The sequence below is a fragment of the Cornus florida genome, unplaced genomic scaffold (assembly GCF_030987335.1).
Source record: "Cornus florida cultivar Cherokee Brave unplaced genomic scaffold, ASM3098733v1 CherokeeBrave_3.0.0_Hap2_Chr09, whole genome shotgun sequence".
NCBI classification, from domain to species: Eukaryota; Viridiplantae; Streptophyta; class Magnoliopsida; order Cornales; family Cornaceae; genus Cornus; species Cornus florida.
In genome coordinates this window covers 44335204-44407292 of record NW_026775579.1, presented here as the reverse complement: position 1 = coordinate 44407292, position 72089 = coordinate 44335204, and the positions used below count along the sequence as shown (strand labels likewise).

Sequence of the window (72089 nt, the reverse complement as noted above, 5' to 3'; positions counted from 1 at the left end):
AAATACAACCAAAAATCATCTACCTAAGTCAATAGTAATGCCTATACATCAAAATAAAACAGAAAATAGCCCTAGATAGCTAATCTGTATGGGATGGTGGAAGGTTGGCAGAAGTAGAAGCAGTAGACGAAGTGCGACGAAGAAGCTCGTCAAGAATTCTCTGCTGCTCAGTCAGCATATCTCGCAGCTCTGTCTGCCCAGCCCGCAACTGTGCCACCTCAGCACATAACTCAAGAATCTCGGCCTAAAAAAAACTCTCAGACTGTGCTACAGGGGCCGGCTCTCTCCTCTGTGCCTGGCCATCGGAAGCATCAATGTCCTCATTCTCATCCTCCTCCTCAGCATCATCTAAGAGGGTCTCTATCATCGACAGCCGCTGCCTCTGCATGGTCGGCTGGAATATCTACTCCAACTGTGAAACCAACATCACCAATCTCTACTACATTGCGGCGCTCCTTAGGCATATGAGACCATACTTTGTTCCATTCCTTTATGCCGAACAGAGGTGACTCTTCACTAGTCTCCTCTCTCTTCTCAATCACAAAACCTTGTAACTCTAATAGCCTTGTAATCATATATGAAAAATGAAGCTTATGGGTTGGAATACTCTGATTAGGTCCAATCTCAGACCAAAACTCAAGCAATTGGCAAAATATCATTCTTGGGAACGAATACCAATAATTAAACTGAATAGCATAGAGTGCCTGAAGAAAGTCAGTATTCTGAATAATCTTATGTCCAAGTGGATGGACATTGGCAGAGAGAATAGAGTCCACAATCCATAGCCTTTTAGAAAGCTTCAATTTGGTAGTGCCACTACGTTTTCCATTGGCTACCTACCGTTACATAATTCCTTAATTAACTTTTCTACAATCGGTTCCCTAGGAAAAGGTTTATAATTAAGGCAATTACGCTTCTCATCCACTACCCGAGGAATCTTATGATAACACTCTAAAGGTACAGCAATCGCACTAGGATTAACAATTAACTCATGTCGAACCACAACATCTTTAACCTAAGCTTTCTAAGAAAAAGTTTCAGTTGTGTATCAAACAACCAAACTTTTTGCCTTGGCTCAAAAGTCTTACGTAATATGTGCCTGTTAAGGAATGCCTTAGTCTTTGATTTATAGATTTTAGCACTCTCGTAAGCATCATTACGCAATTCTTCGAGTTCAAAAAGTTGAAGCTTTCTATTAGAGCTGGCAGAGTTCAAATCGAAGTTGAGCTTTTTTATGGCCCAAAAAGCTCGATGCTCTAACTCTACAAGAAGATGACAACCTTTACCATCAACGATAAGGTAAGGTGACATGGCAATCGGTGTCTTATAAGCTGTTCGGTAAGCCCACAAAATATCGTTTAGTCTCGAAGACCAATCTTTAAGATCTGGCTTAACCGTTTTCTCAAGAATGTTTTTAATTTCATGATTGTATATTTCAACTTGGCCACTTGTTTGGGGATGATAGGGAGTAGCAAGTTTATGAGTAATGGAGTACTTTAACAACAAAGTACGGAAATACTTGTTACAGAAATGAACACCTCAATCACTAATAATAGCTCGTGGCATACCAAACCGACTAAAAATGTTCGTACGAATGAACTTAACCACGACATCGTGATTGGCGGTTTGAGCAGCCACTGCCTCAACCCATTTAGACGCATAATCAACAGCTACAAGAATGTACTCATAACCATGCGAAGTAATAAAAGGACCCATGAAATCAATACCCCAGACATCAAAGACCTCAATGATTAAGATCAAAGTCAAGGGCATCATATTCCTTCTGGAAATTGATCCTATCTTTTGACATCAAAGACACGACCTACAAAACACATAGGCATCCCTAAAGAGTGAAGGCCAAAAGAAACTGTACTGAAGAATTTTAGCTGCAGTTTTCTTTGCACTGAAATGACCTCCACAAGCAAGAGTGTGACAGTCAGAATGCTATAAAATTCACTCTCAGGAACACATCTACGAATGATCTGATCAGCACAATATTTGAAGAGTTGGGGATCTTCCCAGAAGTACATCCTAATTTGGGAGAAAAAACGATCTTTTTCCTGCTTTGGCTAATGTAAAGGAATTTTGCCAATTGCGAGATAATTCATAATGTCGGCAAACCAAGGCAAATTCTATTGAGAAACCCCAAACAGTTGCTCATCCGAAAAGGAATCACAAACTGGAAGTGAAGTTGAGGTGTCCTCAATCAGAATTCTAGAAAGATGGTTAGCTACCACATTCTCTAACCCTTTCTTATCCCGGATTTCATAATCAAACTCTTGGAGTAAGAGGATCCATCAAATCAAACGGGGTTTGTTTTGCATTTTAGACAGAAGATGTCTCAAAGCAGAATGATCATAATAGACCACTACCTAGGATCCTAACAGATATGATCTAAATTTATCCAAAGCAAAGATAACTGCAAGCAACTCTTTTTCAGTAGTGGTATAATTCAATTGTGCATATGAAAGAATTTTGCTTGCATAGTAGATAACATGAGAAAGTTTATTTACTCGTTGTCCTAGGACAACACCTATAACATAGTTAGATACGTCACACATGATCTCGAATGGAAGAGGATTCATGATAGGAGCAAAAGAAAGAAGAGAGCGATGCTTATGGAAAGCTTCAAGGCACGATTCATCAAAGACAAAATGAGTGCCCTTTGCAAGTAGATTACACAAAGATGAGAAATTTTGCTGAAATCTTTGATGAACCATCGATAGAACCCGGCATGACCAAGAAATGATAGCACTCCCCTTATGGAGGTTGTAGGAGGCAATTTAGAGATCAAATCTACTTTGGCTCTATCAACCAACGGGCCAGTGGCCTAACGGTATCAGGCTCTTACTCTCTAAAGGGAGGTTAGGGGTTCAAGTTTCAGAAGAGACAAGTGTGTGAGTACTAACTAGGAAAAAAAAAAAAAAAAAATTTAATACCTCTCTCTGAAATGATATGTCCTAAAATAATACATTCTTGAACCATTAAATGGCTTTTCTCCTAACTAAGAATAAGATTTGTTTCCCTACAACGCTGAAACACTAGGGACAGATGGTGGAGACAGCTTTAGAAAGTGGATCCGAAAACAGAGAAGTCATCCATAAAGACCTCGAGAAACTTTTCAACCATGTTCGAAAAGATAGACATCATACACCTCTGGGATGTTGCAGGAGCATTGCATAAACTGAAAGACATCCGTTTATATGCGAATGTACCAAATGGACAGGTGAAAGTAGTTTTCTTTTGATCCTTAGTATTAATGGCCACCTGATTATAGTCTGAATATCCGTTTAAGAAACAGTAATAACTTTGGCCAGCTAACTGTTCTAGGATCTGATCAATGAATGGTAATGGAAAATGATCCTTTCTAGTAGCGGAATTGAGTTTCCGGTAATCAATACACACACGCTATCCAGTGGTGGTGCATTGTGGAACTAATTCTCCCGGAATTCTCAATTATTGTAATACCTGACTTTTTAGGTACTACCTGAGTAGGACTCACCCACTTGCTATCTAAGATGGGTTAGATTATTTCCTCATCTAGCAACTTCACAACTTCCTTCATATTAGGATTCAATATTCTTTAGAGTTCCCGAGATGTTCGGGAATGCTCATCCAAATGAATCTGATGCATGTAAATTGTGGGGCTAATTCCTTTTAAATCAGCTACACTCTACCCAATAGCCTCTTTATTTTGCTCAAGAACTTTTAAGAGACTACTATTTTGGGAATTTGTAAGATTGGAAGCAATGATCACCGGGAGGGTGTCATTTAAACCCAAGAAAGCGTACTTGAGCTTGTCCGGTAGTGGATTAAGCTCAAGCTTAGGTGGAGACTCTATGGAAGGAATAGGCAGAATACTAGAAAGTGAAGGAAGAGGCTCAAGTCTAGATTTCCATGGAGGAAAATCTATAATAGGAGTGGAGTTGAGCAATGAATTCACTTCAGAAATTGAGGATTCAATATCAAAGTCCTCATAATTGAAGTAATTTAAACAAGCTTCTAAAGGATCCTTGGATAGAATAGTTGGGAGTGATTCCTCAACCAATTCATTAAAAACATCAAGGAAGAAACATTCACTATCATAGTGGTGATGATGAATAGTATTAAAAATGTTTAGCTTGACTTTCATATTCCCAAAAGATAAATCCATGGCTCTAATCCTATAGTTAATGCGAGCATTCGTCGTGGCAAGGAAAGGACGGCTAAGAATAACTGGAATATACTTTTTGGAATCATGGACCGGTTTTGTATCAAGAACTAAGAAATCGACCGAAAAATAGAACTTGTCCACTTTTATGAGTACATCTTCAACAATACCTCGCGGTTGTCTAACAGAACGGTCAGCAAGTTGTAGAACAACCGACGTAGGTTTTAACTCTCCCAAACCTAAATTCTCATACACCAAATAAGGAATAAGATTCACACTTGCTCCCAGATCAAGTAGTGCTCGCTCTATCACATTGTTTCCAATTATGCAAGAAATTGTAGGGGCACCAGCATTTTTAACCTTAGGAGGAGTGTTGTTCTCTTTACCCATTGAGGACAATGTGCGGTTTAAGTTTGGGGGTAATGGGTGTTGTTTACAGTATTTGCTTTCAATTCAAAATTTTGAGCATGACTTGTGTATTTAAGGGATTTTCTATTATTGGTCCATGACTAGCTATGATTTTGATCTTTTGAGGACTGTATTGTTTAGAATTTAAAAATTACTTGACTTGAGAGTCCAATACTCCTTATATGCCTTGTGGATGCCGTTTAGGAGTAAATTTTTCAAAAGATTGATATCATGCTTGCACTTGTGGTCCACATCATCTTGATTTTTCAAAAGATTGATATCACGAATGGAGAGTCAGCATAGTGGTCTATTGCCATGAGTAAGGATGTCAATTTAACCCTCCCCATCCCGCTCTTATTAGGACAGGTTTGGGATCATTCTAATGGGGTTAGGGTCGGGTTTGGGAATAGAGTTTAAAACCCACAAATCCCCAAACCTGCTCCGATTAATAATTAATATATGAAAAAATGTTCTTTTATTAACAATAATTTTTCCTTTTCCTTTATTTCTTATGATAATTTTAAATTTTAACACCATTTTTTCTATTATGATTGTTAATTATTTGACCATACTACAAAAAAATTAAAAAATTTATCTTAAATTTGTTCAAGTTTGAATTATTTTTCTTAAAAAAAATATGTATATCGAGGAGCCCTAAACCCTCCTCGACTCCGATGCGGGGCACCCCAAATCGTGTTTGGGAAGAGATTTTCAATGGTTAGACGGGTTTGGGAAAGGGGTGGCCCGTCCTGAACCCGCCTCGTTGACATCCCTAGCTATGGATGAGGAGATTAAGTCTCTTTATAAGAAATGGACTTGGGAGCTACTTGTGAAGTCTAAGGGCTAAAAGATCGTGGCCTATAAATGAGTCTCATATGCAGTTAGTGTTGTGAGTCAGTTCATGGCAGCCCCCAGGGTATCACACTGGAATGTTATTCTTCGGATTATTCGATATCTCAAGCAAGCTCCCTGGCTTGGATTGTTGTATAAATCAAATGGGCAACTTAGGGTGGAACTCTGTGGAAGGTTTTATCTATGTTACTTGGACTTGCCTGTTCAGGCCGAAGTGTCCATGTCGACACGACACGACACGACACGGACACCGATATTGAATTTGAGTTGGATCCTTCATGGCGTCTACCGGACACGGCAGATGGATGACGAAAACTCAAAAAAAGATGTCTGGGTTGGTACTTGTGAAGGATTAGGAACTTTCTTCATGTTTTATTTGTTGACTAGGCTGCCATTAACGAGATCGAAAAACTTACTTGTACAACAATGGCGGTTTAGTTCAAAAATAGCGCATTTCGAATGGTTGAAGAAGACTGAAGTGCATGCTCTTTGTTTGTTTGCACAATTTTTTGTAATGGCCGAGCGTGTTTTCACATTCTTGCTAATGCTTTTAATACCCTTCAACGGTCACGATCACGCCATCTGTGGATTTTTACATTTGGATGTAAAAATATAGGAGATTTAACAAGGATAATGTTTTACAGCTGTAAAACACTATCTAAGGCTATGAAAAAGTTTATAGTTGTACTGGACAGCTGTATTATTTTATTTAAGTAATATATATCAGGTCAATCTTGAACAATATTTTTGACCTTTATACTTTGACTTTATAAATAAGGTAATATTATTATACAAGTTGTATTATTTTTATGTAAATCCATTCATTAAAAAAGGAAACTGTACAAGGAAGGGCCTAGCCCAAAGGCAACCCAGAAAAACAAAACAAAAATAGGCCCACACAGCAGCACATTGCAGTTGCATCCACAACTGTAAGAATAGAGCAAAAAAAGAAAACTTGCATCACAGAAAAACAGAGCTTGGCTTCATAAAAAAGGTTACATTTTTCTTTTCCTACAAGTGTCCAAGTGTCTGTGTCCAACTTTTGGACACTTTTATTCCATGTCCCCGTGTCCTATAATTTGATAGATGGATGGATCCGACCTCTAGACACGCACTCGTGTTCGACACCCGTACCTGAGTCCAGGTAACATAAGGTTTTATAGATGCCGATTGGGATGGCTCACCTTCAAATAGGAGATCCACTACAGGATATTGCACTTTCTTTGGGCGTAATCTGGTTACGTGGAGAAGAAACAAACAATGGTAGCTTGAACCAGTGCTGAAGCTGAGTACAAAGCGATGGCCCACATTTCTAGTGAGTTAACATAGCTGCAACATTTTTTTTTTAAGAACTTGGCTTAACAGTCCAAACTCCTCTTCCATTGTTTTGCGATAACCAAACAACTCTCCAAATAGATCCAATCCAATATTTCATAAGAGAACGAAGTATGTTAAAGTTAATTGTCATTTTATTCGAGATAAGATATTGGGTGACTTACTATATTAGCAGAGATTTGATTATGCTATAAAATATACCATATAATATGTTGTGATTTGATTTAATTTCCTTTCTTGTAATATAAGCATGTGTTCTTTTTATCTATAAATATTAGAGCTGTAAATGAGTGATACATCTCATTTAAGCCTTTACACAATTCTTTCATTTTATTTATCTATATTTATTTTTTTATTTTTTATATTTCTACTTGGTATCAGAGCGAGGGTGGTTCGATTGCAATGAGGGCATTGTGAGTTCGGCACCACCCATTAAGGAATGGTCTAAGGTGACATCGCCCATCTAGGAGGTGTTGGGTAGGCAGGGTGGTCCGACCTCAATAAGGGCGTTGTGAGGTTGGCACCACCCATTCAGAAATGGTCTGAGGAGACATAGTTGTTTCTTTTTTATGGTCTGAGAAACATTGTTGATTCTTTCATCTACATTGTTTAAACATATGTATGAAGATGAATGATCTGAGGAGACATTGTTTATTCTTCCATCTACATGTTTTAAACATGTGAAGGGGAATGGTCTGAAGAGACATTGTTGATTCTTCTATTTACATGTTTTAAACATATGAAGGGAAATGGTCTGAGGAGATATTGTTAGTTGTATACGGTCTGAGGAGACATGATTGGTTATTTATGGTCTGAGGAGACATTTTTGATTTGTTGATCGACACTTCATTTGAGAGAAAATCATCGCTAGTTAGATTTGCACTCTACAACTTGTAGATTCTGAAGAAGGGTGTCGGCAAGATTGTGTTTGAGTGCATTGTCCAAGTTCGGGGTTTCAGATATCCACGCAGCAACTTGAGGGGAAGTGTTAGCAGATATGATAGTCACAATTTATGGAATGACTTACCATATTAGTAGAGATTTGATTATGTTATAGAATATGTTGTGATTTGATTTAATTTCCTTTCTTGTAATATGAACATGTGCACTTTTTAGTATATAAATATGAGAGTTGTGAATGAGTTAGAAAATAAGAAACAACATCAATATTAGATGATTTTTCTCCACTGATTCTTCTAGTAACAATAAATCTTCAATAATAGGAAGAACATCAATGCTGGAGGATTTTACTCCACTGATTCCTATATCTACACCATTTGTTAAATCTGAAGATCAACTTGTTGATGTGTTTACAAAAGCTCTTAGCCATAATCACTTGAAGTTTATTTGTTCCAAGCTGGGATATATATGATATATACTCACCAACTCGAGGGGGAGTGTTAGAATGTATAGTGTATTTAAGTGTATTGGGGAGTACTTCATATAAGGGCATGTTGGTCATTTAATTGTAAAGTAAAAATGGATGGATATATATATATATATATATATAACAGTGAGACGTCGTAAAGTCTCTCTTGATTTTCCCCCAAATTTCTTCCCTCTGTATCGTAAATTCTAACAGTATCTTTGTAAAGACTAGAAAAGAAAGTGTAACAAATAATAAAAAATAAGAAAATATCACAAATAATAAAATAAATCTTCATTTTATGCAAATTTACACTATCACAATAACCATGGAAGAAATAGACTAAGTAAATATAATTAATTGATAACCATGACATCATCAGATTCCAATTCAAATAATCAACTCTGTTTATCTATAAAAAAAAAAAAAAAAAAATATGCACTCCTTTTCCCATCTTCTCTTGATAGTGTGTGTGTGTATATATATATATATAATAAATGCATAAATATAATTTATCAAAATTAATTATAAATTAAATTAGATTAGAATATCATATATGAACATGCTTATATCCTAAAAGTGTTGCTAATTCATTTTATCTTTCAAATATCAAGGATTGTTACTTGTCAAAATATCTTTATAGAATCTTATATTTATAAACCTTCAAAAATAAAATAAATGTCTAAAAATATCTACCGTTACAAACAAAAAATAAAATATCTTTAAAAAAGTAAACATCTATAAGAATCTAAGTAATTCTCCAAAGTTCCGCAAAGCATATATATAAATATATATTGTTTGATAAAAATATAGAATTAGAATTGTGCAGGAAAGGAAAGAAGAAAATGTTGGAATATTAGGGAATATATATATATATATATATATATATATATATATAACAAATTAAACGATGACGATATATCAAAACATATAAAATTGTTTCATTCGGGTTTATGGTAATTTACCGTATCTTTCAAACCTGAAGAACAAACAAAAGTATTTTCCGAAGGATGGACGCAAAATTTATTAACTAGACCTTTTTATTTTCTCCTCTAATAGGAGGTGCGAGTGGCGTCTTGGTCTCCATCAGATATATTGCCAGTATTTTTTATTTAACCCTTTTGCATTATTGTGAAGCCTCCCTTTTGCTTTCTCATATTATTATTATTATTTTTTCAGTCTTTGTTTTTAACTTGCTGTGACAAGCTTTTTAACTCGCATGGTTTTGTCAGTCGGGTTCAAAGTGTTATTTGAGGATGTTTCTTATTAAGAATTTAAGATATGTAGGGAACCTCAAATAGATCGTTTTGTGTGTATATAACTAGATACACATACTTACAAATGTACAAAATCTGTTTCTGTTCATCTTACTTTGCTGCAGGTTGTTAAGTGTAAACCCTACCATCCTACGGGTGTGCAGCAGATATATGGAGCTTCGGCTGCACTGTCCTAGAGATGTTAACGGGAGATTTTCCTTACCCTGACATGGAATATGTAAGTAGAACAACTTCCAGAAATAATCGTTGTGCTTATATATGCTTTTATAGATTCTGCTAAGAGAAAGAAAAAGAAAATTATAGATTAAAACATAAAGGAAAATTTCTCTTGTTGTGGAACTGATAAATCTAGGCTACTTTTTTTTTTCTTTGATGAACCTGTGTTCTAAATCTGAATCATCAGATCATCCTAGAATTTATTTTTATTTTTTTTGGCCTCATATATAGAGCCCAAAACACATTGATAGACAAATTTTGACCACATAATCCAATAAATATGGGTCTTTAATGATTTTGGTTGAATTTTTGAAGATGGTTTAACACAAGTGATAACCTATAGATGAATTCGATATTACTGTTGTTCTTAAAGGGCTTTTAGTAATTTATACTTTTTAATAAATTAATGAGTAGCATGCAATAAGTGAAAACTTTTGACATAAAACACATAAATCCTCAATTGTATAAAACCTCACTCATGGTTGTTGAGTTTCATTTTTTCTTCAGCTATTTTTGTTATTCAGTCATTTGAAACCATTGATAATTTCTCTTTTAAGTTTCTAACCTGACAAACCACTCATGTTAACTAAAGAAAAGCTAAAGAATAAATAGAGAGGGGAAAGGGGACATGATGTGCAGTTGCTTGCAGCTTGCACCTCTCATCTTGGAATCTCACGTCGGAATCCTAAATCTATCATCTTCAAGTAACTCTCCGGGCTGTTTTGTCTCTTTTCTTCCTCTTCTCCTCTTTCTTCTCTCCACATACATTGCATCTAAATGTATTTTGCAAGAGAGGGTGAAGTTTGATCTTGTCTATTTTGAAGTTTGATGGATATTTCGAAATTTTATCTCGAGTCTAGAAGAGAGTGAAAGCTGCAACAGAATGAAAAAAGTTGAAAAAGTCAATACAATATTACAATGACTTGGCCAAGTCAGTTGATTCTTACCGAGTCCATCCAATTCTCACCGAGTAGCACATGAGTTAGCTGTCACACCGATTCGTCAGGGTGACGCAGACTCGAGTCTACAAACCATGGTCGAACATGTCAAACAATTGGCATGACTTAGGTTGGAAGTAACCAGGCGATTCTTTGTGTTAGATTATGGAACCTAGTGTCCTAATCCGTTCTTTGTAGTTGAATTTTCGTACCTAGATTAAAAGTCCCATGATATTTCCATTTCTAGGATAAAAGTTGGTGTTTCGCCCTTTTTTTTTTTTTTTTTTTTTTTTGGTGTGTGTGTGATTGAGACGTGTGGATTAGTGGATCACTAAACAAACTGAAAATTGAACAAAAGATTAAACAAAATTTGTGGACTTACTCACAAAAAGTATTCCATTTTTTATTTTTTATTATTTTTTTTTTTGGTGTGTGTGTGATTGAGACGTGTGGATTAGTGGATTACTAAACAAACTGAAAATTGAACAAAAGATTAAACAAAATTTGTGGACTTACTCACAAAAAGTATTCCATTCACATGCTATTTGTTAGTTGTTTTTTGGTTGTTTCGTCATTGTTTTATCTGCAAGTTATTCACGCAAACTCTTTTAAACAACATTGCTGTCAGGAGTTTGATTGCCTGTTCTTTCTCTGACTCAACAGCAACAGGCACTATTTAGTAGGGCTGTAAGTTGGGCTGGCCCAACCCAGCCCAGCCCTAACCCAACCTCAATCCTAATCAGGTTGGGTTAGGTCAATCCGAATTGTACCCAACATGGGTTGTGGTCATAACCCGAATCGAATTTTTCGGACGGGTTGGGTCGAGTTGACGAGTTGAATTTTTTTTTTTTTGAAAATTTATATATATATATATATATATATCTAATAATAATATATAATATACATACATATATATATATATATATATATATATATATATATATATAGGGCAAATCGTTTTAGCCTCCCCAATTGCCGCCTCCATCTCTCTTCTCGTTCTCAACTCTGAACTTGCCTTCTCTCTTTCTTTCTCTGCAACTGCAAAGTACTAAATCTACAAGAATCAAAATCTCAAAACCTATATATTTCAGTTTATCTATCTCTTGCAATAATCAAAAGTTCAAAACCTATTACCTATATGAAAACCCATATCGGCATATCATTTCAGATTGTTCAAAAAATCAAAACCCATATCTTTCAGCTTGCCATCAACCCCCAATATATATATATATATATATATATATATGGTAGTGTTTGTTATAGTTGTGACGGGTTGATAATTTTGGAAGCAACATTTTGAAGTTTATAAAAATATGTATATATATAAATGGTAGTGTTGAGTACGAAAGGTGAAAAGTAAAATCTCTGTTTTGGGGGGATTAGATTGTAGATTACCCAAGAGGTAGCAGAAAATGGTAATTCCCTTTTTCATATTTCGGCCTCCCCAGTCACCTCCACCTCCAGGTCTCATTCTCAACTCTCTCTCTCTCTCTCTGCAACTACAAACTACAAAATCTACAAGAATCAGAAGTTCAAAACCCATATATTTTTCAGATCTGTCTGCAAGAATCAAAAGTTCAAAACCCATATATTTCAGATTGTTCAAAAAATCAAAACCCAACCCGAAAGAGAAAGAGAAAGAGAAAGATTGATGATGACCAGAAGTTCTTTGAAAATGCAGAAAGAGAAAGAAGAGAGACCGAGAGAGAAAGAGGAAGAAGAGAGAGGAGAAAAAAGATAGAGAAAGAGGCGGTGGATTTGAGGGACGGCGGTGGCGGTGGCAAGGATGGCGGCAGAGAGAGAAAGAGAGAGGAGAGAGAAAGGAGAATTTTTTTTTTAATTTGGGTTTCGGGTTTGGTTCGGGTTGAGCCCGAGACCAACCCGAATATGTCTGAATTTTGACAAAACCCAACCCGAACATAACCCGATTTGTAAATTGTATGTCCAAATTTTAAAATTTTTGGGTTAGGGTTGAGCTGGGCTGGGTTAGCCCGCCCAAGTTGCAGCCCTACTATTTAGGATTGTAAATGATCTGCCACCGGTTGTTCCTCGTGATCTTTCTAGTGATGCACGGGATTTCATTTACAGGTGCCTTAAAGTAGACCCGAATGCTCGGCCCACTGCTACTCAGCTCTTAGACCATCGGTTTGTGAACAAGTTGCTTACCGCTCAACTTTTTTGTCATTTCACAAAATTAGGTATTTTTAAATGACACGTAAAATGTGTATAAGAGAGTAATTTAGGCAAACTCTACCTTAAATGTGACTTATTCAGTAATACTTTAAGGGTGTTTTCGCACGAGATGGGCGCGCACTGTAAATATATCAACTTTTGTCATCGTACTTGCAATGCATTAATAAGCTAGCTTAATACCTTCCTTAGCAGTAGTACCCTCACTTGCTAATGTTATGCGCACTTGTCTTGCTGGAGAATCCACTCAACAACCTTCAATAAGCCTCCCTTGACAATTCAACTAGAGTTGCAGGGTAGTCAAAGAGGTACCACACCCCAAAACTAAATGAGCCGGTTTGCGGTTGCTTGCCGCTGGAATAAAAAAAATATATTTTTATCAGTAAAGCTGTCAAAAAATTGTGGTCATCAAAATGTATGTTAGGTGTTTGTTGACACATTATAATAAATATTTTTTAAAATTAAATTATTATTTGATTTATTTGGTAACAATTTTTGTTTAAACACTCTTATTAATTTTATAATAATATCCTTTAATAAGATTTTACCATATTTGATAATAGCAACTTTGTTAAGGAAGAAGTGTAATTGTTAAAGGTAAAAAATTGACAGCAACCTTGTTAAGGAAGAAGTGCAATTGTTTTTATAAAAAGGTAAAAAATTGACAAAATTCTTTAATAAAAAAGAGTTCCTTAAAATATTCAATCTTGGCCAGTTTTGAAAATTCCAAAATATATCTTCATTCAAACGGGCTAAGATCATTTATTGTAAGCTGGTCATGTTGTACCTAAGTTGTACAATAAATTATGTTCTTTAAGGCATGTTTTTTGAAAAGGTAATTTAAGCGAATATACCAACCGGCGTTAATGAAAAAAAAAAATCATTTTCAACATTGCATGTGTTTCTTTTAAGGCGTGTTTTTTAAAAGGGAGTATTACTTTTATTAAAGAGTTTTCTTTTGCAAACGGGCTAAGAAGAGACTAAAAAGAGTTTTTTTCAATTAATAATTATATATAAATTAAGAGGTTAAATAATTTCTTTATACGTGATGAAAATTAATTTTGGAAACAATCATATCAGTATGATCATGGTAAAAGTCATTTATATAAATTAATATATATATATATATATATATACATACAGGAGGACTCTCATGCGGTCCAAAATAACGGACTTTTTAACAGATCAAAACTTAATTAGTTAATTACACTTTATTACTTTATTATACTTAACCATATTTGGCGAATATCTTTATTCAATCTCTCACCTCCTTAATCTCTTCCATCTTCCTTACAATTTCAACCACTACGCCATATACACACCATCACCACTACAGCCACTATCTTCACCACTACAGCCACAACACAACTATTATATTTATTCTCCAAAATCGGACTCCAAGCGACCAGATACAAGTCACCCTCTCTTACATTTATTTAAGATTTTTAAATTTTAACTGAAAAGAAAAAAATTAATAGTGCAAAAAAAAAAAAAAAAAAAAAAAAAAATCATAGTATGTAAAATGGAAGAGATTAAGGAGGAGAGAGATTGAATGAAAATAAAAATTTAGCAGTGCAATAATAATAAAAAAAAAAAACAAAGCACGTCTATAAGATGAAAGAAATTAAGGAGGAGATAGATTGAATAAAGATATTGGCTAACTATAGTAAATTGACTATTAAAGTTAATATTATTAACTATGGTTAAGTCTAATAAAGTAATAAAGTGTAATTGACTAATTAAGTTTTGGTCCGTTAAAAAGTCTGTTATTTTGGACTTCATGAAAGCCTTCCTGTATGTGTGTGTGTGTGTGTGTATATATATATATATGATTGAATTCAAACTTATAACACACATAATGCTACTAATAGGAAAAAAATAAAAAATAAAATTAACACACGCTCATCAACCACATAATTGGATGGAAAAACATAAATATTGCTTTTTGAAGCAATGTATTGGCAGTTTCGATTTGAAATCTGAAAAAATCTTCCAATCTATCGATTCGGTATTCCCAAACATAATAAAAGTAATTTGTAATAATCAAACCCAATTAAAGTGATTTATAAACTTTTAATCTTATTCTCAACACATTTAATTTTTATCTCAACACATTTTAATCTTTTTCTTGGCATCTTTTAATTTTTTTTTCAACCCTAAATTTTTTTATCAACACCTTTTAATCTTATTTTCAACACTTTTAATCTTATTTTCAACACATTTAATCTTGTTCTCAACACATTTTAATCTTGTTATTAACATTCTCAATCTTTACTTCAACGCCTTTTAATCTTTACCTTAATGCATTTAAACTTGTTCTCAATCTCAAATATGAGTAATCTGAAATATTAATAATAATTTAATAAATGAATAAATCAACGCCCTACTCAAGTAGTGAGTAGTTGTTATGTGCTAGCAACAATATTGAAATGAGTTTTTATGGTATTCTTATTTGAGCAGGGCATGGCAACTCAAATTGATTGATTTATTCATTTATTAATTTTTTGAGATTACTCGGATTTGAGGATAAGAAAAATATTATAAGACATTGAGGTAAAGATTAAAAGTGTTGAGAACAAGATTAAATGTGCTGATAACAAGATTAAAGGTGTTGAAAACAAGCTTAAAAGGTATTGAGAACAAAATTATAGGTGTTGAAAAAAAAATTAAAAAGTGTCAAGATATTAAAGGTATAAAAAACAAGATTAAAAGCTTATAAATTACTTTTGTTGTGTTTAGGAGTACCAAATCGATATATTGGAAGGTTTCTCCCAATTTCAAATCGAAACTACCAATACCGTGCTTCAAAAAATAATATTTATGTTCTTCCATCCAATTATGTGGTTGATACACGTCTGTTAATTTTTTTGTTCATTGAGATAAAGATTAAAAGGTATTGAGAACAAGATTAAATGTGTTCGAGAATAACATTTAAGGTGTTAAAAACAAGATCAAAATGTGTTGAGAATAAAATTGTAGGTATTGAGAAAAAGATTAAAAAGTGTCAAGAAAAAGATTAAAATGTGTTGAGATAAAGATTAAAGGTGTTAAAAATAAGATTAAAAGTTTATAAATCACTTTAATTAGGTTCGATTATTACAAATCACTTTTATTATGTTTGGGGGCACCGAATCGATATATTACAAGATTTTTTCCAATTTCAAATCTAAGCTACCAATACCGTGCTTCCAAAAGCAATATTTATGTTTTTCCATCCAATTATGTGGTTGATGCACGTATGCCAATTTCCTTCCAAAAGCAATATTTATGTTTTCCTATCCAATTATGTGATTGATGTACATCTGTTAATTTTTCTTAATTTTTCTGTTCATTGAGGTAAAGATTAAAAGATGTTGAAGTAAAGATTAAAAGATGTTGAGGAAAAGATTAAAAAGTGTTGAGAATAAGATTAAATTGTAAGAAAAATGGTCTTATTATAATAATTAATAACTTTTATTTAAATGGTTTCATAATTATCCATATTTAAGAGATGTAATGTTGTATCATATAACCACTGTTTATTTTATAACATTTATTTAATTACAAAGAGATGTGTTGGTTGATGGAATAAACATGTCTCCTTTTGGCAACATTTAAGAAACAGTCCCAACCCTCTCTCTCTATATATATATACACACATGAAAGGAAGTCTGAATCCATCGTTCAGTTTCACAAGCAAAGGTAGAGAGTTGAAAAATGTTTATGCAATAATTGATCTCAAACACAAACTGCTAAAGATGGTAGATATGTTTTTTTTTAACAACGTTAATGCATTGGAACTATGTATTTTATTATTGTTGAATTGTTTATATGTGGTATCAAAGTCAGACATGAACTCTGATGCATAAATCTATTATTCATTCTATTCGCATGAAATTTTATAACAGTTTCTCTTGTTTTAGATTAGATAGGACACTGATATATTGTGATATATTGTACGTGAGTATATGCTTTATTGGTAATAAAGTTTTAGTGTCTTCTATACCAATGTCTCACGTATATATATATATATATATATATATATATATATATATATATATATATGCATATATTACTCAGTATATATACAAATAGTGTTTGTGTTACATTAATTGTGTATGCTTATGAGTACATGATGACACATGACATCACTTTGGGACACCCACGGTTGATACTGAATCATTAGCATATCCTATATGATTGATATGTATAACTTTTGTCAGTTATTTTTTAAGTAATCATTTGTTCTGTTAATATATAATAGATGATTTGATTGGTATGTAATATTATAATATGATTATCATATACACAAAAGGTATCTAAAGGGCACTAAGGAATTCCTAAAAGGTATCTAAAGTTTAATCATCTAATTAGGTATGATATTAAAACCTCTCTTTAATTGATGATTAATTTTGATTTCTACATGTTATTTATTATTTAAACCCAACAATTGATATCAGAGTCAGGTTAGGGTTTGTAGAAATCAAAAGAAAAAGGAAAAGAAAAAATATGAGCCAGTAACGCCACATTCCAGTACAATAACCTTCTAACTTTTAGGTAAAGCAATAAATCCTTAATCATGGTACATAAAACCCTGTACGCTGTGATCAGCTTGTCACATGATCAAATTGCAAGCACGCCGAACGAGGTTTCAAGCAATGAATATATATCAGTTGGTTTCCTTATATGTTGTTCTGCTGTGCACGCCGAACGAGGTTGTTTTACTTTAATATGCAATTGATTCATATATTACGAGATTTAAGCATGAATTTGTTTAATGCATCAATTTGTTTTATATGTTGTTGTGCACGCCGAATGAGGTTTTTTAAGCAATGAATTTCTTATGTGAAAATCGTAATATGTATAATATATAGATAGAGATATAAGTTTGAATATTTAATTACTTCTTTAAATTATTCTATATATGTGAGGTAGTAATTTCATATATTATTTATTAAATTGCTCACTGACTAATCGGTAGAAATCCCATATAATGGCGATGAAATTGCATGACCTCATGAGTGTGCTATATATATAATTTTAATGGTGCTATCCAATGCTCTATAATTAATTTATGGTATTTGTTCCATATTTTGGTTTAGTTTATGCATACTAAATAAATAAATTTGAACCTGATTAAAATGGAACTTCTAAAGATAAGGTTTTCATTAGGGTTTATGAGGACTGGTAAAGTAACCGTTTCAAAAAAAAATAATAGTCAAAGTGAGTGATGCCTGCTAAAAAGTGACATGCTTATAGAGGTTATTATTTTTTGAAATTTTAAGGCATTGGTCTTATTGAGATCTGATAGTGCACTTACCTACATGAGGGTATTTGTTCTGCCAAAAGGTGATCAATGTCTTAGTGTGGGATAAGTGAGTAGAATATTTGAGAGTGCTTGGATTATAACTAAATAATCCTCTTGGCAAAAGGTAGTGGAAGTGTTTGGCAACAATTCAAGTATAATCAAATAAGTGTATATGTGATTTGATCGCAAGTTTGGGGGTAAAATAAAATCTAAAATTCTACCAAAAGGTGATTTTTAGATGGCATTTTATCTGTTTCCGCAGGGTGGACGGTTTTTGCATATAGTAAAACATCATGAGAAATTTGGCTTAAAACCCCAAGCACGAATTAAAGTAATAATCCCTAAAGTTGTGACATATTATTGTATATGTTGTTCATTTTTTAAATTATTTGATATAACATGTATTACAGTTATGGACGTTTCCGCTATTCAAAGACAGCTCACAGGGATTGAACAATTGAATGGTTTGAACTATACTACTTGGAGGACAAATGTTGATATTATGTTGGGTTTCTTGGACTATGAGTTTATACTTTATAAGGAGAAACCCGCTACAATCACTGAAGAGTCTTCTGAAGCAGTAAAGTTGTTGCATGCTAAGTGGACTAAGGCTAATACCATGGACATCGGGTTGATCCGTGCTTCTATTGGTGAGACTATTCGTGGTGGTATTCCTGTATTTGATACTACCAATGCGCTTTTTGATTTACTTAAGAAGTAGCTCATGGGTACCAAGAAGCAACTTTAGTATTATTATTTGACACAACTTATGTCAACCAGTTATGATGACAGTGGTTCAGTGAGGGAGCACATTTATAAGATATGCAAGCTGGTTGATGGTCTAAGGGATGAGGGAATCACATTTGATGATGAGTTATTGGTCCACATGGTGATCTATTCTCTGCCTAGATCTTTTGATACTTTTAGGGTAAATTATAATTCACAAAAGACAAAATGGGACATTAATCAGCTATTGGCACTTTGTGTGACTTAGGAAGAGCGGCTCAAGGGTGCTAAATTTGAGTCAGCTCATCTTGCTGTAAGTAGTAAAAGTAAGAATAACTTTAAGTTGAAAGGCGGCAAGAAAGGGAATCAGGCAATTCAGAAAAATGGAAAGCAGGACAACAAAGGAAAAAACATTGATCATGCAAATGCAAATGATGGGTGTTGGTTCTGTAATAAGAAAGGACATCAAAAGAAAGACTGCTACAACTACAAAAATTGGTTAAAGAAAAACAAAGCAGGTATGGGAGTTGCTATGGTGATATTTGAATCCGACTTAGTAAATGTGCCTAATTATCCATGGTGGATTGATACGGGTGTATCTATTCATATCTCTTGTTCATCACAGGGTCTTCGAAGCCAGAGAAAACCAGGGGCTGAGGAGAAATTGGTGTTGGGTAATGCTGATGCGGTTCATGTTGCTACTGTTGGGACGATTTTGCTAGTGTTACACACTGGTTTTTCCTCAGAGCTTCAGGATGTTTTTTATGTTCTTACTATTATGTGTAATTTAGTTTCAGTTTTAAGACTTAATGCTTTGGGTTTTCAGTTTTCTTTTAGTGATGGTCAGTTATTATTCATTGTGGTAATAATATAGTTGGACATAGTTATTTAGTTGATGGTTCATATCAGTTATTGTTGGATGATTCTCATATGCCTGCTTCTTGTTTTTCTATGGATTCGATACTTTCCGGATCAAAACGTGTTTTTATTAGAGATGATTCATCTATGCTGTGGCATAGGAGATTGGGTCATGTCTCTCAAAATAGACTTGAACGCTTGGTCAAGGATGAGATTATAAGACCACTAAATTTTTCAGATTTTGATTTATGTGTTGACTGTGTTAAGGGGAAGATGCAGAAGAAACACAATTTTGAGGCTAGTCGGTCATTTAGTCTTTTGGACCTTATTCACACAGATATTTGTGGTCCGTTTCCTACCGCTTGTCGAGGAGGACAAAGGTATTTTATTACCTTTATTGATGATTTCTTAAGGTATGCTTATTTGTACCTAATACACAAAAAGTTTGATGCACTTAACATGTTTAAGATCTATCAGACTGAAGTTGAAAAACAGTTAGGCAAAAAGATTAAAATTATAAGATCGGACCGAGGTGGTGAGTATTATAAGAGAATGGACTTGGATGGTGTGAATCATGGTCCTTTCGTCACGTACTTCAAGGAGTAAGGTATAATGCCACAGTATACCACACCTGGTTCTCCTGAACAAAATGGAGTTGCAGAGAGGAGAAACCGCACCTATTAAGATGTTGTTCACAATATGATAAGCCATTCTTCACTACTTGAGAACTTTCGAGGAGAAACTCTTAAAACGGCAGTTTATATTCTTAATAGGGTGCCATGTAAAGTAGCTCCTGAAATACCCTTCAAGCTTTGGACAGGTCGTAGACCTAGTCTTCGACATTTGCATGTGTGGGGATGTCTTGCAGAGGCAAAGTTATACAATCCTAATATTAAGTAGCTTGATCCTCGCACTGTTACTTGTCATTTCTTTGGGTATCCTGAGAGATTATTTGGTTACAGATTTTATTGTCCTTCTAGACCTATGGAGATTGTTGAGTCAAGTTATGCAAAATTTATTGAGAATGACAAATCTAGTGGGAGTTTGGATCATCGTACTTTCTCTTTTATAGAAGAGCAATATTCTGTGCCTATTCCATTTACTACAGATTTAATTCCAACTTCAGTGATTCTATTCAGAGCTCCTAGTCCCACCCCTTCAGTTATTCCTCGTATGCAGCATCTTGCTTCAACTTTTAATCCACTTTCTGAGCCTGCTCAACTTAGAAGATCTTCTAGAACTCGGAGGTCCACTATACCTGATGACTTTGAGGTGTATGTTAGTGAGGTTGACATTGGCGAGCATAAGTATCCAACTCCATTTAACGAAGCTATTGAGAGTCATGAATCTTCTAGTTGGATAGATGCTATGGAAGATGAAATGCACTCTATGGATGTTAATGGGGTGTGGGAGCTTGCTGATTTACCTACAGATCGCAATGCGGTGGAATGCAAATGAGTCTTTAAGACCAAGAGGGATTCACTTGGAAATGTTGATAGATATAAAGCTAGATTGGTGGCTAAAGGTTCCAAGCAAAAGCCAGGTGTTGATTTCTCTGAGACTTTCTCTCCAGTTTCATCAAAGAATTCTTTGAGAGCCATTCTTGCTATTGTTGCACATTATGATCTTGAGTTGCATCAGATGGATATGAATACATCATTTCTTAATAGAGACCTTGAGGAAGAGATATGCATGTCTTAACCTGAAGGTTTTGTGGTTAAGGGACATGTAACGACCCGAAATTAGGGGGACAATAAAACATGATTCGGAAGTCGTCCGAATAAATTCTCCAAAAATCATCCGATAAAAAAAATCCATAGTCCATTCATTGTCCCAAAACATGTCACAAACAAGCTCAAAATCTACATAATGGGTACTCCAAATTTTGTACAAAAAATTCATTAAGAAAAGAGTGCTGAGTTAGGAGTAAAAATCTGTGCAAAAACTACTTAAAAACTCGTAGAAAATTTGTTTTAAATCGAAACGGAATAAACGAAAATGATTTGAAAACTAGACTAAAGGGTAATGTGACACTGCAATTCCCAGTAACTTAAGCTTTGCCAATAAAATCAGTTTTTGGAAGGAAAATGGTTGTTTTTGGAAGGAAAATGGTTGTTTGAAAATACAGTTTTCGGAAAACTTCGTTCACTTGAAAAATATCCGGAGCTAAAAAAATATCCAATAAATTCGTCTTTAGAAAGTAGAATTAGGGAAGTATAAAACTGGAAATTTCTAATAAAGATCCGGTCTCAAGAAGTAAGTCAAATAATTCCTGTAAAATGTTTTTTCCAGCAGCAATTTAAATATGGACAGCAGGTATTCTCGAATTTTTAGATAAATATCTGCAGATAAAAAAATTACAAAATTTTAGGGAGGAATACTAGATGCATAAAGGAAGTTGTGGTAAAAATTTGAAAGCATTTGGATCAATAAAACTCCTTGGAGAAATTATTGAAATTCCACACAAATAAAAAAAAAAAATCCTTGTTCTCATACTTAAGCTCCAAATACAACCATAACAGAATGCATTAAGGTCACCAAATCCCTTAGAGAACAGTCTATATATCTAGAACAATTTGGCTTCAAATACAATATGATCATCACATAACCATTTACATTGATAAAAGAACATAACCTCAAAGTCCAGGATAATTACATTTTCTTAAAGCATGCATTCATATTATATTCACAACTAAACAAGATTCAAATAGAACATGCTATCTTCTTTAAACAATTTGACAACACATAAGCTCCACAAAACACCATGCAGCAACCTCTAATTGAAACTCACGACAAGTATCACCCGTGCCACCAACTTGAAGACTAGATTCCTGAAAAATATAAAGGGATGAGTCGACGCTCAATAGGAAAAACCTAACACAAGCCTCCATGAGGTTTTTGGCACATGCCAAGTTTTTACACAGTAAATAATTTATAAGTTTCATAACAAAACCATTTACGAAAACAAATGAGCTGAAAATTACCAAACCCCTTTGAATTTCTGGATTCCAAACAAATTAAGAAATGCATTGAATTGACAAAGAGCAATACTTTCCATTGGACTTTTATCAAACACCTTCACTACAACTAAAGTGATCCCAAACTATCATTCCCACTTCAACTAGTTGGGATTCAACTCCGAATACCCGTCTAGGGTCTACCGCTGCGGGTGTAAGGTCTTTCACCTACGGGTAACTCATACCCAATTGCTCACCCCTTTCGCCCGGGACATCACCCTCCTAGTCCCATAGTTTAGCAACAATAAAGTTCAGTCCAAATATGATTAAGGCAATTCAAAATACAAAGCATGAGAAACTGATACAAAATCAATTTGACAAAATTCAGCAAGTGTCATGACTTATATCTTTAATTCATGAAAATATAGGTAGTAAGACCAGATAAAGATCATAATTTCAACACATGCGAAACAGATTTTCAGAGATAAAAATAAATAACGCAATAGATTCAAATATAGAGTATAATGATTCAGGAATTTATAAAAATTTAGGAGAATAAGAAAAATCAAGATAAAAACCTCTCATGGCTTCAAGTGTTAGAGAAATCCCTACCTTTAGGCAACAATATGAAATAGTTGAGATGATGGTGGTGGTGATGGTGAAGTTCCCATGGTCTAGCCAACCCTTTTTTTTTTTCTTTTTTTTTTTTTTTTTTTTTTTTTTTTTTCTCCCTTCCATGGCCGAAGCTTTCTTTCTCAGTCCCTCTATTCCTTCTTTCTAATTCTCTGTATCGTTCTAATTGAGGTGTGGTCAAGAGGTGTACACAAATGTAGGGTGGGAATAAATAATAAGGTGCATGAGGGACCCGTGTAGAGAGAAGACCATAAAATCATGCCACCTAAAGTCCACTAAGTTCTATAAAAACACCAAAACCTCCACCACTAGTTAATTTATTACACAAGGACCTCTAACAAATCTCCCATAATTCCATATAATACCCTACAGCTCCAATAAATGACATAAAACTCCAATTAACATAACCAAAGTCACCAATAGTTTGAAAATAAAATATTAATCAAGATTAAAAGCTTCCATAGAAATCCGGGGTATTACAGGACATGAACATCAAGTGTGTAAATTAAAGAAATTAATTCATGGGCTTAAACAAGCTTCACGACAGTGGTACTTGAAATTTGATGAAGTGATTACTAGCTATGGGTTTAAGGAGAATGTTGGAGACAAATGCATATATCTCGAGGTCAGTGGAGTCGTTTTATTATTCTTGTCTTATATATTGATGATATCTTACTAGCTAGCAATGACATTCATGCGATACATGATACGAATAATTTTTTATCAAGTCATTTTGATATGAAGGATATGGGTAATGTTGAGTTTGTCCTAGGTATTAGGATCCATAGAGATCGCACGACAGGCACACTTGGTTTATCTTAAAAGGCATATATTAATAAAATTTTAAAAACTTTTGGGATAGAAAATTGTGCACCTAGTGAGGTTCCAATTGTAAAGGGGAATATTTTTTCAGAGGAACAATGTCTTATAAATGAGATTGAGAGAAGTAAAATTGATGTCACCGCATATGCGTCTGTAATTGAAAGTCTGATGTATGCTATGACATGCCTTAGACCAGATATTAGTTATGTGGTTGGGATGCTTGGAAGATTTTAGCAAAATCCAAGTATTGCTCATTGGAGGGTGATGAAGAAAGTTTTGAGGTATCTTCAGAGAACAAAAGAGTTTATCTTGGTGTACAGGAAATTAGATCGTTTTGAGATAGTTGGTTATTCTGATTCGGACTATGCAGGTTGTTCGAGTAGTAAAAAATCCACTTCTGGATATATTTTTATGTTGACTCAGGGAGCTGTATTATGGAAAAGCTCTAAGCAATCTATTATTGCAGATTCAACTATGTATGCAGAGTTGATCAGTTGTTATGAAGCGACCAAACGTGCCATGTGGTTGAAACATTTTATTGCGGATTTAAAGATTGTGGACTCCATACACAAGCCTTTAATACTTTTCTATGATAATGAAGCTATCACAAAATATGTGAAAAATGAAAAATTGACCAAGCGTAATATGCACATAAATGTAAAATACCTTTACGTGTGCGAGAAGGTTAAGTAAGGTATTATTGAGGTTCCTCATATAAATACAACAAGGATGATTGCAGATCCTCTCACTAAAGGTTTTTAGTCAAAAATATTTAAAGAGCACGTGATTCAAATGGGTATTCAAGAGTCATTGTGTTATGATGTCTGATTGCTCTATTACATCATGTTACATTGCAGTTGTTTTCTTTCAGTTTATTTACACCTTATGGTGACAGTTGTTTGCATGAAAATAAAGTTATGATGTATCATTATTATTATTATTACATTATTGTATATGATATGTGCACGTGTTATTCTTGTTGCCTGAGAGTGGTATTTCACTCATGAAGTTGTTTGGGTTAGATGTGAAATTGGCACCACATTGGTAAATCCAAACATAACTACTAAAGTTTGCCTGTGGGAGTGTTAACACTCTATGAGGATAACTTGGGCTAAATATGAGATTGATTCCATATCGGTGAACCCTCACACTGAATAGAAGATTAGCTGTTTGCTGTAATATATTCAGGTGACATACCGCAATGGTATGAAGTAAGACGGATAGTGAGGTGTGCGGTTAGACCACATGCAGTTTGCATATCTCATGAAATACAGTAAAAACCATTATATTTGCTTGAATCCTAGATGGAATCGGTTTTGAGACCATGGAATTGTTCAGACTAATATATTACTTGTTTACGCATTCATGATCCACTATTGAGGAAATTTATGGAGGAGAGTAGTTCTAAAGTTTCAATCCATCAATTTCGATAATTGTGTTTTCTAAATAAAAATGAGTGGTCACTCGACTTGTATAAACTGTGTTGCAATCCATAGTGTCATTTTATAAAACTTAGAGTGCATGGACCAAGTGGAGATTGTTGGAATTTATATATATATATATATTTAAATAATAAAAATTATGTTATGGTCCTATGTACTACGTTTTCTAAAATAGGATTACAGTGTGATTATTGATACTTGATGGATTAGATTTATACTTTCTAATTTGGTGGTCTAATTGGGAGTATGGTTTTATACCGTTGGATTGTGATTTTCCAACTTATTTGGTGTGATTTATTTCTAACCATTGATGTTTAAGTTTTCATGATAAGAAGGGAGACTTAGATATGCTTATTTGTACAGAAGCCGCCCCCACTATTGTTGTTAAATATAAGGGTTTAAAAACCCTTATTCAGACCTATTGTATCGACAACTCTCAAAAGGGGGTAAATCGTTCTAATTTTTTAGATCTCTCAAGGGCATTAAGGAATTCCCAAAAGGTATATAAAGTTTAATTTTTTAATCAGGTATGATATCAAAACCTCTCTTTAATTAATGATTAATTTTAATTTCTGCATGTTATTTATTATTTAAACCCACGTACACTTCAAGTCCACTTGTTAATAAATAAGAACACAAGTTTGTTCTTTAAAGAGGTATAGCATGTAAATAAAAAAAGGTTAAGAAATTTGACGAAATGCTTACAGTTTTAGAATAGTGTATATATATCTAAATATATACAGATATAAATATACATATAGATTTGGCATTCTAAAATTTACCAAAGTATTAACACACTGAATTATCAAAACAATTTTAAATCTTTCGGCTCTGACTTAAAAATAAAAAATAATAAAGTTTCATTAAAAAGCTTAACATGATTCTTAAGTTCGTGTCTCATTGATCTCAAGAATCACAAGTGAACCTATCAACACACCGTCTAGGTCCACCGAGTTTAACCTAATTAATTAAGGTCAATGCATATACACTTAAACATAGAATTCTTTAATGACTTGAAGACTTAAAATTCATCTTAATTGACTCCCAAAAGTCCAATGTTAACTTGTAAAGTAATCCACCCCGCCAATTAAACCAAACTAACGTGATACTCGTTACCTACACCCGTCAATTAAAACACACTCTCGTAAAGTGATACTCAACCGCATCTACATGTCTACTACCGACACAGCTATAATTAATTCAAGACTCAATTAAATAATTATCTATGTTTAAGATTTTCACGTAATATCTTGTGATTGCGTGGATGAAAAGTAAACTATATTTTAAATTACAATCAATTGTCAGAAGTTTTTTACTATTAAAACTCAATTAAATACATTTATAAGATCCATTAAATTTACCACATATTCTATGACGTATAAGAGTTTTGGGTGTAAGATGATTTATTTATCTTTTATTATGTTATTATTTTTTTCATCCCATAATAGATAAGTATTTTGTGAGTCATAATTCGTAAAGTATCTATCTATTATAAAGTAGAGGGAGTATCTTTTTAATCCATAAGAAATATAAATTTTTTATAATGTGAATAATTAAAATAGTTTGTGAAATAAATATTTTTTGAGAACAAAATAATATATCAATGATTTTTAACATTAAATTTTCTTGATTCCCATTCAAATAAGAAATTTTATAAATTGGATTATTTTTTATACCATGTCTTTTCAAAATGAAAGTGAAATTCGTGGGTTTGTGTTTTCATTTTCGTTGTACTCGAATTTATTATATAAAGGAAAGGAAAAAGATTTTTTTTTAAGTGAAAAAGAAAGAAGAATGAATTTTTTTTTTTTAAGTGAAATGGAAAGGAGTAGGATGTTTTAAGTGAATTACTGTTGTCCTTTTCCAGATTTGTATTTGTGGTTTAGAAAATCAGAGACTCTTTAACGTATGGGATCAAAATTCTCTTTTGCGCATCAGTCAAGCATCTTGATATAAGATTATAACGTTATTTTTAAGACTTTGGTATATTTGTTTTATTTTATATAAGACAAAAAGTGTAAAATGTATTGATAGAGTGTCGGGAACGTGTGTGTCTCCCAAACATTTTAAATAATAAACCCGGAATTTTCACGTAATATCTTGTGATTGCGTGGATGAAAAGTAAACTATATTTTAAATTACAATCAATCGTCAGAAGTTTTTTACTATTAAAACTCAATTAAATATTTATAAAATCCATTAAATTTACCACATATTCTATGACGTAAAAGAGTTTTGGCTGCAAGATGATTTATTTAGCTTTTATTATGTTATTATTCCCTCCATTCCATACTAGATGAGTATTTTGTGAGGGAGTATCTTTTTAATCCATAAGAAATATAAATTTTCTATAATGTGAATAATTAAAATAGTTTGTGAAATAAATATTTTTTGAGAGAACAAAATAATATATCAATGATTTTTAACATTAAATTTTCTTGATTCCCATTCAAATAAGAAATCTTATAAATTGGATTATTTTTTATACCATGTCTTTTCAAAATGAAAGTGAAATTCGTGGGCTTGTGTTTTCATTTTCGTTGTACTCGAATTTATTATATAAAGGAAAGGAAAAGATTTTTTTAAGTGAAAAAGAAAGGAGAATGATTTTTTTTTTTTTTTTTTTTTTAAGTGAAAAGGAAAGGAGTAGGATGGTTTAAGTGAATTACTGTTGTCCTTTTCCAGATTTGTATTTGTGGTTTAGAAAATCAGACACTCTTTAACGTATGGGATCAAAATTCGTTAAGCATCTTGATATAAGATTATAACGTTATTTTCAAGACTTTGGTATATTTGTTTTATTTTATATAAGACAGAAAGTGTAAAATGTATTGATATAGTGTTGGGAATGTGTGGTGTCTGCCAAACATTTTAAATAATAAAATTATTTTTAAATAATACACATGGCTTGAAGTATTAAACATGTGTTTATGAGTATTCATGGAGTGTCCGTGTTCAATACAGACACTACATTTTATAAAATTATCTGTGCTTCTTAGATGCCATATTATAAATTCGTGGAAATCTCTTAAAGAATTTTTTTTTTTTTTTTAATGAATGAATGCAAACCAAAGAGCAACTCATAATTTAGCAATATGTTGGAGAGAATGAAATTCTTTGTCTAGAATTGATATCGGTGATATTTTGAAAGTTGCATAATGTAAATTTTCAATAAGTCTGTAATTATTGACAAAAAAAAAAAATGCTCATAATAAATTTGGAATCATTATTTTAAAAATAAAAATAGATACATAGTAACGATCAATGTCCATTCCTATACCCATGTCCTATTACGAGGAATAAAATAAAAAATGTGTTGAGATGGTAGAGTGATTAATAATTTTGATTTTAAAAATCGATATAATTTTGAACAGAGAACTATTGAGGATTTGAAACCACCCATGTCATTTTACTAGTTAAATATATATATTTTAAATTTATTATTTTGCCCATATGTAAAAGGGAATGACTCAACTATCCCAACTAACCAAGCTAGAAAAAAAAAAGAAAAAGATTAGACATAAAAGAGTTGAAAAAAAAATCAATGTCTGAAATTAAAATTAAAATTGAAAAAAAATTCGAAAGCAGCGGCGAAAGAATGTAAATTTTAATGTTTAATCGTAAAAAATATAGATAAATATATGAAGGCAGAATGCTTATAGTAAATTTTGAATCATTATTTAGAAAATAAACGCAGGCAGTTACAGATACTCACAGTATTCACTCCTATAATAATAATAATAATAAAAATAGATTAGATACAAATGAGTTAGAATTAAAAAAATTCTAACTCTTCAATTAAAATTATGCTTAAAAATACAGTAATAATAATAAAATTGGAATTTTTTTTAAAAGAAAATTCATGAAGGCAAAATGCCCATTATTTAAAAAACTAAAAATAGTCCCGCGGAATATTCCAAGTCATCCTCCACTTGGCACCGCGTTTTCTCTCTCCTCCCGACACCGTTTATCAGTCTTCCCCCGGTCTCCCTCTCTCTCTTCGTTCAACCATTTCAACTCCATTTGGTTTCTTGCAAGCAGCACACACAACATACCCTAAAACCTCACCAAAATCACAGTGGGGAGAGAAGCTAGAGAGAGAAACCAGTCAAACCACCTTCTCCATTTCTCCCTTGCCAAATCACTTCCATCATTACCTTGTTCAAATTCAACAGTCAAAGAAATAAGATAGAGAAAGCTCGATTCTGCTCAATTTTTCTACTTCTATGATTGATCGGTTGTGGCAGAGGTAGATGGATCGAGCTCTCAATGAATCGCATACAACGATTTTTCACTCATAGCGAGAATCGCAAAGGCATGGACTCGAAGCAGAAGCAGAAGCAGAAGCGGAAGGGGCCGAAGCTCGAGCGCCGAAACGCCCTCAAGAACATAGACTACGAGGCGTCTTCGGAGGACGCGTCGTCTCGTCGGACTCGGTCGCTCGATATATATTCGGCCAATGATCGGTCTAGCTTCAGAATTGGAGGAGCCGAAGGTGAGGTTGATAGAGTTTGCCGGAGCATAGGGCTTTCGGGACCGGACGATTTTGGGATACCGTTGGCGGCGTGGGAGTCGAGGACGGTCCGGTCTTCGTCGGATCTTCTGCCGAGGTCTCGGTTGCACCTACTGGACGGCGGGATGGTAGATTCACCTCTTCCACAACTGGAGGATGTAGATTCCAGTGGATTATCAGATCGGTTTGAAGATAGTGTGAGGGTTAGTGATGCAATTGAGGGGCAAATTGAGTCTATTGAGTTGAATGATTCTGAATTGTTAAATAGTGTACGAGACAGTGTTAGGGTTTGTGATATTAGTGAGGATCGGATTGAGCAGGGGGAGTCTTCTCGTGGCGACAGTGGTGGCGGCGGAGGAATTAGGGGTATTAGACCGCCTGTTCTTGCTCCTCCACCAGCATTTTCGCGACGGGTTATAGATGACGCGTTCTCTACAGCCTCTACTTGGGATATTGTAGTATCTCTTGCTCCAAATGATGATAAAGGTTCGTCTTTCGTGGTTCGTGGACGGTACAGTTCTTCTGATGATGAAGAAGCTGTTGAAGAGATTGATGAGGGAGAGGAGGAGGAGGACGAGGAGGTAATTGGGGTGAGACTGGGAGAGACTGTTGTTCTTTCTGAATCTTGTTCGTTCACTACCACTTCAAATGATGATGATTCTTCTAGCACTGACATTTCGCCAAATGGTAGAATCAGACGTAATATCACAAAATGGCAAAAGGGGAGCCTTCTGGGACGTGGGTCGTTCGGAGCCGTATATGAAGGAATTGCCGAGTAAGTGCTATTCATATTATTATCTTGATCTCATGCCCATAGAAACCTTAATTACCGTTTGTGTTAGTTGTTTTTCAAAGTCCACAATCCAATTTTTTCTCTAAATCCAGTCTGATGCTAATGTTGTTAAACAGTAATTAGGTGTATCACGATATACCAGTTGAACAATCACCTCAATGCATCCCCTCAAATTGAGGATTGGCAACGTGGTCAATTTCTCATGATCATGCAGTCAACTTTTCAAAAATATATAACCAACTAATCAATTTGGATACAAAATATATTTAATTAATTTATTTTTATTTTTTAAAAAGTAAGCAGGCATCATATGCCCTCATGATAAAATGATGGCATAGTGTGCTCCACCTTTATTGAATTTATGTGTTATCATAAATATAAAGCCTTGATGGGCTTCCCGTGAAGCTGCTATGGCGATTGGAGACCAAAGTGGCCATAAGTGCCACACCACAAATGGAGCACCATCTTCATTGATATAAGACCAGCAAGAAATGGCAGACTTCTTGTAGCATATATGCACGAAGAAACAACTAAAGAACTCCTATATCCAATATTGAAATCAGAAGCAACTGAAAAGCTTCTTGATGAGACCACAAGACAAACAGATAGTACAAAATATGATTGATACAAGGTACAAGTTTACTGATTGAGGTGGGTCACATAAAAGAGGCAAATTTCAGTGGCCATACCGTTGTAGTGATGAAGGTTAAGCAATCAAAAGGGTTTAGCTCATAACAAATATAGGAACTGTATTAGCATGCTATTATTCTCATTAAAGCAATAAGCCATTTGAGAAGGTATCTAGTTGCTATTCTACGAAATCTGAAGTAGCATAAGGAAAACTAGATCATTTTTGCCTAGTTCATCTAAGTTAGACTGGCCTTTGTATGGAATATTGTGAATATTGTTTGCAAGGTGATAGTTGACACATAACAAAAAAAATTTGAACTTTACTAAGGAGACTGCTGTTTTCTCTGCATCTTCTATCTTTTCAATTTCTCTTACCAAAAAAAAAAAAAAAAATTGTTTAGAAATGAAAATCCTCTTTTGCGCAACACTAAATCCTGATATATGATTATAATGTTATTTTTGAAGTTTGTCGTGTATTTGTTTTATATAAGACAAAGAGTGTAAGATGTGTTGATAGAGTGTCCGGAATGTGTGGTGTCCCCAAACATCCGAAATAATAAAATTATTTTTAAATAATGGACATAGCCGTGAAGTATCGAACATGTGTTTACAAGTATTCATGGAGTGTCAGTGTTCGATGACCCTACATTTCATAAAATTGTCTGTGCTTCTTAGATGCTATATCATACATTCGTGGAAACCCCTGGAAGAACATTTTTTTTGTTAATAAATGAAGTCAAACCAAAGAGCAACTCATAATTTAGCAATATGTTTGAGAATGAAATCCATCGTTTAGAATTGAAATGAATGCAAACCAAAGAGCAACTCATAATTTAGCAATATGTTTGAGGGAATGAAATCTATCGTTTAGAATTGAAATTGGTGAAATTTTGAAAGTTGCAGCCAATGCATAAAGAATGTAAATTTTCAATAAGTCTATAATGTCAAAAGGTAAAAAAGAAAATTATTGACACAAAAATGCTCATTATAGATATTAAATCATTATTTAAAAAATAAAAATAGATACATAGTGACAATCAATATCCATTCCTATACCCATGTCCTATTACGAGGAATAAAATAAAAATTGTGTTGAGATGGTAGAGTGATTAATAATTCTGATTTTAAAAATCGATATAATTTTGAACAAAGAAATATTGAGAATTTGAAACCATCTATGTCATTTTACTAGTTAAACAAATTTTTTTTTATTTATTATTTTGCCCATATGTAAAGGGGATGACTCAACTATCCCACCTAACCAAGCTAGAAAAAAAAAAAATTAGACATAAAAGAGTTGAAAAAAATAAAAATCAATGTCTGAAATTGAAATTAAAATTGAAAAAAAATTCGAAAGCTGCCGTGAAAGAATGTAAATTTTAATGTTTAAAGGTCAAAAAAAATAAAATCATGAAGGCAGAATGCTTATAGTAAATTTTGAATCATTATTTAGAAAATAAACGCAGGCAGTTACAGATACTCACAGTATTCACTCCTATTATAATAGTAATAATAATAAAATAGACTAGATATAAATGAGTTGAATTAAAAAAATTCTGAGTCTTGAATTAAAATTATGCTAAAAAATACAGTAATAGTAATAAAATTGGATTTTTTTTTTGAAAGAAAATTCATGAAGGCAAAATGCCCATTATTTAAAAAACTAAAAACAGTCCCGCGGAATAATCCAAGTCATCCTCCACTTGGCACCGCATTTTCTCTCTCCTCCCGACACCGTTTATCAGTCTTCCCCCGGTCTCTCTCTCTCTCTCTTCGTTCAACCATTTCGCAACACTAAATCACAGTTGGATCCCACTTTAAAGCAAAATGTTATATTCCTTAAACCATCACCTTCGCAAACCATCAACTGAATATGGAGCACCATCTTCATTGATATAAGAACAGCAAGAAATGGCAGACTTGTTGTAGCATATATGCACGAAGAAACAGCTAAAGAACTCCTATATCCAATATTGAAATCAGAAGCAACTGAAAAGCTTCTTGATGAGACCACAAGACAAACAGATTGCACAAAATATGATTGATAGGAGGTACAAGTTCACTGATTGAGGTGGAGCACATAAAAGAGGCAAATTTCAGTGGCCATACCGTTGTAGTGATGAAGGTTTAGCAATCAAAAGGGTTTAGCTCATAGCAAATATAGGAACTGTATTAGCATGCTATTATTCTCATTAAAGCAAATAGCCATTTGAGAAGGTATCTAATTGCTATTCTGCGAAATCTGAAGTAGCATAAAGAAAACTAGTTTGTTGTGGAGAACAATTAGATCATTTTTGCCTAGTTCATCTAAGTTAGACTGGCCTTTGTATGGAATATTGTGAATATTGTTGCGAGGTGATAGTTGACACATAACAAAAACAATTTGAACTTTACTAAGGAGACTGGTGTTTTCTCTGCATCTTCTATCTTTTCAATATCTCTTACCAAAAAAAAAAAAAAAAGTGGAAAAATCTTTTCATATGTTTGTAGCTTTATTTCATGTAAGTCTGTTTATTATGGAATTTATGTTTGTTTGGTCGATGCTAAATTCTAAATTTTCTCCATATCTCACTTATATATATAAATAAATGTTCTCCATTTCTCATAATCAGAAACACGTTTGTTTGTTCTGATTTGTGCATGTACTTTGTTGAACATTATTTTTTGTTACTGCTTTTCTTGCAGAGATGGATTCTTTTTTGCTTTGAAGGAAGTTTCTTTGCTTGATCAAGGAGACCTGGGAAGGCAAAGTATATACCAACTTGAACAGGTGAGTCAGCCTGAAGTTTCGTTCGATTGTACATTGTCTAATATGTGTTCCTGTATTGGTAACGTTTTCCTGCCAAGATTCTATTTTTCTTATCCCTTGTTTACTCTTTCAGGAGATTGCTCTTCTAAGTCAGTTTGAACATGAAAACATAGTTCGGTATTATGGTACAGAGAAGGTAATACTCTCGCACTTTTCATGTTGGCTGTTATTCGACTATCTCTCACATTTCCTTGTCCTTCGTATACAAAAAGAAAAATGAAAAAGATACTAGTTAATTGAGAACACTTATTTATTTATTTGTTTAAGTTTTTGTACATGTACTCCTTTCACAATGATGCTTCTACTGTGAAGTCCTGGCACTCTTTTCCTTTATTGTAAAGTTGATTTCGGATGTATAGAAATATTTTCCAACAAATTGTTTTCTCAATTTTGTGTTACTCAAAATACTGGAGAGTAGGACAACAGTTTTTATCCATGTTTTACTTTCACTTCTGTCGGGTTGTATTCGAGAGTGCCTTTTACCATTTTTTTTTCTCTCTCTCCTCCTCCAGAGGTATATTGTGGAAGTTGGAGAGATGCCGAGTTGGGCATTTCTCTCATTTAGAATTTTAATTACTTCCTGATTAGTTTTCCAATAACTTTAGATATGTAATTGAGCACACTTATATAAAATGATCTAAATATATATATGAATTTGTAATTTCACAATCATCTATGTAGCTGTGTTCCTATGCCAAGGTTTGTGGAGTTATCATGTTGGGCACCTTTGTTTATGTCACACAGTGGACTAATGCTACCGTCCATAGTTCGTAGGTTTCTTGTCAACAAAATAAAGACAATATATAAAAGTTCTAGGCACCACTATGACCTGGAATAAGGACACTACACATGGATACGACGATGACAAATTCTTAAAAAATAGGATACGAATAAGGTGGACACTATTATATTTATGTTTTATGAACATAGATATTTGTAAAAATCTCTCTCTCTCTCTATGTGTCCATGGATAGTTTTAAAGAATAATTGTTTAAGTTATATATATTGTTATTAACATTTCTTAATAAAATATTATGACAAATAAGATGAGCATTTCTTTATAAAATATAATGACAAATAAGATGAGCGTTGAGAGTTATTTTGCATGGATAAATTTTTATATATATATCAATTCTTCTTAAATAAATTTTAAACTTTTCTTAACAATTGTACTATGATATTATTCTTGTAAAATTCACATTTGTTCTGAAGTATCAGAGGAATTGTTCGACGTGTCACGTATCTGAGAAGTTTTGGGTACAGGTTAGAAATAAAAATATACTTAAGATTATGAATGGTTTTAGTAAGTATCGGACAGGTAGCGAGTATTCGAGTAGTGTTAGTGTCCGACACTGACACGATACTGAATGTCACCCATATAGAAGTATCTGTGCTTCACTTATCATAAAAAAGAAAAAAAGAAAAGAAAAAGAAAAAAGTATCTGTGCTTCACAGCCTGGCTGGCAACCTACCTAGCTAAGTGCATTGCCTGATGCATCAACTGGATTCTCCGGATTATGTTCTTCCATGGTCTCCCGTAAATAAATTTCTTATCAACTACGTCATATGTTTGTTGGTTGCTTTTGCAGGATGATTCAAATCTATACATCTTTCTGGAGCTGGTGACAAAAGGTTCCCTTTTAAATCTCTATCAAACATATATTCTACAAGATTCCCAAGTTTCTGGATATACAAGGCAGATCCTGCATGGTTTGAAGTACCTGCATGAGCGAAATGTGATTCACAGGTGATAAAACTGAATCTATAATGCCAGTCTAAGTTATATCTGTTTTTTGTGATCTCCAGATCGTCTGCTTTGGTGTTCTTGATCTTTCCTCATGTGAATTGTAGTCTTTAAAACATGTCTGTCTTATTATGTCTACATGCTCCATTCTCTCCCAGACAGAAAATTGGTTTCTTTTATTGCGGGAGTTCTGTCATTTAAATATTCAGTTTCTGCTTTACCTTTGCAAGGGGTTTCTCAAATTGTAAAATGATGGATTTAATACACAGACATTACTTATCGCATCTTCTTTCTCAGCCCATGTGATACCCCTTGATTCTACGGGTGATCAAGTCCGAGCACAAATCCGAGGGATATCAAACAATTAAAGTATATAATCGAACATAGAATACAAAATGAATTAAGAATAAATAAATAATCTGAAAGAAACTAAATAATAAAATCCTCCATTAATAAATCTAATAAAATAATTCTCCAAACATATCCAAATCCTCTGATACCAGTAACTTTATAGATTACAACTCGGGAATCCATCATGTGGACCCCTTATCCAAAACCTAACTGAAACTGAAATAAAACAGAATCCAAATACTAAAACACAAAGAAGAAATCCTACGTAGAGTCGGAAGAGTGAATAGACTGTTTCTGCTCAGCACGAACAATGTCTAAGTCTAGAACTGACGAACACCTGAAAAATAATGGTGGGTCAGGCCCACAAATAAGTTCTAATCTACTACATCCCAAACAGAGACCCGATGCACGTATACATTCTAGTTAACTCAACAATAACTAATTTTTGTTTTGATAAGTCTCAACAATAACTAATATAGTCCGTATATATATACACACACACACACTAAGGAACCTCACTAGACTATAGGGTTATCTCAACCTGAATAGTAGGCAACATGCAAAACGCACATATAGTGGGCATGAGTACCTAGACCTACCAGGGCATACAATCCACCATATCTAGCTACACATCCCTGGCAATATACGCACCCTAACTACTGATCCTGAGGCTCTAGCTCATATCATGACATAAAATTATATATATAAAATCCGTCCTATCTAACCATAAAAGTAAACTATCCATCCATATATTTCAATGGTGTGCTATCCAACTGTTTCGTTAACCTGACACAAATAAGTAAGACTTAACTCTATGGTTAATCTGTTCCTTTATAAGTATAAATAGGTAGGACTTAACTATTCTCTTAATCCATCCCTATTATGCCCTCATCCCTTGAAATGATGCATTAATCCATAAAATCCATAATTGATGCAAAACAAGTTATTATTCATCAAATATTCCGGAATTAAGCATAATCAAAATTAGTTAAATATGTGATTATATTATACTATCAACAACGATTAAGATCATATACGCATCCTTACAATTGCTAAATAAATTTAAGCAATTAATTTCTCCATTAACAACATGTAAGTTCATTTAAATTCCATAACCTAACCAAATAAAGATTTCCAATCCAAGGATGATGCAAATAATATTTACATCTAATAATCCAAAATAAACATGATATAAATCATACATACATTCTTTGCATTTAATTGAGCAAAAATAACAATTCTAAGTAGCATGCATTTAATTTATATCATAAGAAATTAACATGTATCTCAATTAAATTGTACACCTCCATACTTTGATTAAATTCATTTAAATCTAAACAATTGATCAAAATAATTTAATCCAACCATATTCAACCATTAATTTAATCTTTTAAATTAATTAAATTCCATACCTAGCATATAAATTTTAAATCATGCATTTAAATCCTCCATGAATCTAATTAAACAATTTAAAACATGCAATAACAGATTCAAAGCTTCAATTCAACATCCCAGAATATCCCAACAATGACAATACAGTATATAAACATGATGGAGAACACAATTCATGCATCAATTCATTAAATCATGCAAAAATTACACAAACCCATTAACATATAATCATACTTTATAAATCTGATTTTTACACGTAATTAGGTTTATTAATTAAATTTAAAAATCCTGGAATTAATCTAGACATGTATAGAACACGAATCAAATGAGAAGAGTTAGAAAAGAACTTGCCTTATGATTTTCAGATTGAAAATCTAAGCCTCCTTCTTCCTTGTTTTAGCCATCTTCTTTGCCAAAACCTTATTCTTTCTCTCTTTGAAACTGTCTCTAATATTTTGTAAGTGAATAGAGTTTTCTAACATTTTTACAAACCCCCCAATACCCATATATATAGATAACTATAAAATCCTATTCCCATTCCAAATTATAAAATATAAAATCCTATTTCCAATCAAACTTTCCTTAATTAAAATAAAGGAAAAGGAAAATAGAAAATATAAAATCTTATTCCCAATCCAACTTACCTTAATTAAAATAAAGGAAAAGAAAAATAGAAAATATAAATATAAATATACCAAATCTGTTACATATATGTACTTGTCAAAAAAAAAAAAAAAAACTGTTACATATATGTATATAATATATAATTATAATACATATAATTCTAACTTTCCATAAAAGTAATAATAACAATAATAATTATTAAAACAATCCATATATATATATTATCATAAATATATAAATACAACTAGTCATGGGTAAATATTCATACCCATTAAACCTCCTATCCAAGTAGTCCATGGGACCCAAATGGTTGGTCCATTACTGCTATCCACATCCAACTCCTTTTAAAATAAAATAAAATAAAACAAACAATTTAAATACAAATAAACACATAGCATGTAAACAAATAAATACACTTCATCACTTAGCATGTAAACAAATCAGTTCATACCAATAATTAATTAAAATAACATTTAAGCACATAAATTGATTTAATCAAATAATTCAATTAAAAACACATAAGCAAAGAGCCATGTAATCAAATAAATCATTTAATCAATTCAAAATGCAATAAAACAATAAATTAAATGCCGAGACTATCCTTTAATTTAAACAAAGAATTCAATTAAAAACACATAAACAAATAGCCACGTTATCAAATAAATCATTTAATCAATTAAAAATGCAATAAAACAATAAATTAAATGCCGAGACTATCCTTTTAAAATTAGGGGTATTACAGCCCATAATAATGGCAAATTTTCATTTCAAGGTACACCTAAGTCTGTCTTAAAATAGTAATAGAGAGATGATTTTCCTTGGTGAACTGAATGGATTTTTCCCATTGAGTTTTTGACTTACCGATGCGGCACATTTTCAATATAATTTTGTCTTGTTTCAACCATATGAGTTTGAGTACATAAATTCTGGGATGTTGTTTCACTCTGTTTAGGGAAACCTTATGTTTCATTCAGTCTTTGACCAGTAACTCGAAATGCCCGGTAATGTTTCCGATTGACCCTTAATGCGCTATTTTACTGGTGCTGTGATTGGTCCTTCTTAGACCTACTATGCAACAAAAATTAGTGAATCCTTTCCTCTTTTGTCTATAATGCTTTCTTAATCCTCCAAAATGAAATGATTTCTAATTCTGTTTCACTATAACTTATCCTAAACTTCTGCATCTCTGCTAATGCTGCCTGGTTTCTTGTAACATGGAACACTATATCCATGTTGCCTGCTAATTTTCTGTCTCTGGCTTATATTTGCCTGGAGCCCACTGTGAATCCTTTTTCCCTTTCTTTGTCTGTTACTGTTACTGTTAATTTATTTATTCTTTATTTATTTATGATTTTTTATTTAGTGTATATATATATATATATATTGGGGGCTTCTCTTTGTCATTTATGACATCTGTTTGGGTTTATAAGGTGAAAATGGCTAGTTTCTCATTTTAAGGTTTGTAGAATGGGAGAACAAATGAGAATGGAAATAGTTTAAGTTGTCACACAATCCTCACACTTCAGTGCAATAAATATGTTCCTGTTCGTAGATCCCCATACATGGTGTGCGCAAACATAATTTTTTTTTGGTGATCTTGCACTGCTGTGACGTGATAATGTACTCTAGTGTTCTTAGCTAATCATGATGGTTTAGGTTAGGAGCAAAACATAAAGCAGTCCCATAAACTAAGTAGGGACCTTTGTACAATTCAAACCTGGAGAACACAGATTTGAGTCTCAAGGTGGTCCCTTTGTGCAAATGAAGTTGGAAATGTGGTCTATTACCTATCCGCTTTCCAGCAATGATGATTGATGGCTAAGAAGCATCGACATTGTTACAAAGGTTTTGTGTCTATGTCCAACACGTGTCAAAAGGACAATTCTTGAAACATGTCCAAAGCTTCATTGGCGCATGTGCAATTTGAAAATACATTCATTATTTGGACACTTAGCTGAGACATCCCAAACATTTTGTGACACTCCGATATATTAATACATTCTCCAATATGATTTTTATATAACCCAAACACATCTAAGAATATCTACATTTGACAATCTTGGAAACATTGTGAACACACCTTAAAATGTCCAATATATTTCTTCATTTAGAAGAAATGACATTTTACAAATGGTCACCCGTCACCAATGCAATGGCACTTTTTCATGTAGGTCCAAAATGTAATTGTAACTGACAAGAATATATTGTCTACTTTATTTTTTTTGGGTTAATGGGCAGAATTGTAAATCAGTGGGTCATCTTTTGGATTTTCTGGATAGCTTGAAATTATAGGGTCACTGCGGGCGCCTTTTGTTTTCTTTTGGGAGCGCTCCCCTTTTGAGTGCCTTCTAATGAATTTTACTTATTAAAAATAAATAAGTTGTAACCGACAAGGTAGGAGAGCAGTAACATATATAATATAATAATCTTTATGATATTACTTAGTTTCATCTTCTAAATTATGCAACTCTTAGTATGAACATTAAAATTTAATTAAAGTACAAAAACCTATGAATTGCTTATGGAGCTGTTGAAGAATCAAGTTCAAATCATTCTTCAGCAAGGGTTTCACTGCGCCCAATCTTCAGTTTGCTCTTTATACCATTTTCGTCCCACCTAGGATCAAGGTAAAATTGCATCCTCTTCCTCTTAAATATGTGGTTTAAGATGTTACTGCTCTCCTACCTTGTCAGACCCCACCAAATTTGCTGCTCTTAAAATTCTTTTACTCGTACGCTTAGTTTAGAATTAGAGTGATACCAGATGCTAATCTATAAAATTATAAATTTTTATTATGGAAGTTTATCATTTTATAAGTGGTCTTAATATATTGTAAATTTTTGCTTTGTGAAGTTTTTTGGGTTGTAGAAAGAGAATTTGAGTTGAGATTGGGCCTTGGCGCAATGGTAAGGTTGTTACATTGTGCTTAGGAGGTCATGGGTTTGAAAGTGGAAACAGCTTCTCCTTGCGGAGGTAAGGCTGTGTACATTTGACACTCCCTAGACCCCGCAATGGCGGGAGCCTCGTGCATTGGGCTAGAAAGGGAATTTGAGTTGTGTTTTACTATAGTGGGTAGCAAAAGTTGTAGAATTATTCCTGTTGTGTATAGTTTTTATTTTCAAATGCGCTGTTTATAGAATTTTATAATGTCTATAAAAAACACTTGTTGGTGCAGAAGATGAGAGGATGCTAGATGAATTAACTTAAAATCAATTAATATAACTTATGTTCTCTATCCCACCTCTCAAATCCTCACTACACCCTCTTCTTCTTCTTCTTCTATTCTACTGCTACAGAAAAGACTTGGTGTAAAAGTTCGCTAAAAATGGGAAAAAAAAATTGACTGTAATTGTTTTTCTAGTACGCCATTGAAAGTCCTTTTTATAGTTTGTTGCTATCAAGTGAGGAGAATGCTTGAAATATATGTTTTCTATTTTGTTAAGATTTTATGTTAATCAATGTGTCTACATTTCTTGTTAAACAACAACTTTAGACACCCGAGTGTATTCATGTTTTTAGAAGCTCTTTAGGTTATGAAGCTTAAACTGAATGAAAATTTTGATATTCTGTGCTACTGATTTAATTGATTGAACTCTCTGAAATTTGATTACTTATATTAGGAGGTTTGTTGTCAAATAAGAGTATAGCACGAGTTTTGCAATAGGAAAAATCCTTTGATGATGAGAAACCATGTATCTTATTAGCAGAGAACTAGAAACTGCAATTTAAAAATAAATGGTTCCTGCACCCTTACTGAGCATTTATCAAATTAAGGGAAATTAGCAAATTAAGATTTTTTAACTTACAAGTCCTACATTGTTGCGCTCTTGGCATGCTCAATATTTATCTAATATTGTCTTTATGCTTTCTTTCCAACAAAAGATGAATGAAAAGCGTATTCTTCCCCACCCACCCCCCGGCTAAGCAACAAAGTTTCTAAATAAGCCGGATATTCATTTAGGAAGAGAAATGTTCCGGTAGGATTGTGTTATTCAAGTGTTAAATTTTGTTACAGAGGTCAAGCCTGGAGATCATGATATATAAACTAAATTGGTATTATAATAATCTGATCCAAGATTGAGAAGGATTGCTCAAGTAAAATAAGCAATGCAAAGGTCTCTGGGTTGGCTAACTTTTTGATTGCTTATTTTACTAGGCCTGTTATTTTCTCCTAAAATTATTTTTGAAGATGAAGAAGCTGTTGGTTTATATATGCACATGAACTCGCTAATATAAATGTAATGAGGTTTCTTTTATCTAATCTGTTCCTTTCTTGTTCTCCAGGGATATAAAATGTGCAAATATATTGGTGGATGCCAATGGATCTGTGAAACTTGCAGATTTTGGATTGGCGAAGGTCTTCCTTGTCCTTTGTGCATTATCATATCTTCTCATTTCTTATAATTCTTGAAATACTTCATTGTTTTTTTCCCATCCCCCTAATACTGGTTGTTGTTCCGTTCTTCAGGCGGTTAAGTTGAATGATGCAAAATCTTGCAAAGGAACTGCATTCTGGATGGCTCCCGAGGTTTGCCTTTAACATCCTTTTTTCCCAAGTGAATAAGCTTTTTCTTATCTATTTACATATATCTATATTTAAATGGGTGGTTCCAGTTGTATTGTTGTAACGAAGAATCTAATAACTGAAGCATCTAAGCAGTTCGAAAAATAGTTTAAATATTAGCTTATGGGAATATGGATTATCTGTGTTTACTGATTCAGGTCAATGTACAAATACTTTGGAATGGAATACTTCCTGCAGCACATCTTTTTAAATGGAATGCAAAACTTTAACATGCTTATTTCCATTAAAGAGTGCCCAAAGGGGATCGCAGCCCAGAACAACTGCACAAACCAAAAGCTATAGCCTCAAGCCATCCATAAAAGACAAAATAATCTTCGCAGATTTACAATAAAGAACTAAGCACAGAATCTGAACACCCCCCAAGGAGACTCCATCCCTTCAAAGGATCTCCTATTTCTCTTCCTCCAGAAATCCGTATTTCTTAGTTGTTAGTTAAAACTTAAAAGTACACTGCCCTACACCGAATATTTGAGTTGTGGGCTGATGAATTTATCATAATTTATATATTGAGAACTTTGGTTAGAATTTGTCATGTTTGATGCTATTAGAGGCTTTGGCTTTGGAATTGTGTCTTTACATTTATCTCCACCTCCCGCATTTTGATTAATTTATTGAAAAGAATCAAACGGAGTTGCTTATTCAACTGGTTTGAAGTGAAAAATGGAATATATAGGTAAAAAAGAACTGAGTTAAAAGTGAATTGCCTTGAGACATTCTGAGCCTTGGGTTATTACTTATTTCAGTAACTTTTGTCTGGTCTCAAATTTTGTCAAATTCACTTTGGGGGTCATGCAAACTAAATTCAAGTTGATTGGGTTGGATAGCTGCCTGATCCATAAGCTCGCATTCGTTTTACCAAAAAAAGAACTTCAATTTGGAGATTGATGTGGTGGTGACAGTTCCCCATTTTTTATCAAGTTGATACTTGACTTGTATGGCGAACATGCAAGGGACTAAGGATGGGCTCTACGAAAGATAGTCAAAATTTATCGAGGGGAATAAAAATAGCAACTCTTGCACAGTTGGAATTTCATTTTGCCTTGTTTTGAGTCGGTTGTGATCAACTTTTTGCAAGTAGCATGCAGTGAAGTTGAATGTGCTAATCAAAAAGCTAGAAAATGCAATTTATGATATCTAGAACTGCACAATTATCAAGATCTCAATAGTATCAATGCTAGTCACGCTATAAGTTTCGGAAGAGAGTTGAGCAAATTGTATGGTTTGAAAAAAATTCACATTGGTTTCTTGTTAAGTAGTAAGTACAAACTGGGACGCAATGGATGAAGCAATATGTTTTTTTTGATAAGTGGATGAAGCAATATGTAGAGAAAGAAAGGTGTCAATATTATCTTCAATTGTATTTGAAGGACATAATTGGGTTATTGGGGACACTTGTGATGAAGCAAAAGTTTAGTTTATAACAATTGGTGCAGAAACAAGTGGATTCAATCTTCTGAAATAGCCAAGGTTGTCATATCCATAACAATTGATCTTTTGGTTCTGAGGTGCTACAAGGACAAGAGGGCTAAAAAGGAGGTGATTGGGCTGATATAACGAAATGATTGCTACAAGTTAGATGTTGGTAGCCTGACAATGAAGATAATTGTGTAGTCGCCCTAAGTAGTTTGCTAAAGCTTTGTTGAACAAGTTTAATTTGTTATTTCCAGGAGTTTGGATCTTGATAATCCTTTTGGTCAATGTACATGTATTACTTTTTCACTCTTGTAATTACTCACATATTTGTTTTGAGTTTTGATTCTTGCAAGCTATTTGGAAATGATGGTTACTAATGGTTGTTGATGTGCTGCAAATTTCTCTAGAGATGTATTATGAGTATTTTCAATTTTACTTTTTTCCCCTCATTCATCATCGTCGTCATCATCCTTGTCTTAATCCCATATGAATGGGGTCAGCCACATGAAGTCTCTCTCTCCAAGCCTTTTTATTACAGGCCAATTCACTTGTTATATTTAAGTTTTAAAAATCATTTTTAATAACCCCATCCCATGTTATTTTTGGTCGCCCTCTTCGTCTCTTACCTTCTATTACAACTAGTCTTCCTCGTTTGACCAACGCGTCACTAGGTCTCCGATGTTGTGATGCTGCCTTACCAAGAGGAGATGATCAAATCATTTTCACAGCAGTACTAAAACGAAATAAAGATCAAAGGAAGTAGAAGAATTCAAGGCAAACTTTTAGTTGCTGTTAATCTCTTCAACTAACACTAAAACCCTAGCAATTACAAAGCTTTATATACAGTTCCTTCTTCCTCAATGTAATAGCTAACTGCTTGTTGGGGTAGCGGAAGCGCACGAATAAGAAAGATTCAAAGAAAGCCACAAAGCAATCACACACAATCACAAGATATACATGGTTCAGCCAAAAACCGGCCTACATCCATGGATGAGGAGATTTCAATATGATTTGTTGAGATATTACAACAATAGAGTACTAACACTACGTACATGTCTTTTCACCATGTACCACTCCACGAGCCTATCTCCTCGCTACTAGTGTCACTGATGTTTTTCCTACTCTATCAACCCGTATACTACCTCTACCCATCAACTCCCTTATGAGACTACATCTCTCTCAATCTCATAAGTCTCAACCCAAAGCCTATGTATCTATTTATAGAATTCCAAACCCAATTCCTCGTTAGACAATGATTACAATTTCTTAGAGGCCAAGACTTGCCAAACAAGAAATTACCAAACAGAATACAACCCTAAAATAGAAACATAATTAGAATAGGAATTTGAGACACAAATTCCAACAATCTCCACCTTGACTCAAATTCCATTAAGCTAATCATCGCTTCCACGATACCAATTTGTTGAGCAGCGGAAGCGCACGAAACACAAAGATCCAACAAAAGCCAACAAAACAATCACACACAAACACAAGATATACATGGTTCAGCCAAAACCGGCCTACGTCCATGGATGAGAAGAGATTCCACTATGAATCGTAGAGATATTACAACAATAGAGTACCAACACCATAGGCATGTCTTTTTACCATGTACCACTCCACCAGCTTAATCCCTCGCTATCAGTGTCACCGGTGTTTTTCCTACTTTATCAACCCATAAACTACCTTTACCCATCAACTCCCTCGTGAGACTACATCTCTCTCAATCTATTAAGTCTCAACCTACAACGTATGTACCTCTTTATAGAGTTACAAACATAATTCCTTGTTAGACAAGGATTACAATTCCTTGGCCAAGACTTGCCAAATAAGAAATTACCTAATAGAATACAACTTTAAAATAGAATCCTAATTAGAATAGGAATTTGACACACAATTTCCAACAATTTCCACCTTGGCTCAAATTCTATCCAGCTAATCATCGCTACCACGGCATTGATCAAGACAATTCTTTTGCAGCTTCAATCTTGACCATACTCCTGCAAAACTCCGATTCTCCACATTATACGTTGTTCGATCGGTCAGACCTCCAAGGCTCCACCTTTGCCACTCGAGCTCCATACCATGTAACCAAACTGATTGACTCCACCAACAACTGAAGCCTGTTGCAGCACATGTTGAGACTTCTTGTGTTTTCTGGATCTCTTTCACCTTTGGCTCTGATACCAATTTGTTGGGCAGTGGAAGCGCACAAATAAGAAAGATTCAAAGAAAGCCAACGAAGCAATCACACACAAACACAAGATATACATGGTTTAGCCAAAATCGGCCTACATCCATGGATGAGAAGAGATTTCACTATGATTCGTAGAGATATTGCAACAATAGAGTACCAACACTACGTACATGTCTTTTCACCATGTACCACTTCACGAGCCTATCTCCTCGCTACCAGTGTCATTGGTGTTTTTTCTACTCTACCAACCCGCATACTACCTCTACCCATCAACTCCCTCATGAGACTACATCTCTCTCAATATCATAAGTCTTGACCCAAAGCCTATGTATCTATTTATAGAGTTCCAAACCCAATTCCTTGTTAAACAAGGATTATAATTTCTTAGAGGCTAAGACATGCCAAACAAGAAATTACCAAGCAGAATACAACTTTAAAATAGAAACATAATCAGAATAGGAATATGTGTCAAACACTGCCAAATACTACGTATAACCAAAATTGGAAAGGTGCTGAAAATTAGAAATAAATCAAAAGTTGCTAAATATTTCTTCTTGTCCTTGCCCCGTCCTCCACTTGTTTCCTTTTTCGGGTGTTCCCAATGTTTTAGGAAACTGTCTATTGGGTCCATAGCTACAGCAGTCCCCCCTTGTTGGAAAGAACTCGCCCTAGAGTTGTCGGAATCCTCATCAGAAGAATGACACTTGTAAGGAACCAAATGCTTGACATTGAAAATATCGGACGTGCGAATATGACTTGGTAACTTAAGCTGGTAGCCATTATCATTAATCTTCTTAATCACCTCAAATGGACCAATCTTTCCATCCCTCAATTTGTTGTAAGAACCAGGTGGAACTTGGTCTTTTGATAGGATAGCCCAAACATAGTCTCTGACCTAAAAAATGATCCTCCTTTTGTGTCAATCTGCAGGAGCTTTATATTTCGCATTTGATGCTTCAATTTGTTGTCTCACTTTCATATGAATGTCCTGCATAAGCTCAACCATATCTTCTGCCTTGACATTGGCCTTCTTTGAATAGGAATTGGAGCCAAATCAAGCCCACTATTTGGTTTTCGCCATAGACAACCTCAACAAAAGGAGAAAGAGTGGTAGTACAATTCTAATAGAGTTAAATCCCAATTCTTGTGGTTGTCACCTGTTATGCGTCTCAACAAATTGCCCAAACTCCTATTGACAACTTCTTTCTGCCCATCAGTTTGAGGATGAAAAAAAAGTGCTAAAATAAAGCTCCGTTCCAATCTTCTTTCATAAAGTCCTCCAAAAGTGACCAACAAACTTGGTGTCTCTGTTTGAAAAAATAGAATGTGAAACACCTTGCAACATTTAAATCTCTTTAAAGAAAAGATTAGCAACATTAGAAGCATCCATAGTCCTTTAGCAGGGAATAAAGTGCGCCATCTTTGAGGATCTGTCATCCATCACTGCACTTCCTGTAAGTAAGAGGCAACCCAAGGACGATTAGGTACTGGTAAAGGCATGTAAAGGCCTGCATATTAGTGGCAACTCCTTTGGCTCTTTTGCACAAATGACAACGCTCCACATGCCTTGTGACATCAAAATACCCATTCTCAATCATCTCTAGGCTTTTATCTCTTCCAAAATGTTCCAAATTGTGCTGTTCTATTATGATCTTTTCGCGCAAAGAGCATTCTGGAATGTACAATTTTAAGCATTTGTAGTGAAATCCATCGTGCAAGAAATAATTCGATCGCTGCCAGATTTGACTAACTTCAAAATAGGTGCAAAATAAGGATCTTCTGCAACAGATCTCGAAAAGAATCAAATCCCACAACTTGTGCGCGCGAAAGTACAAGCAGAGAGGCTCTTCTACTCGAGGCATCAGCTACACGATTGATTGTACCAGCCTTATACTTCAAAGTAAAAGTAAATTGCTGCAAATAACTCTCCCATTTGGCATGCCTTGAACTCAAGTTGCGTTGACTGTTGATGTGCTTAAGGGCTTCATGATCCGGATGCAAGATGAGTTCCTTGTAAGAAAGGTAGTGCCACCAATGCCGTAAAGCTTGGACAATGGCATAAAACTCCAAGTCGTAGGTTGAGTACTTGAGCTTCCCACAAGTAAGCTTCTCACTGAAATATGCAATAGGTCTCCCTCTTTGGCTAAGGACTGCACCGATGCCGACGCCCGAAGCATCACAATCTACCTCAAATACCACCTCAAAATTTGGTAAAGCAAGAACCAGTGCTTCCGTTAGTTTCCTCTTGAGTGCTTGAAAACTCTTCTTAACCCCTTGGGTTCGCTCTTCTTCACCTCTTGGGTCCACTGAAATTTTTTCTTTCCCATGCAATCAGTAAGTGGAGCAACAATAGTGCTGAAATTGCAAATAAAACGCCTATAAAATGTCGCCAAACCATGGTAACTCCTCGCGTCATGCACTGTGGTAGGTGTGGGCCACTCAGGAATGGTTTTCACCTTGTCATCATCTACCATAATACCTGCAAAAGAGACGACAACCCAAAAATAGCAATCTGTCCAAAAGCAAAACTGCACTTCTTCAAGTTAGCATATAAGTGTTCTCTCCTCAATGTATCAAAAACTGAATGAATGTGTTATAGGTGCTCATCAATGTTGCGACTGTGCATCAAAATATCATCAAAATAAACAACTACACACCTGCCAAGAAGTGGTTTCAGCACTTGGGTCATCACGTGCATGAAAGTGCTAGGTGCATTTGATAAGCTGAATGGCATTATCAACCACTTGTATAGCCATTCTTCGTTTAACCGTTTTTCACTCATCACCTTGCCTAATCCGGATTTGATGGTAGCCACTCTTCAAGTCAATCTTTGAGAAGATTGAAGAACCCGCAAGCATATCTAGCATGTCATCAAGGCGAGGAATTGGAAACTGGTACTTGACAGTTATTTTGTTGATGGCTCGACTATCCATGCACCTACGCCAAGAACCGTCTTTCTTTGGAGTGAGAAGGGCTGGGATAACACATGGGCTCATGCTCTTAAGAATAGACCCCTTGTTCAATAACTCCATAACCTGTCGACTCAACTTGTGCTCCTTTGGACTCATTATTTTTTTTTTTGATAAGTAATAAAAACATAAGAAGGCGTTCAAAAGGGGAACGCGTCCCTTATACAGAAGTGGAACGAAGAATGTGAAGTTTCAACATTGCCGTAGATGACTCTTTCCCTTCGAACATTCTACTATTTCTCTCCTTCCAAATGCACCACCATAGACAATGTGGGACAATTCTCCAGAAATCGCGTACATCCCTTCTCACACGACATCCTCTCCAAACATGAATCAATTCCTTAGTAGATCGTGGCATTACCCAATGCATGCCGAACAACCCAAAAATAAGATTCCAATAGTCGTTCGCCACAGGGCAATGCATTAGGAGGTGATCAACTGACTCCCCATCTTTCTTGCATAGACAACACCATTTAACAATACAATTGCAATCAATTGTCAGAATCATTCCCCAAACAGCGGTCTAAACAAAGAAAGCCACCCTAGTTGGAGCCATGGATCGCCAAATAGTCTTCCACGGAAAGTCACGATTATCAAAATTAGACAGACATAAGAGCAAGGATCTTACTTCGAAACGACCGTGGGAAGATGGAACCCAAATCAAATCATTATGATCTCTACCAACACCAACCTGCCGATACAAAAGATGCAGAAAAACACATACCTCATCCAACTCTCAATCTTGAAAAGAACGTTAAAAGTGCACATCCCAAATAATCCCACTGCTATTAAGCCAATAATAGTTAGCTACGTAGGCGTGTTTATCAACTGCAATACTGAATAATCTAGGAAAAGTACGAGATAATGGCTGATCATCACACCAAAGATCTTCCCAAAAGTGAACGCGACGTCCATCATGGACTTTGAATCTGATATAAGCAGAAAAGGCATCCCATTCCTTTCGAATAGACTTCCACATCCCTACACCTCCCACAAGGGAAACCGGACGTGTAGACCAGCCGCCAGCCTCTTCCCCAAACCGACAAGAGACTAACCTGCGCCAAGGACGATGTCTCTCTCTCCCATATCTCCATAACCATTTGCCCAAGAGAGCTTGATTGAATGGAACTAATCATCTTATGCTAAGACCACCCAATTTCATAGGCTTGCAAACTTGCTCTCATCTGACAAGGTGATACTTGAACTCATCACCCCTTCCTCCCCATAGGAAGTTCCTTTAAATTTTTTCAATCCTATCCGCAATGGAGCAAGAAATTTGGAACATAGAAAGAAAATAAGTGGGGAGGCTTGATAATGTACTCTTAATACGAGTAACTTTACCCCCCTCGAATAAGTATTGCTTCTTCCATCTTGCCAATCTCTTCACATACCTGTCAATCACTAAATTCTAACTCCTCACTATCCTTGAAGAGACCCCTAGGGGCAAACCCAAATAAGGAATAGGGAAAGAACTCACCCTACATCCAAGAACTACAGCTAGAGAGGGGATATCCTGAACATTCCCTACCGGGACAAGCACACTCTTAGCCACATTGATCTTTAGCCCAGAAACCGCCTGAAAACAAGCCAGGATGCACCTCAAATATCGGAGTTGAGACACATCAGCATCATAGAAAACCAGGGTATCGTCTGCAAAAAGTAAATGAGAAATCTCCATCTGATGGACTGAATCTCTACCCACCCTGAATCCCTTAATAAAACCAAGGTCCTCTGCCCTGCGCATGAGTCTGCTTAAACCCTCCATAACAACAAGAAAAAGGAAAGATGATAAAAGATCGCCTTATCTTATACCCCAAGTGCAACCAAAGAAACCAGCAGGAGAACCATTCACAAGAATTGAAAACTTGACAGACGAAAGACAAGTCTCAATCCACTTCCTCCATTTACTTCCAAACCCATTCTTTGTAACAAATAGAGTAGAAAATTCTAGTTCACATGATTGTATGCTTTCTTAATATCAAGTTTGCATAAAACTCCAGGAACACTGCTACGCAATTTGGAATCCACACATTCGCCTGCAATAAGAACTGAATCAAGAATTTGTCGTCCACCAACAAAAGCGTTTTGGGAGTCCGAGATAGTCCCTTCCATTGCTTCCCTCATCCTTATAGCAAGCACCTTAGCAATAAGTTTGTAAATACAGCCCACCAAACTAATTGGATGAAAATCCTTTATGGCAGAAGCGCCTCCCTTCTTAGGGATAAGGGCAATAAATGAAGCATTAAGCGACTTCTCAAAAACGCCAGTAGAATGAAACTCCTGAAAAGTACCCATTACCTCACTTCTTACTACCGCCTAACTTTCCATCAAAAAATGCACTGTAAAACCATCAGGCCCCTGAGCTTTGTCCCCATTACAACTTGATAAAGCCTTTAGAACTTCTTCTTCAGTAAAAGGATTCCCAATCCTATCTCTATCCAGCTCAGAAATAGCGTCAAAATGGAGACTATCAAGTTTGGGCCTCCAAACTAATGGCTCGGTGTAAAGCTTTTGAAAAAAAGAGGCAATCCCGTTATGCACCTTTTCCTCTCTCCACAACTCCTCATCGTTCACCCAAATTCTTCCTATATGATTACTCCTCCTATGAGCATTAGCTAATCTGTGGAAGAATTTTGTGTTCCGATCTCCTCCTTTTAGCCAAAGAGCCTGAGATTTTTGTCGTCACAAAATCTCCTCCATGCTAGCAATCTCAGCAAGAACAGCCTGATAGGAATCTCTCCTAGAACGTAAAGTGTCCACATCCCCTCGCGCCTCCTCTAGACGATCAATCTCGGAAAAATCAGCAAGGACTTTGTTCTTCCTCCATTCCAGATTCCCAAAAACATCCTTGTTCTACTGCTTAAGAGCAAATTTGAGAGCTTTTAACTTCTTTGTTATCGTGAAACTGGGCGAACCTGAAACAATAACTCCTTCCCACCAAGATCTGACTTTCCTTTGGAAATCCTCCGCTCGTAGCCACATATTCTCAATCTAAACGGGGATCTTCGAGAACACAAACCCCCACAATCCAAGACCAAAGGAACATGATCAGAAGTGACCCTTGCTAACACCGCTTGAACGACATCCGGGAACTTCTCTTCCCACTCCCCAGAAATTAAAAATCTGTATAGACTTGAAAGAGTGATTGGATCCCTACCATTTGACCAAGTAAAGGCTGCACCTTTCATTGGTGAGTCAACAAGAAAATGCTCATCAATAAAATCAGAAAATTGATCCATTTCCAAGGACCTTCTTCCCCCTGTAGACCTCTCTGACGGGGGACCTGACAGAGTTGAAATCCCCTGCTAAGCAGCAAGGGAGAGACCACAATTCTTGGGCATGGCTAAGCTCCTCCCAGAAAATAGGTCGCTCATCATCAACAACCGGTCCATACATGGTTGTCAAAAGCGCGCCTGGGTGTGCGCCTAGGCTCAAGGCGCCTACAGGCGTAGCAGTTGCGCCTCACAATAGCCCAGGCGCAGCGACCTCCACTAGGCGCGCGCCTGGGCTGCGCCTTGAAGCTTGCATGAGGCGCGCTCATGTATTGTGCGGCATATATTTTCTTTGTTTGACTGTTTGTAATTTATATTATTATATTTAGTATATATATATAGCTTTGGAAACTTTAAAAAACTTTGGAAACTTGGCAACATATCAAATCAATAAAAATAAGCTGCAGAAGAAACGTGGAATGCCACTAACCCAGTCAAAAGTGGGAAAGTCAAAACTCAAAAGTGGGAAAGAGGAGAGAGAAAGAAAGAAAAAAAGAAAAGAGAAGAAATAGAGAAGAATCTGGAATCTTGCTTCCTTTCTTCCGACAAGGCCACTACCCAGGTCAGTTGTAATTTCATTTAAGTTTTTTTCCCCCTCCTCTTCTCTCCCATCTGTTTTTTTTTTTTTTTTTTCTCGGTTTTTTTTTTTTTTTTCTTCTTTATGGGTCTTTGTTTTTCTTTCTTTTTCTTCGGGCTCAAATTTTTTTTTTCCTCCTCTTCTACTCTCTCTCATCTGGTTTTTTTTTTTTTTTTTTTTCCCTGGCTCTTCTTTTTTTCTTCTTTCTCGGTTTTTATTTTTATTTTTATTTCTTCTTTATGGGTCTCTCTGTTTAGGGTGTCAGACTATTTTTTTCCTTCTTTATGGGCTCCATTTTTTGTTTTTGTTTCCTCCTCTTCTCTTCTCTTCTCCTCTCCTCTCCTCTTCTCTCTCTCTTCTGGTTTATTTATTTATTTTTTTTAATTTTTTTCAAGAAAACATTTGTTCTTTAATTTTTTCTGCAATTTCCTTGAGCTTAATATTCTGTTTGGTTTGCTTATACCATCCCTGTCTGTTTGGTTTCCGAGAAATTTAAGGAAAGGAAAATTGAAAAAAAAATAAAAAATACTAAGGTTAATATTATTCTACTGTTTGACTTTCAAAGAATAAATAAATAAATAAAAACAAACGAAAACCTTGAAAAAATAAAAGGGTCAGCTTAAGTCAATCGAATACTCAAATTGCTGTACTAGACTTTAATTTAACATTGGAAGAAGTATAAGGATTCAATTTCTTACTCTCTTTTCCTCTGGTTCTTCTGCAACCAAATTAAGATTTTATTTCATCTGTCTATTTATCTATTAATTATTATTTTTTTTTTTTTGAATTTCTTCAATATGAAATTTAATAACAGTTTAATTTGATGTCCTTACTCAATTGCATGCAAGGTTTTGTTCAATCTTGTGTTTTACATATAAGTGATGATTCAGATATCTTAGTGTGTTTTATTTTATTTTTTTTAATTTTTTTCTGGGTCTCTGTTTTTCTTCGTGTAGGGCTTCTGTATGTATTTTTTTTCCTCCTTTCTGAGTCTTTTGTCTGGCCTAAAATGCTGCTCTGCTATGATAAATATATGCCCTTCATATAGCCACTGATCATGCCAATTTTTTTTATAAAAAAAATGCTGCTGTGCTATGATGGACTAAATATGTGCTAGACTGCTGTGACATAGGTTTATGTTTTGCTTCTTTTGAATCTTTCTTACGAATAAATAGCTTTATTAGTTTAATTGTTCTATTTTACTGGTTTCTTTATTGGTTTAATTGTGATATATTTAGGCTAATTTAGTGTTTTTATTGTTGGATGTTCATTGTTTAATTGTGTTATTTTTGCTAAGAATTATTGTTTTAAAATTTTACTTGTGTGCCTCACATCACTCAGGCTCGCGCCTCGCCGTGCGTCTCGCGCCTAGGCTCCAAGGGACCTCTAGCGCCTCGGTGCGCCTTGGGCTTTTAATAACTATGGGTCCGTAGACTCCAGTAAAAAACCCATCTGAAATTGTCCTCTTCCATCTTAAACACACAAGACACAGAAAATCTCCCCATCTATACGTCCGTTCTAGATAACCATTTGCTATCCCACATGACTAAGATCCCGCTCGAAGTACCTATAGCATTCAAGGCCTCCCATTCCACAAACCCCACAAACTCCTAACCATCCCGTCAGAAATGGATGCCAACTTGGTTTCTTGTAAACAAACAACCTGCGCACCCCACTTCCTTAAAGCTACCTTCACCACCCTCCTCTTGTTCGGATCATTGAGACCACGAACATTCCATGTAATGATTCGTAGTTTCATTAAAAACCAGATAAAATTATCTCCCCTCCTCCCTTCCTAATACTCCTACTCCTTTCCATCACCACTCCTCTCTTCCCTTTGTAGTTGACTTCAGAAATGAGATTCTTTATCTCCTGTGCCCCTTTCCAGGACGATAAGGGCCTCGTGTTCATAACTTCATTGGGTACTGCAACCTCTCTTCCTTTCACAATTGCTTGAAGGATAGATAATGTTTGATCATCATTACCTTTTGAAGAGACTCTCAACAACTCACTAGTGAGTCCAATATTGTCAACTACCCAGTCTTTCCCCATATCAGCAACCTCTTCATCAGGTCGCACCATCGCCAGTGGTTCCTCCACTAGAATTTCGGAACCATTCTCCAACCAAGGTGCAAGCTCATTAGAACAAACCTGTTGGATAGATCCCAAATCATCAATCATCTCCTCTTCAAACTCTCTGTCATTCTTATAAATTTAATCTGATTCTGTAGCAAAATCGCCCAACCCAGCGAATCTACCAGACTCATTGTCCACTGCACTGCAAAAGGCAAGCAGTTAAGGCCTTTCAATGCAACACTTAATCGAAGCTCTTTGAATAGAGCTACAGCCTCATCATTGGACAACTGAAAATGCAAGTCTCTCCCCCACACAGACTGTAACCCCTTCAGACAAATCCTTGACTGCACAGCCAACAAGATCCATCTGCCTAGGAACAACAGACTCACTGACTTCCTTTCCTCCCGTACAACCCGTGACGAGAGCCCTTCTCGACAGGTCCTACACCAGCCACGGCAGCAGAGATATTCATCCGTCTCTTCTTCTCCGGTGAGCTCCAAAGAGTTGCAGAGGTGTCGTTAAAACGACAGCTCTGTGAATCGCTAACTTCTGTAGAAATAGATGGGTCGGGCCTGGGATTAATTATAGAAACTGAAATCATATTATTGGGCCCCCGCATAACCTCTCTCTTCAGGTTGCTCACTTGTGGCCCATTTCATAACTTAGCAACTTCATGTTTGGGCAAAGAATGTGGGCTGGGCTCATTCTGAAAAGAAATTGACAATTGTTTCCTAGGCCCCATTGAACAGCCCTCTTCATCTCCTGTGGGCCGTGATGAACAAGCAGCCCATTAGCCTTATTAGGCCCATAGCCCGCTTCAGATCCACTCATAGGCCCAGCAGAGGCCACTGCATAAAGATCTCCTTTAATGCCACGATCTCGGCCACGTGGTTGGTAACCGTTCACTCGGACATTACGAGGGGGCGAAAGGCGCTGATGAAGGGCGTGAATGACATGGCTCTTGGATCTGCCTCCTTTACGCACTTCTGGTGCATGATTAGGCATTCGCCTCTTTCCTTTGAAGCCTTGATGGGTCTGTGCATTCCGGCGACTTCCTTCAGTGATCGTTGCAGCAGCCGGGATGTGTGGGCTCTCCCCAACGCCATAGTAGGACTTTGGTAGAATGCGAGGTGTAATTTCCTTTAACAAGTTGACCCTGAGAGCAACTCGTTGGTCCTCAACAAAAATGTACCCCGGCATCACTTTTCCGGCGGAAACATAGAGGAGGATTCTCTGCCCACTTGCCGATACGTCCGCCTCGACACCTCGAAATCCATCACATAAGTTCCCAATTGCTTCAAATAACTTGTTGTACCATAGATGGAGGGGCAAACCAAACAATATCACCCTTCGTATGACTCGTTCTTTCACTGCAGAACAGCCAACTGCAACGTACCAAATGTCGATAGATAAAAAGGCATCGCCCCATCTCTTCCTCCCTTCATCCAAAACCCTTAAAGCCTCAATCTCCGATGGAAACCTGAACAGGAGTAAGTCGTTGGGTATAGGAGAAACTTTCACCCCACTTGAGACCTTCCAAGTTTTCGTCGCCCACACCTCAATTCCTTCAATACACCCCACATCTCTGTCAAAGCGACCTACCAAACATGATCGTAAGGCAGATTTTATCTCCTTGATACTTTGATGATCAATCCTAAAAACCAAATCATTGCCTATAGAGCAATTGTTGATTTCTCCATGGAGATTTAGGTGTGGTAAGGTCGCGACACTGAGATATGATCGATGCATATCACGATTCCTTGCCAAAAAGCCAAGGATCCAAAAACGAAAAACATGAACATAAACGGCAGACGCCGGAGTGATAGACTCCGACGTCAAAAAGAGAGGAGAGAGAAGAGAGAAAAGTCAAACATAGTCAACGCCCTTGATAACTCCTTTGGACTCATTTGACAAGCTGCTTTATTGGGAAGACTTGTGCCAGGCTCTAGGTCAATACAATGTTGAATAATCCTCATTGGTGGTAATTCCGATGGTAGGTCAACAGCAAATGCATCCATATATGCTTCCATCGACGACTCCCCAATGGTAGGAATGGATAGAGGTGCAACCAGTGGCATAGCCACATTGGGACCAGTGAGGGCAGTTGCCCCCACTGGAATTTCTAGTTATTTATATTTTTTATATACAGATTTTGATAATTCTTAAATTGCACTCACTGAACTTTTAAAAAGTTCACAAAAGGCCTTTAAAAAAGTCAAAATTAAAAAAGACCCCTCATTTTTCTAACTTATTTGTCCAAAAAATTTCAAAATTCAATAAAACCCATGTTTTTTCTCCTTTAGTGGATCCCACAAAATTTTTAAGCATCAAAATTAAAAATAGACCCCACTTACTATTTATTTTTTGGTTCAAAATTTGTGTCACATTATATTCAATGTTTGCCCCCACTCAAGTAGATTTCTGGCTCTGCCTCTAGGTGCAACGTCCTCTTTTGCAATCAAAACAAAGAGCTGTCCACTTTCCTTGACCTCTTTCATTAAGCCAGTCATGGTAAGAAAATATGTTTCCTCTCCTAATTTAGGTTTGGGACCAAATTTCTCACGCATGGACCTAAAGTAACTTTCAAGTTTTCCTTCCAAAAAGTGTACATGTTCTTTCTTCCATGATGCAAAGTATCTCCATCAAATTGCCGAGGCCTCCCCAGCAATACATGGCATGCATCCATTGGTACCCATCGCACCAAGTAATGTCAAAGTACGTGTTTCCAATGGAGAAAGAGACCAAGCAGTGTTGTGAAACGGTTACCTCATTCCCCTTGCAAAACCAAGAGAGTTTGTAGGGCCTCTGATGCTTCTCGGCTTCGAGTTTCAAATTCTCCACAGCTTCTTGGGATACCACATTCTCACAACTACCGCCATCAATAGTCATGTTGCACACCCTCCCACCAATAGTGCAAGTGGTGTGAAAGATGTTAATGCACAACCAATCTTCTTCATCCTCATGTTTTGGAAGCAAAAGTGACTTATGCATAACTAAGGATTCGCCTGGCCCATGCTGGCCCATTAGATTTTTTTAGTTTTTATATATCTACCCACACCCCCCCCCCCCCCCCCCCCCCCCCCGAATTTTCTTTCTTCAAAGCTGCCCCTTAGCCATCCTAGTCTATTATTATTTTTTTACATTTTACACATATAGTTTATTAAATTATATTGAATGACCCTCTAAAATTAAATTTTTTCCCAAAACATCCTTCTAATTCTTTATTTTTTTTCCCTTCCTACTCTTCTTCTTCATTTTTGTTTTCAATTCTCTTGAAAGAAAATTGCATTTCCTTTCTTCAAACAAATCCCAATTTTTCTTTCTTTCAAAGTTTTTCCATATTTTTTTCTTCTACTTAAAAAAATTATTTTATCATGTGATAATGTGCCCCACCTGAATCAAATTCCTGGCTCCATCCCTGATCATCATCCTCTTCCTCCGTGGAATCATCATATTTTGGCTCGTCTTTTGGGATTGCATCATCTTCCTCGATCCAAAGCTGTTTTCCAAGTTTTCTACACTCTGCCAATCTGTGTCTAGGCTCTCCACACTTATAACACCTCATGCCAAGGTCTCCGTCTCGATTTTGGCCTGCTGTCTTTCCATAATTTTGGCGGTCTCCGGCATTGCAGCCTGCTCTTTAACTCCACCAACATGTGGCAGCTTCTATCCTGCATTTTGGTCCTTGTTTCGCACTGTTGTAGGGGCTGATTCTCACTTAAAAGTGGACTGCAACCTGGCAGAACTACTGCTCAAAATGGCTTTCTACCACCAAAGCCCTCTGATAAGCCTCCGAAACAGACCAAAATGAATGCAAAAGTAGGACCTCTAGTATACTAGGCCTCAATCCACTTATGTAACGCGCCACGAGTTGTTCATCACTTCCATAAATCATTGCGTGTAATTAGTTGATAGAATTCCTCGGTATAATCTTCCACGCTGCGACTCCTTTGGCTTACATTATACAAAAGTTGATACATCATTTGGACATAATTAAAAGGCACAAAATTGTTCCTTCATCTTTTTCTTCATCTTCTCCCATTCTACAATCTTTGGCTTTACCTCTACACTCCCGGGTAATCCGTATATGCTCCCACCATGCTGATGCCCTTCCTCTCAAACAAATACTCCCTCTGTCCCTAAATAGTTGTCCACTTCGTAAACTGTGACTCACATAATTGTGAGTCACAGTTTACGAAGTGGACAATTAAATTGGGACGGAGGTAGTAGCTATGAGCTTGATCTTCTTGTGAACAGGGATCTCATGAGATTCAAAAATATGTTCGACGGTACTTAGCCAATCGATGAACTCCTTGGGCTTGAGACTTCCATGAAACTCAGAAATCTCGATTTTGATGTGTGATTGCCAATGACGACCAGTCTTCTCTTCGGCTGATCTATGGCGATGCGGAACATATAATGGTTTTCTGTGATAGTCTAGTTCTCGACAAACCGCCATCCACGGGAATATTGTCACCAACCGGTGGGTGGTTGTTAACCGGCGGGTTTATAACACGTTGACCCAATTGTTAAGTCAACATCTCAACTTGTCTCCAGAAAAACTCTTTATCATGTCTTGGTGTTGCTGGATAAGGGTTTAGCCGGACCTTGCATCCTACGATTTCCTCCTCTCAGTGTTGTCGTGGAGGCATGATATAAGCAGTTGGAAAGCCGAAACCAAAGCTCTAATACCAAACTAATGCCGCCTTAGTACCTTACCAAGAGGAGATGATCAAATTGTCTTTAGAGCAATATTGAAAAGAAATAAAGAACAAAGCAAGAGAAAGGAGAATTCGAGGCAAACTTTTAGTTGCTGTTAAAAAAATTCTCTCTTCAACTAACGAAAAAACCCTAGCAATTACAAAGCTTTATATAGAGTTCCTTCTTCCTCAATCTAATAGCTTGCTCCCAAATATAAATTAAAACAAATATAGGAAAGTTGCTGAAAATAAAGGAAAGTTGCTAAATATTTCTGGTTCTCCTTGCCTGTCCTCTACTTTCCTTTTTCGGGTGTTCCCAATGTTTAAGGAAATCATCTACTGGGTCCACAGCTACATCATGCTGTAGAGACCCCTAATTCTTTTGGTTATCAAAATTCTTCCCCCTCCCCCCCCCCCCCCCCCCCTCTCTTTTGGGAGGGAGGGTTCTGTTGTATAACTGGAACTAGTGCTGTACCTGAGAATTACCGCATGCTATGACGACATTTTAACTTGCATGGTCATCTATGTTGAGTTTGGAAGTGTTCATTGAGGAGCTTACTTTGTTGAGATGCCTTGGGTACTCGTAATAGATTGTGTTCTGTATATATGGATAGACACATACTTATTCATAATACAAAATTTGTTTCTGATTATCTAAGTCTTTCATTGCAGGTTGTTAGGAACCAAGGAAACCAAGGATATGGCATTTCAGCAGATATATGGAGCCTCGGATGCACTGTCTTAGAGATGTTAACCCGCCAAATGCCTTACTTTCATCTTGAATGCGTAAGTAAAACATTTCTTATAATTGCGTTTGCATAAGTAAAAACATTTCTTATAAGTAAAACTTTTTTTACAAGATAAGCTTTTGCATGCCTTTGTTTTTTGGACGGTCAAATTTCTTCTTTCTTTTCTTTTGCACAATATTACCTTTTGGTTTAATCTGATTTCACCAATGCCTGATAAGAAATGTATGCAACGACTTCTAGTTTCTGCCACATCATACACAGATGTAATTCTTTGAAATAAACTAGCTGGAAGTAGATTCGTCTGTATTTGAAATTTTATTCTTACATATCTTGTAAATTTTGTTCAAATTATATCTTGCATTCATGTGATTTAAGTTCAATATTTTTTTTAGTATTTACCTATTTAGATTTGGTTTGATTGTGGTGAGATATATGATTCTCAATATGTTAGCCATACTTAAAGTTATATACTTCCAATAAGAACTAATTGAACTACGAATGTCTTCAATTTGAATTTCAGTATCATGGTAAAACATATCATGGGTGTGGATAACATGCAAATATTGGGATGGGTGTGTGGCCAGATAAGAAAAGATAAAATTAAATAAAGGTGAATGACGTTCACGTAACCAGCTGTAATTGTTGGGAAAAAGTTTTTTTATTTTTTTTATAGCTAAACAGGTTGTTGAATGCGTTCTCCTTTTCTTGATTCTTTTGCTTGAACATTTTGAGATATTATGTTACACGAGCAGGTACTAGTTCTTGCTCTCTTTTTTTGCCCTTTTCCATATGGGTAACTTACACTTGCCTCCCCTCTAGAATGGGAAAATTGCAAAATTATCATAGGTTTTGCATTGAACCCTATACTCCATTATACTATAAAATGTTCCAATTTATATGCCAGAGGTGGAGGCTCTAGTGAAGAATGCCTGGTGTACAGAGGTTAATGGCAGTCCTATTGACCAGCTTCTTAAGAAATTGAGATGGTATTTTAGATTATACCAAATTTACTATTATATTATTATCAATATACTTATATAATAATTACTCCCTCTATCTCAAAATAGTTGTCCATCTTTGAAATTCAAACTTTTTAAGGGGACAAGCATTTAATGAATTGTCCCCTTCTAAAATTCCAAAACTATACTTCCAAAAGTAGAGTTAGTAGGAATAAATTTCCAAGAGTGTAGGATAGTCTTGGAAGTATGCAACCTTTTTATATTGAGGGGACGAGAATTTTGGGACATTCCAAAATGGAAAGATAGATGAGAATTATGGGACGGAGGGAGTAATATAATATAATTTTATATAAAATAGTCTACATATTAAATTTTTTATAATATTATATTATTAGAATTTTACAATATAGTGTTAAACAATATTGTTAGGTTATATAATTTAAATGTTTTAGAATATTATTTTGCAATGTAATATTAAAATATGATAATGTAGTTTAACACAATGTATTATATTATATTAAAGGGTTAAATACATTGACCTCCCCTGAGATTGGCTTAATTACACTCAGGTGAAACTTTTCAAAAATCTTGCAATGACCTCCCCTCTAATGGAATCATGACTACGAACCTCTTTCAAAGAAAGAAAAAAGGAGCGAAAACCTTAGTTTTTAAGGTGAAATTACCTTTATACCCCCAAATATTTCAGAATAAAGAATACCAAAATATCTGTTATAGTAAAAAGACCAAATTGCCCACCTTCATGAACACTTTGGGTTGTCTGTTCACAACCTACCCAACCCCTTCCCCTCCCCTCCTCTCTTTACCCACCATCGCCGCCACAGCCACCATCCTCACACTAACACTACCCTTTCTCTCTGTCTGTATATCATATATATATATATATATATATATATATATATATATATATATATATATATCGCACACACTTCCAATTTCAAAAAAAAAAAAACATTCAAGGGTTACACAAGAAGTACAAATTTACTGTACAGATACCTTTTCACCAGTCCCTGTGAGTACCATTCAAGATCTGTAGCCACATGCCTGTGAAGAGCAAAATCAAACCTAATGTAAAGAGCATCAAACCACACACAAACAACCGTGAGAATAGGATGCATTTTGGTATACAAATGTCATTGTAAAGGTTAACAAAGGCATTTTAGATGGAGGGAGGGCATGTTGATCAAATCACCCATTGTTTTTGGACGGAAGGGGGTAATAGTAGCAAGTGAGCAAATGTCATGGGAACTCGATGCAAGATTTTTGAAAATTTTCATCCGAGCATAATTAGACCAAACCTTAGGGAGGTCAGTGTATTTAACCCTATATTAAATTATAATATTATGTAAGATTATGTTATACCACATTTTCTTGCTACTTTTCGTTATATTATATTATCTACAAGTTAATTATTTTATTCATTATATTATTTTGTTTGATAATAGTATATGACATAATGTTTTTGATTATTATATTTGGATTACAAATATAATCGAATATTATGTAAAATGTATTGTAGATGATATTTAATTTTATCTTATTTTATTATTATTGTTGTTATTATTATGGGTTGTTATTTTTATGGAATCTTATTATATTATTAAGTAATAAAATTTATTATATTATTTAATATAATATAATTTAAGATATTTGGAGTACCATCATTGAATTTAGACCATAGAACTTGTGAATGTATATATATATATCGGTCGCGAGCGAAAAACACCCCTATGGTATGCATATAGAGTGTATAACCCCATATACGTTCTAAAAAGCCCCTAACATTCAATTTTGGAGCACATAAGGACCTGAATGCTGAAAAGACTAAAGTGCCCCTCTATAATTGAATAAAAAAATAGGTAAAAAATTAATTAAATGTGAAATGACTAAATTGTTCCTCTTTTCTTTTCTTTTTCTGGATTTCTTCATCATCACTGTTGCCGGTAATGGAACAATGACGACGACTTGATATGTCCGGCATCAGTTCAGTGTATATATATATTATATACTCCCTCCGTCTCATATTAATAGTCCATTATTCCATTTTTTGCTGTCCCATAATTGTTGTCTCATTTTAAAAACCAATACATTACTTTTTATTACATTTCCAATATACCCCTACTTTCTATGTCTCTTGAAAGTCGTACAATCTGGGACCTGTTAAAAATAAAACTTTTCAAAGTATAGTATTTATTGCCAATCTAATAAAACTTGATGTCTTAAAAAGTGTGAATTGTGGAATTGAACAATTATAATGGGACAGAGGTAATATCTATATATAAGGGCAATATATATATATAAGGGCATTATCGGAAGAGATAAGGACGTTTTTGGAATTTTATATCTTTAAGCCTTTTTTTTGCTCATTTTTCAAACTTAACGGACTTATATACACAACATAAGCTCTTCTTTGCTCATTTTTTCAAGCTTAACGGACTTATTATATACACAACATACAGGATGGGGGTGTTATTTGACCAAAATTTAAACATTAGGGGTGTTTTTTCTCACTTTACCCTATCTATATATATATATATCATATTACATTATTCACAAGTTTTGTGGTTTGTATTCAATGATAAAAACCGTTTATATATATTTTATTTTTAAGTGAAGGGGTATTTTGGAGAAATATTTTTAAAATTTATTCCATTCCAGCATTTCATTTTTAAATTTGTCTAACCAGAAATGGTCATCCATTCTTGCATCATTTCACATTTGCGACCAAAGTGCACCCCCTTGGCGCTCTTCAGTGATTTTTAATCTGTAAAAGAACTAGGTTGTGCAATAATTCTTCATTGAGAAATTATTGGCAGGCATTATTTGTATGCAATGATTGCAATCTATAGGTGTTCTTTCCTTGTAAGACCAGGATTTTGGTTGAGTGAATGTCTGAGTCTCTGTTATTCATGCGACTCTTAAATCCACATGGCTGTTAGTTTGGAGTTTGACTGCATCTTCTCTTTGTGAACGGCAGATGCAGGCAGTGTATAGGATTGGACAGGGTGAGCGACCACGTGTTCCTGATTCTCTTTCCAGAGATGCACGGGATTTTATACTTAGATGCCTCCAAGTTAATCCTAATACTCGGCCCACTGCTACTCAGCTCTTAACCCATCCATTTGTGAAGCAGTCACTCACCACGTACTCAGGGTCAGCATCTCCTTATCATCTTGTCAGGAGGACTTAAAAATTTTCCATAAGCTTTGAAGTGTAAGCAAGGTAAAAGATTGATTCGGTGTAATTCAATTTTCGGTCATTGGTTGCAATTCCACATCCCACAAAAACTCAAAAGAAAAGGGAAAAAAGAGTGAGAAATAGACTTGAATCTTGTCATCTGCAACTCTTTAACCATGTTACAAAAAAACATTGTGAAAGGGCATTTGTTCTCATTATTAGTATGAGATTCTGGCATGCACATGTTGTGATGGGAAAAGGATATTGAAGTTGGCTCGGGATTTTTTCATGCAAGAAGATTGTGGGAAATTCCCATTCTTTTTGGATCAGATGCTTGTTGGAAGTTCTCATATAGTACACTCGATTGTTTTCTACTCTGCATCTCAAATGCAGGGAAGAGGTAGACAGCTTGATGAAGGGACATTCCAAAAAGAAAATGAAATTATTATTGAGGGACCTCCTCTACAATACTGCATAATCTTTACTGTCAAACCCACCCCCCACCCCAAGCCTATGTTAATTAATTATTACTTCTGATAAATTTATACTGTGCCCCACAAGTTGGACTATGACTTTGACCCTGGGCCCTTGTTACCATCTTCACTCACCGACGTGATACCCTCTCTCGGAAGAAAAAAACCTCCCAACCACCGTCAGAATATTTCCTTGCATTGGACCCTCATGTTGGTTAATTGATTCCAGGGTTGTAGTCATTCGATTTTTCAATGGATGCATTAGATCTCTGTGGCATGTTGGAACTATAAGTCGTCTTGCACCATCCAGGATCCATCCATGTACATGAAATCGATGAAGACTACCATACTATCAATTCCGTCGACTTTTCTGGAGATCTTCACACCAAATGGTGAACTGCTGCAAATTATTATTGTTATTTGCTGTCGGAATTTTTGTTTCTTGTCAATAGCTGATTGGTGTATAATTATTTTTTTCTCCTTCCTGCTGTCTATAGGTTAAGCATTAGTTGTAGAGATCAGAAATCAGATGTTTCTTGTATATATATCTCTTCATTCAAAATTATGTGAGATGCATTTCTATTTGTAGTTTCTACCCGTTGCTTTCATTTTTCATGATTTCCGGCGTGCCTTTTTTTCTAGCATTCCTTTTCTTTCTTTTTTCCTTCTTTGAAGTAAATGTATGAATAGGTACAACAGAGGATGGTCATTTATGGAATGAAGCACATTCTAAACAAATCGCTTAGAACATCAACGGATAAAAAATGTTTTTCTTATTATCTGCGCTCTTAACATTTTCATCATTCTTAAACATTTTCATTATTCTTAAACATTTTTATTATTACCCTTTGTAAATTACAATAGTAGAATAAGAATATCACCCTCCTGTTTGTGGGGGCTCTCTTTCTTGCAGGGTATTGGAAATGTGATCATCCTTTAGGGAGTTTTTTGGCATTTTCTGTGGCATTCTTTCTTTTTTTTTTAGTTAACCAGTCTCATTAATTCATTGTTAGATAGAAATTTAAATTTTATATGCATGGTATTCTTCCGATTGATGCAATTCCCACAAACATCTTATATAATTTTTTACTTGAATCCGAGTGTTTTAGTTGTGTCTTGAGTCACATAAAACGGGAAAATTAAGTCATAAGCAATGAGAATTTGAGTAAAAGCGTGCGTAGAGCGTGAGAGCGAAAACGTGCTCGGAGTTTGAGAGCGATACCTGTTGAAAAGTACTGTATCAGTTGGACAGAAAAATGACAATAAAAAGAGAGATATAGACCCAAGACCGTGAGTGAAAGTAGGCTCAAGCTCATTTTACATTTTCAACTAGTCTAAGTCGGATAGGGTAGACTCTAGACGCACTCGTGACTAGGACCTAGCTGGCTCACTGACTAGACTACCCGTAAGTCAGATCGGAAAGTCTCTAGACTCACTTATGACTCGGGCCTAGTTGGCTCAGTGACAGGAAGATGTAGAATGAAGGCATGAATATCAAGCTCATTTTACACACACTTTCTCAATGTACCAAAACACACTCGAATCCCTCATTCTTGAAAAAAAATAATTAACATTCATTAGGAACCCAAATTTATTGAATTATGTAATAAAAAATCGCCTATGATACATACAGTTCGAACACTAAAGAATTTCACAACCGCGATGCCAGTTCTGTTACCATTTCTTGATGCAACAAAGCATCCGAATCCTCGTACCATTTTCCTCATTGATTTTCCTGATACGAAACATCTCCACCCTTTGAATAAACAACAAACATAACCAACATTGTTGGAGAAAGCAACCCAAAGATATGGGACCTAAATCACACAAATATTTAAAAAATTTAAGATCTGACAACCTACAGGGTTTTTAAACCCTTGAGCTCTTCATTAAAGGTTAATATGTTCCTCCTGCTTCAATACAACATATTGCAAAGGTTTCTACCATAGAAGAAATCCATAAACAAGAAATTCCAAGACAGTATATAAACCCACAGTTAATCTAGTTCTAGTGCAGTTGGAGTCAACATAAATCCAATGGTGATATACACCATAAATGACACTTAGCTTTCATCGCTAAAGCCGGGCTCGATCTCAATAACATACCCATCCAACATGTTACTATCCATTACTTTTTTAGCCTTCTCTGCTTCTTCTGTTGGTTGCATACGTAACAAAACCAAACCCCATTGATCTTCCAGAGACTCTATCTCCAGGGATTTTGGCTGCAAAAGCATTCAAGCACCAGATTAGGACACATCATTTATTCACTGTGCTTACTAAGAGATCAAGATTAAAGCTAAATATCTGAGGAATGAAGCGAGATATACAACAATAATAATGAAAGCGATAAGTAATTATGATAACCTTCAAGAAGCTGGCCAAATGGAGAAAATGCTTCTCTAAGCTTTTCTTCTGTTGTTACTCTTGATAAGCCTGCATCATCATGCACAATTATTGGTGTCAATTATCCTTCAGGAGGAGACAATAAAAAAGGAAAAACCTTTACCGTGTAAGATGCAAAAGATCAAATCAGCTGAAGCTCCTATGCAACTATGTTTCCCCGAGCCTTCATATTTCAAAAAGTAACATCATGCCGTATAAATGTCCGTACAACAAAAACAGCCACCAAAACCTTTTTCCAATTAACTTGGGGTCAGCTCCAATGTTTCCATTCCGCTGCCAATGTAAAGTCCCTTGTCCATTTTCTGAAACATCCGGAAGCTGATGCAACGCGTCACCTAAGGGGAACGCCTAGCATTTACTCGTCTAAGTGTCCATCATCCTAATATTTATACTGGCCTTCACTCTGCTCGTACAAAGTTAAGAGAAATCCAAAAATGTAAAGCTTTATACATTAAACCTGGTGATGATAGTGGATTAGATGAAGTGGTGAATTATGTGTCAAAAAGAACTTTAGCACTTCCCTTTCGGCATTTCCACGACAATGAGTGTGAAAACAGGCACGCACACACACGCACACACACACACGTGCAGGTCTAAAGATTTACTGGCCACTTAAACTACTATCATTTTCGATTCTGTGTCTAACCCAAAATAGCGACTAGATCCATCATCCAAAGCTTTATCCACTTAGATATTATACCCATCAAACTATCACATTGCAATTAGGTCACATTTACTTCTTTTCCCTTCTTCTTCTCTCCTTTTTTTTTCTATCTATAGTTGAAGATAGTTGCACGTAGCAAGTGTTATGTTGCCTGAGTGGTCGGGTTGTTCCCCGTGTTCGAGCCTTGCACCCTCCCCATCCCCTCTAACAACTATCCCCTTAACATTCTTGCCATGAAAAAATATATATATATGGTTGAACATAATGACTGAGTAACAGATACAAAAAATATTCCAAAACATGACAAGGGTCGATATATTGTGGGATCTGAAAAATTACCTTACCAAGCAAGTGAAGCATCTTCAAAGAAGAAGAAAGAAGGAAAGAAAAGAGCGCCTTAAGATTATAGCTTTACGCATGCTGCTAAAAAGTGGAAATTGTTCCACTGAAATTGTTGCAATGATAAACAGCACACAACTAATAAGTAAAGGCCTAACTCATAGTTAATAGTCACAGTACGGTAGTTACTCTACTCAATTTTCACAAAAAACCTGAACTCGATCCAACAAGAATTCAACCTCGTTTCGTTTTTAAGTAACTGAGTTAAAATCAAACAACATTTTCAAACTTGCTATTCAAACCAGTGTAGTCCAAACAAGCCATAACTCCACCTGTTAACTTGTGAACAAGTAACTGAACAAGTCTTCGGAATCATTAGAATTTGTGAACATAACAGTTTATTATGACTTGTTTATGTTCATAACGAATTTGTTTTTATCAATCTTTGATTTCAAACTTTGTATTAAGGGTGAAATCAATTGGCAAAACAAGCCTAACCAGCATGCCAAGCAGTGCCTAAAGTAAGCTCAAGCACTAAATAAAGAAGGGAACCATGGATGGATGAAGCAATCCATCCTCGCCAACCATTTTTCATCCCTCAAGAATTCGAGGGAAGAGAGGAAAAACACAAGGATGACAACCATAGTATATAATGTAGAGTGTCATCAGTGTTTGCCAAATTATACTATTAGGTATCACCTCCTTCTACTCCATTACACAGCCAAACAAAAGGGGAAACAACACCTTCAACCAAGGATAAAAGAAATTACAGCTTTATAAACGTCACAAAATCTAATTGAAGCAGATCGAAAATGTGCTAGTAGGACAATTGGATAACAAATAGCAAAAATGAGGCGGAGAGTTCCAAGTGCAAGCATTCCTTTAAGTATGGTAAATTTAAAAAGTATCAACTGTTACAAAAACAAAAACCCAAACCAACATAGACATAGATGCTTTAATACATTTTTTTATCAATTGTTACAAAACAATAACACTAACCATCACAGACATAGATGCTTTAGTACATTTTTATCAATTGTTACAAAAACAAAAACCCTAACCAACACAGACATAGATGCTTTAGTACATTTTTTTATTTTATTTTTTATTTTTTATCAATTGTTACAAAACAAAAATCCTAACCAAACCAGACATAGATGCTTTAATACATTTTTTTATCAATTGTTACAAAACAAAAACACTAACCAACACAGACATAGATGCTTTAATACATTTTTTTTAATCAATTGTTACAAAACAAAAACCCTAACCAACACTATCATAGATACTTTAGTACATTTTTTAATCAATTGTTACAAAAACCCTACCAGCACAGACATAAATGGTCTAGTACATTTTTAAATCAATTGTTACAAAAACAAAAACCCTAACCAACACAGGCATAGATATTTTAATACATAATCTATAAATATATATATATATATATATAGATAAATATAAATTACATACAGATGTATAATCTTACCAGTGACCATGAGCTTTGGAGTTGTGAGGGTTGAATTGAGACGATTCCAGACAAATTGGGAATGAAGAACAGAAGATGCGGTCGAAGATCCGTTGAGAACGCGACAAAAAGCAAATGCAAAGGCCATCAAATCAAAATCGATGAATTCAACTCTATAACACAGAAGAGATTGAAGATCAAAACCCTAGTAAAGCCCTTAAAAAACGTATACAATGAAGTAATAACAAGACATTTGTTTGGCGAAATGCATGATATAGCAGAAGCGTGAGCATGAGCTATGATGTGTAGCTCAACCCTTTGAACCGTTGGATGAATTTGATGACTCGGGATGAAATGTGTTGAAACCCAAGTACGGAAAATTGTCATTATTTATACAAAATGTCCCCCTGAAATTAATTAATTTTTTTCTAAAAATTTCTATAATTTTATTTTTCTTTATATTCTTACTTTAAATCTTAATTTTTTGTATTCTCCTCAAGATATTTGCATTCACTTTATTAAATCAAACTCTTATTTTTTTCCCTTCAAAGTTCTCTCATATTTTATTCATTTTATTTTCTTCTTCTTTGTTTTCCTTTTTTTCTTCAATTGTTTTTGTAATTGTAGTTGAACAACTATAATGAGATTTTTTTATTATATAAAAACCAATATATAAAAATACTATTTTTAAAATAATTCAAACAATTTTTATGTACAACAAATTAGTTAACAAACATATTTTTATTTTGGAATAAATCACACCAAAAATTATAATAAAATAAAGTTAGCGAAATATAAAATAGCGAAATTTTATTTTTCTGATTTTATTTTTATTTATTTATTTTTTTACGACAGTTATTTTTTAAATTGTTAAATACTATATGAATTTTTTGAAACTTTCATTTGATATATTAGGAGAGTTATTATTATACTATGGCATCATGATTATATATAAAAATATAATATGATTATATATAAAATATAAATATAAAAATATACAATTTTAAATCAGATTAACTATAATATGATTTATTAAGTTATTGGGATATTGAATTCGGATTTATTATTGAATTTGTCACTTAATTCATTATCATATCAGATTGAAATTAAAATTTGATTTATTGACTAATCTATCCAACTGTTATGTTCATGATAAGGTTAATCTTTGCAATGCTAATATTCCTTCTCCATTCCACTGAGAGTAAACCACTTGTAGATAAATGATTTTCAAACTACCATTTTTATTTTATTTTAAATATATATATATATATATAATATAAATTGCTGGACCAATTAGGGGGGGGGGGGGTGTTGAGTATAAACATGCATAACATAGAAGATAAAATCAATGCAAACACTCAAATCACATGGACACAAGATATACAAGGAAACCCTATCAATAGGGGAAAACCTTGGTTCTTAGCCTCTAGCTAATAAATGCCTCCACTAGTAGTATGAACCTTGTTACACACTCAGCTATCTCACTCAGTGCACACACCCTTGTACAAGAATAGATATTAACTTTCACAACTAATTTACACTCACTAGCTCACCATCTTCATTTGCTGCATGTGATACCCCTGAATTTCCGAATGCAGGTTGGCCAGGCCTACGTCCGAATACCCGAGGATATAAAAAATAAACGGTAATAATCGAACACAGAATACAAATATGATAAATAGGAATAAAAAAAATTGATGAAAGACACTAAAACGATAATCCATTAACGAAATCCTCA

General features: G+C 34.9%; 1 protein-coding gene and 1 pseudogene across 1 annotated transcript; one reads left to right on the top strand and one right to left on the bottom strand.

Annotated features, from left to right (window-relative positions):
• Nucleotides 1-29396: 29396 nt before the first annotated feature.
• On the top strand, nucleotides 29397-66073 carry LOC132273780 (mitogen-activated protein kinase kinase kinase 1-like). Its single transcript, XM_059774840.1, has 8 exons — nucleotides 29397-30745; nucleotides 34079-34163; nucleotides 34276-34338; nucleotides 35792-35949; nucleotides 42598-42670; nucleotides 42782-42841; nucleotides 60775-60888; nucleotides 64806-66073. The coding sequence occupies exons 1-8, from the start codon at nucleotides 29727-29729 to the stop codon at nucleotides 65016-65018; spliced, it is 1785 nt and encodes a 594-aa protein (XP_059630823.1). The 5' UTR covers nucleotides 29397-29726; the 3' UTR covers nucleotides 65019-66073.
• Nucleotides 66074-66850: 777 nt separating this feature from the next.
• LOC132273781 (organelle RRM domain-containing protein 2, mitochondrial-like) lies at nucleotides 66851-70884 on the bottom strand (annotated as a pseudogene).
• Between the last annotated feature and the right edge of the window lie 1205 nt (nucleotides 70885-72089).

Coding starts and splice junctions, on each gene's coding strand:
- LOC132273780 (XM_059774840.1), top strand. CDS start 29,727: ATGAATCGCATACAACGATTTTTCACTCATAGCGAGAATCGCAAAGGC. Junction 35,950..42,597: donor GAGCGAAATGTGATTCACAG/GTGATAAAACTG, acceptor CTTGTTCTCCAG/GGATATAAAATGTGCAAATA. Junction 42,842..60,774: donor CATTCTGGATGGCTCCCGAG/GTTTGCCTTTAA, acceptor CTTTCATTGCAG/GTTGTTAGGAACCAAGGAAA.